Source organism: Leptosomus discolor, chromosome 2, assembly GCF_034619465.1.
Source record: "Leptosomus discolor isolate bLepDis1 chromosome 2, bLepDis1.hap2, whole genome shotgun sequence".
NCBI classification, from domain to species: domain Eukaryota; kingdom Metazoa; phylum Chordata; class Aves; order Leptosomiformes; family Leptosomidae; genus Leptosomus; species Leptosomus discolor.
The window spans coordinates 38,741,062-38,801,515 of record NC_141392.1 but is presented as its reverse complement, the minus strand read 5'-3'; the positions used below and the strand labels follow the sequence as shown (position 1 = coordinate 38,801,515).

The following is a 60,454-nucleotide window of genomic DNA, read 5'->3' as shown; positions in this document are numbered from 1 at the left end:
TGCCTGTTAGACTGCTCTAAGACCTTCCAATTATCCATACTGATGATGAAATGAAAGGCAAAATAAGTCCCAAGACGCAGGAGTATCTATATATATATATTGTAGGGAAGTTCATGGCCCACATTTGTTTACCCTTTGTTTTATATTTCTTTTTAGATTCTTGCAGGTAAAGGTAGGTTAGTTCAGTGTGTCTAAAATGACAAACATATCAAAATAAAATAAGGGTAAGCTGTGCTAATGTGGCTATACCTTACACCAGTTAATTCAGAGTAGGCAGTCTCTTTCTTTTCAGTTTTTTGTTAGCTGACCATACAAGAAATTCCCAAGTTCCCCAGCAGTGTTTCACTTGCCCAGCCTTTGTGATAACTGATGTTGCTCATTGTGCAAAACAAAGATCACACAATGAAAGTACCCAACAGTCAACAAAGTGGGACATTCACATTTTGGTAGTAGCACTTGGTCTGCGTTGCACATCTTGAGAAAGTTGCCCTTTATACTTGCTGGTGTAAACAACAGATACTCCTTTACATAGGAAAGGAACAGAAGTTCCTGCATAGCACGTGTGCAATGTGGCTGAATTAATCGTACTGTTCGAGAGCAATGGTTTTTATGCCTACAGTTTTGCTGATAAATCTCAATGGTCATTAGTCCAAAATCCAGCTTTTCCCACGAAATAAAACCAGTAATTTATTCAGATCTGAGGTTGTATTTCTGGTCTCTCTTATGTCTCTGACAAAACCCCATCACCTTTCATATTGAAACGAAGGAATAATGAGTTTACACGTTTAGAAAAAAAAGTAGTCCTAAAGAGTAAGGTCTTAAAATCTAACTTTGAAATACAGTTTCCTCATGATTTCTGGTACAAAGGGATTTTTGAACTCAGCTTATGCGGCACAAGAGCAACAGGCAGTGCACTGGAGCTGAGAAGTGGGTTGCTATGCTGAGGTGCTGCAAAGTAGCCTGCAGATGCTTTCTGAAGTCTAAAATAAAAACACTCCAATAATAAAGAGAAGGATTGTTTCATTGGCACAAAAATCACTCTGCTGACTACAGTTCATTATCACTGTGCAAATACTGTATGTGTAAGGTGGTTTATTCCATGTCCAAATTTGGAGTACACTGGTTTAGTGCAACTTGAGCTGGGAAGGGATCAATTTGAGATTGTTGGTATTAGGCATTTTCTTTGGTGGTTATAGTCTCTGTCTGTGACCTTAGGTCAAAATACCAAAAGGTGTAAACTAGAAAACTTGGAGGCAATCAAATCCAAACTTACATAGCGAAAACCAGAATGCTGGAAAATACAACCTGAAAAAGGAAAATAAATCAGACTGTCTTCTTTTCATAGGGAATGTGATTATATATGTTGAAACGACTGTCAAGGGCAGATTTTTAAAAAGCATGCAGTATCCAGCAGTTTCTTTCTAAGCAGATGAAGGAAAATATAGAAGTTCCTCATGGCCATGTGCAGGGGAGCGCAGGATATCTGTGTTTCCACAAACCATCTGCAACAGACTGGCTGTTGAAAATGTCTGAGAGAAAGAGTCATTTCCCTGTGCAGGTAAGGTTTGATGTCAACGTGCCCAGCTGTGCGAGAAGCATTGCTGACTGTGAGGCGACTAATACATTTGCCAGCACAGCAACTGTGGTGTCTGATTTATTGCTGTGTGGGCTGTCTGCGTAGTTTAGCCCTGCAGCCTTTTATTCTGCCAGATGCTGATCACCTCCTGAGAGATGCTAAGATACCTCATTTGTCAATGGGTGCTTGGTGCCCTGAAGAAAGTGATCAGCACCTTGTGGGGTTTGACCCACGAGTACAGAAAAATAAAGGTTGTCCATCCTCTTGTGTACAGAGACAGCTAACACAAAGCCGGTGCCCTTGAAAGAGCCACTGTGACCTCTGGTGTGAGCAATTTAGAGGAAGAGACATCACTCAGTCTGCTGAATCTGCTCATTAGCTGCTGGAACAAAGATTCACTATGAATGAACAGGCCTTTTAGCTTCTCCTACTCCACCATTTCAAAGCTAGAAAATATTTTTCTGGAAGTGGCATAATGGAAATGAACTGAGTGCCACCAGCTTGAGACTCTCCCCAGGCAGCCTCGGGCATGAGGCAGTGCCCAACTGGGCTCTGAGGGAGGCTGTGGAGGTTAGCCCCCATGCTTTGCCCTCCTGCCTGGCTGCCCCTTGCCTGCATGCGTGGTTGGTTTGTGCTGGGATCATGTCCCTGGCATGGCTGGGGCCGCACTGGCACTACCTGACCTGCATCAGACTTTGCTTCTTCGCCTGGGGCTTCCAGGGGCTTTCTGGGGAGGGTTCTTTTCCCTGTCTGAGAGCCCAGTTTATATGTAGCACCAACTCTGTTGAAACACATCACCTGAGGCAGGAATCAGATGGTTTGTCTCCCCATCTCCACTAAAAACTGCACCAGCAGCTTGTACCATGCTGATTAAACAAGTCAGTGCAGCTTTCAGGAGCAAAACGGATGCTGATGTCCTACAAGGAGCATTTAAAATTAGTTCGCTTGTCAACTTCTGTTGCTGTTCCTTTGCTGATTGTAAGAAAACACTTCTTTTAAGTGAGGAAACAAACAGGTATATTTATTATTTTCTCCCTTCTGCTAGCAAACATTTCTGCCACAGGTTGTGTGTCTTTCAGCATCAGCCAGTGGGAAAAACCATGGGATTCCCTGAAAAAATGTGGACAAAGAAGTAATTTCTTTCCTTGTTTCTTTGCACTCTCCTTGTACTCTAAGCCTCAAAGAGTGGATGAACCTAGAAATTATTTCAATAGTTCGATAGGGCAGGGCACTGCCTCCCTGGAGCCAGTGCCTGCAGCAGAGCCAGCTCCTCCTCCTGGATACTGCCACATGCAGCGTGTCTGCATGGGACTGGCCATGCTGCAGAACCGTGGCTGGCACCCTGGTGCCGGTGGTAACTACAAGGTATTTAGCTTCTTCCCGTGGAGTGTTATTTCCATGCAGAATTTCATAGGATTCAGAAAAGGACTGAACATTTAAAGGCCAGCAGGGATTTCCAGAGCAAAGAAGAAAAGCCAGTATGTATCCTATTAGACACACCACGGGAAAGTTGTATGGTTCCACTTACAATCATTTATATTACAGTAATATCTAAACGAGCACCAGTCAGTGAGGGGACTCTGGTCAGGGATCTCACTGACAGCAAGTTTTGCCTGCTTTCTCAGTGTGACTTGTCCTGCAGTCCTAGACGAGATCCCAGATTTCTTTGCAGTCACCGCGTCACTTCAGTGTGCCCCTGGCTCTGCTGCTGCTGGCAAACAGGCTGCTGAACACTTCTCTTTTTTTTTTTTTGGATGTACCTAGCTAAAAAAACCCCTAAGTTCAACAAGTTTTGTATGGATGCACTGGCTAAGATTGGAGTCCTGTTTCATTAGGCTTCATATCAGGACTGGATTATACTCAGCCTGTCTCACAAAGTGCTTGCAACTTGACAAACTGGAAGGGAAACAGCTATAATGAGAAAAGACTTGCCAAAATTCATGCAACCAATCAAATGCTGAGCCAGAAACATTACCCAGGTATCCCAGTTCCTGCCATCACTTGTTCAAGTAGACCTGCTTCAAACTGGGTAGCAGGTGGATCTGTGTATTTATTTATGCATGCCTCTTAAGAAATATGCTCCAAAAATTACACTGCTAAATTAAATACATTTTGGAGGAATTGCTGTCCTCTGGGTGGGCAGCACTTCAGCCAAGGAACAGCTCCAGCAGCAGCTGCTCGTGAGGGATGATTAACATCACCTTCCTTGAATTTTGCAAAGCTAACAGCATACAAGGACCTACCGAAGGGCCAGATGGCACCATTCACTTCTAGTCCACATTTGCCCTCGATTTCAACAGAGAATTCTACCTAAAAATAATCACTGTGACTTGGCCCTGACTTTGAATAAAGATGCATAGATTTTTTTTGAGCTATAAGAGGCTAATTCAGTATTCTAATCCCTCTTTCTGCAGGAGAACAAATCACTGGATTTTACCTAGTCATTTCCACATCAAGATTGTGACTTTTGGTCAAATGACAAATTATACTGCTATAGCATGCATGCTAGCTGAGCGTCTCTCACTTCAGCTGGAACTAAACCACTGTGGGAGTGGGAGTCCTTTTCCCCAGCCCCCTGCCCTTCTGAGTGAAGGTGGTTTGTCCCAAAATATCACAAATTATTTTAGCTCCTTGTGTATGTGATAGATTCTAGCTATCTTCTGCTTTATTAATCAAAATCAGCTCCCTGTGAAGGAGGATTAGGTCTAGAATTCGCTTTTGACTGTGTTGCCCATTAGGTCTGCAAGGAAAAAAGTACTGTAACTCAAGAAGCATAATCCTGGAGTCTGATACACTGGATCCCTGGGCCTACACTTAGAATTATGTACTTAAGAGTTCTATTGTGGTTAACCCACTGCATTTTTAATAAGGGAATTCAAAGTCCTTAACACTAGTCAATCTCTTTTAAGACTATTTCATGGTGAGCTGATCCAAATTGTTTCACCTCAGCCTGAAGCCTTTTTGGACAGTACCAGGATAAAGTGCAATGTACCTTTGAGACAGACAGAGGGACAAAGGTGAGGTCCTGCGAAGGAAAAGGAGAGAAACAAGGAACCATACTGTGGAGGTTACATATTGTGTTAAAACCCCACAGCCAATTGAGGGAAATCAGGAGTGGTGCTGAAGACAGTAACCGAGTAGCTTGGCTGCCAAAAAAAAAGAAGAAAAATCAGAACTCAGGTGTTGCCTGTACTGAGAAGGTGATCTTTTTTCTGTGATACGCAGTAATAGGGATTGGATTTGCTCAGCAAAGGTTTAGCTGCCCTGTAGGGCTAGTGCTATATGGGTTGCTGTACTACCCAGGCTGCTTTGAAATGGCTTCTTCTGAGAAAACTGTTCTTTTGGTCATGACACTGAACAATTATAAGAAAAAGCTGTGTGCACCACCAGAATGATGTGTTTCCATCTACTTTGTCAGAACAGGTAAGGAGATGTCATATTTCTGAACCAGACAGAGCTTGGAAGTATCTGCCAGCAGCAGAAAGCAGAGCAGGAGAGCAGCCACATGCAGGGGACCCTTGCCATGCCATTTAATTGTGACAAGGTGGGCATTTTCTCACAGCTCAGTGTGGAACAAATAAACAAAATTTCTGTCAAGAAAGTGACTTGCTGTCAAGAGGAAGAAGGAGCGCAGTTGTGGATAGAGCAAGAGAAAAGAACTTGTAGGAAATCTGAGGCAGCGCCCTGTCAAGTGACATGCAGTGATGATTTCTTCTGCTGCTGCCCTTCTTCCCAGGTTAGTGAAAGGGACAGGTCTGGTTTCAGGCCATTATATCTTCAAGATTATTCTTTTTTCTTATTTGGGTGCCAACCGTGGGAAATGAGTTACATTCATTGCACAGTATTTACCATTTGGGGGGGAGCGTTGGTCTGTTATTAATTTCTGTATGAGATGAGCATCAATAGGGCAAAAATTACACTTGCCAGAGGCAACAGCTGTTATACTTGTGCTTGAAAAGAAAGAAAGAAAAACTTCTTGTGATGACTGCCAACAACTTCTTCATGCTTTTTGGAGAAGGGTAAAACAACAGCTGGTACAGACACATGTTCCTCTCCCTCCTGATCTTGCATTATTAGCAACTGCTAGTGCAAGTCAAAATAATAGTAATTTACTGGTAATAAGTAATTTTATCTGAAAATAGTTAATCCCCTACATGTGTGAACACATTCTCAGATGGAAAGATACAAATTAGTCATGGTAATTTTATTGAAGTAAATGGGGGTTTAGGCTGTTTGGACCGAAACTTGTGCAGCGTCTGATGTTTATGGCTATAGCAATAGAACAATCATGATATTTTCATCAAATCGTTTGAAAGAAAGGTTAGAAACTTATAAAGCTCTGTCTGAGAAACTAGTAACATTACAACACTCTGCATTAAGCAATTGCAGCATTGCAGTTGGTAGGAAGTGAGACTGTCAACATCTCCTCTGACTGAGGGGCAAAAATATCACCAAAACACACTTTGCTGCAATTGAGAAATCCTTCCGGTGAAGAGAAATAAAAGATAATACCAAAGGGTTTCAAACACAGCATCAAGAGCAGATGACACGCAGAGCTTGGCCTGACTCAGGCAATGTGCTATTGATGAGCTGCTCCTCCAACCACCAGCCTTCTTCACTCCTTGCTCCTCAGAGAGGGACAGGCCCAAAACACCTTTGCTTTCACCATTCCTGCTCAGGATAATATATCGTTGCTTCTGTTACCTTCCTCAACTCAAGGAAGAGGTGGAGAAATAAATCTGTGTCCTATCTTGGATGCATTTTTTTTTCAGGGGAAGGAGTCTGTTTTGCTTTTTGAGCTCTTCTGAATATGTTTCTTAGCTCTTCCTGCCATTTTCCATGATAGCAGCTGGCCAACATGCTTTCATACAGAAGGACTGTCTCCAGCAGGACAGGGAGGGCGTTGCATCCACCTCAGGAGAGTGAACATGCACCCAGCTCTCACAACAGCTTCCCTACGACAGCTCTGGCTGGAGGGTGGTACCAAGAGCTCCTTTTTGCAAGGATCAGCTGCTAAAGCTGCGCAGTTCTCTAGGCTGGACGAAGCCTCCAGAGGACGTCCTTCCAAGTCCCACAGAGATCCCTTCAGCAGATGTCATGGGTGGTCACCATGGTACACTAATCAGCCACAGGACTACGATGTGTCCCCAGTGTGATACAGACATGAAACAAGGTAAATGTAGTTGTCGGATGTGTCAAGCTAGGCATTTGCAGTAGGCTTTGGTGCTGTCTCATAAAGGCGGATGTTGAACTGCTTGCAATCCCATGACTAAGCCTGGTCACTTGTGTTCAGGGACGATTAAGTAAGATGGAAGCAGGTGAACATTTGGGAAGTTTATTGGCAGAGAAAGTGTTAAAAGGTGCCAAGAAAAATCACTGCATCCTTTGTTGGGGTTGCTAGTGAGGAGAGCGTGCTGGGACCCTCTCCAGCCCCACCACTGCCTGAGTTGAACATGCCAGCCCTGTGATATAAGGTTGCAGCAGGCCTGTGAGACAGCTCCACCTCTGAGTAATCGCGCGGTCTCCAGCATGGCTGTGAGTCATCCCTCCTTAGCTGTTCCTTCTCTCAGAGTTTAAGCACGGCAGAAAACCCCAAACAAAAGTGTCTTGGGCAGAGGAAGCATGGTGCTCTCGTCAGACACCATCACACGCTTGCTACCCTCCTAGGGGATGCTCAGGCAGACTCGCTGCTGCTGTTAAGATCTTTCCCTCTCTGTAACACACTAATTGCCCAGGGCATCTAGCATAATCAAAAATATTCCTTTGATTTATTCAAATTCCAGTTTACTCAGTTCCCAGTTGCTGCTTCACCCAGGTGAGCAGGGATGGCTGCGGCTGTCAAAAAGCTCATCATGTCCTCTGAGCAGCAGCAGTGATGCAGCATCAGTAAACCTCAGACAAGGTGTGGTCACAGCTAGAAAACCTGAGGAAACATGGTGCTATGGAACCAGCTGCACTGTAATGCCAGGGCTTGGCCAGATTGGTTTCACTGAATATTCTTTGCAAATTAACGATAACTATTAGTAAGATATAACCAGATGATGTCTGTATTACAAGAACAGCAGAAGTTTAGGCAAATGGGTAAGTTTGGGGCAGCATCAGAACCTACTTTATCTTATAAAGGGAGCCTAATTAGTAAACTTTTTCTTGGCAGACTTTCTAGCCAGGAGTCATTCGTCCACTCTGGGATAAGTCAGAGATAGACTGGGTCTAAACTGAGGCCTGGTCAACACAGAGTCCCAGGGGACTCACAGCCCAGTATTGACAGCTAGCATCACCGTGCTTCAGGAAACATAACACTGTGCTCAGAGCAAGGACGATGCCCTGAAGACGCGGAGATGTCCAATGATACCCATCACAACTGATGTTAAAGGTACTCCTTCATCCTTAGCCTGAAGAGCTAAGTCTGGGGGTGACTTTTCTGGGCAGGGAGCATTGGCCCTTTTGTTGTCTTCACACCATCCTGAACTCCCTCCTCGAAGTCCCCAGTGACCTTCCCAGCCACGTGCATGAAGCTTTCCTGTTTCTTACTGTCAGTGAACCTTATATACAGCTCCTTGTCTGACCTGGGCTGACCTCCCAAGCAAGCTGATCCTGCCACGGACCCCCTGCCCTAGTCCAGGACCTGACCTTTCTGTCCCTCCTAGGGGGTACAAGGAAGTAACCCCTGTGTTCACCCCCTCCATGACCTGCTGAAAGGTGGAAATTCAGCTCTCCTCTGGTCTGTTCCAACTTCACTTGCTTTTAGATCAGGAAAATCTGTTAGTTTTCTCTCCTCCACCCGCTTACATTCACCACCTGAGACTGCAGGCTGCAGGCTGGGTAGATGTGTAAAGAAAGTATGCAGGGTACAGGCTTGCATCTCCCAGGGTGGCAAAATCCCAACTGCAGCATCCCAGAGAGCCTGAAGCTCAAATCCTCCAAATGGAGGGCAAATGCTGAGATCCATTTTAGGAAAAGCCCAAGAGAAATGGCAAGACATGACAAAGCATCCACACAACAGAGCCAAGCCACAGCTCAGGGACTGGCCAGCTCAGGTAGTCTGAAGGGTGATGCTGGACTTGCTGACACAGACCCAAATAACACATCATGCGTTTCAGAAGACTTCAGAAACCTTGGAGAGGGTTGAAGGAGAGGAAACTCTTCAAGGAGGTTGTTCTTGGCACATGAACAAGAGAAAACCAACACAAACTGTAAGCTAATAAAATGGGATCAGACGATGCAAGGTCTTGCCATCACAAGGTGCCGAGGAAAGAAGAGCTGTGTGGGCTGGCCTCCATCCTGCCAGAAGGAGAGATACTCTCAGCTGGGCTGCAGAGTGGCAGTCTCTACTTCAGCTGGTGGCTAAACCAGACTGGAAAGCATTACTCTGCTAATAAAAAGAAGGGAAGGGCATAGAGGTACAAACTGAGTCTATTCAACTCCCCCTTGCAGGTAATGTGTTGAGAGCCCAAGATATAGGCAGAGATGAAATTCTGAAAATATCTGTAAAACAGCATTTCAGTCAGAAACAGGGGAAAGTGGCAATATTGCTTTATGAAAAGAAGCTTGCCTGAGTTGCTATGGCTAACACATGGCTGGATGCTGGGTAGGAACAGTGCTAAAAATCACTGGCTACAGGCCACTAATATATTGGAACAGACAAAACGCGGGTGAAATCAGAGACTTGCTGGAGTCAGGGAGAATATCACCATTTGACATGCTGCAAAGAGCCGGTTGCCAAGCCTGAGTTCAACCCCATGTTGTTAGCACAGCTCCAGGGCATCCATCTCAGTTTTGGGACAGTTGCTGTGTTTTGCTGTTTGTGACTTTGTCTACAGATATGCTAACACTTGGGCTCGGGCTCTAGCTTGCTGGCTGTGAAGCTGAAGTTGTATCACATGTAAGAGGGCTGCCTGACATAGATCACTTCACACCCCCAGAAACATTTCTCGGTGTGCGAGGCTGCCAGGACACATGAGGGTAAGGTTTCACCCCGCTGCACAGAAGGCAGGATTAGTACGTTCATTGCTGAAATACACATTTTACTATTTACTACCAGAAAGCCAGTTCTAAATTCCCAGCAGAGGGAAAAGAGGATTTAGATCGGGCAGCTCCATTGATGCAAATATATTTTAATTCCTCCAGACCAGCTTTTTATCCCAAGAATGAAGTTTGCTGGTAATTTAAAATTGCCTGTAGCTCTGCTGGAGCTAGCTTCCCCCATCTCTAGAAATCCACCATGAACAACATTTCCTTGGTTTCCTCTACTTGAATGCCTCCCAAGTTTGCAATTGGTGAAAGGACAGGTATTCTGTTCCTGTGGAGATCTGAAACACAGATTTTCTTGTCAAATGGCAGAGATAGTATTTTGGCAGGGGCAGATTTCCAAATCATCTGCAAGCTGCTCTCTCGCTGGGGATACGGGAGTCATTTCAGGAGTTTCCACCATAGAAAACAGATTCATTCAAGACTGCGTGTGTGTACCTGGCCACACTGGGTAAGGCGGGCTTTGCTCTGGTGTAACATCCCAAGCTGTGGCAGTACCCTGTTAGAGAGGACAAGGATGAGGAAGATGAGGGTGTGGATAAAGAGGATGACTCTCCCGGGGTTGCTGGAGAGCTGAGTTCCCCTTCACAGGTGTGATACCCAGCCCCCTGTGGGCAGAGGGAGCCCATGGCCCGCTCCCAAGGGCTGGTGGGCACAGCATGGGGGTGCAGGGGGCTCTGGAGCTGCTCCCACCTCTCACCACTTGTCCGGGCAGTGGAAACCTCCTCCACACAGACTCAGTTCAGGCACAAGCAAGGTTGCTGTTAACCCATTAAAATGAACCTCTCAGCACCCTCCTCATCTTTTACCACACAATGTAAAAATACAATGCATGCCCATATAGTGAAGAGCCTTTCCTCACAGCAGCAACACTGTAGGGTGAAAAAAAAATCAGCCTGAACAGACATGGTGTGTTTGGTATAGCAGAGAAGTGTGGCTGTGGCAATATTATGTGTAATCTCGCATGGCAAACTTGGGAAAAGTAACGAAGTAGACTCGAAAGCAACCTGGCAGGCATCTATGATGCTGCAGTCTATTTGAGAAGTGTTTGAATAGGAAAACTCAGGTTCTGGGAATGACACTGCAGGTCAGAATGCCCAAACACAGCTGTCTCCTGCCTGGCCATAAGCAATGTGTATGCCATTAATGGATGGATGTGGGATCACTGGGGTGTACTCCTAACATCCCTGTCTCCTATGTGGGATTGTAGGTTTCCAGCTTGGGTGTTGTGAATCACTGCCTGAAGAAGCTAATGTCTCCACTAGCCCTACTGGGGGGGAGAGGCCTCGGTGTCTAGCTGAAAGGCACAGTGGTGGGAATATTCCAAATGTTGCATTGGTTAAGCTCAATCTATTCTCTTCTGAATATGTGAATGAACCAACTTAATGAATCTCTGAAAACTGTGTAATTTTCTTTTACCTTTTAGACTTACAGAGCTAAAGACAGGTTCATTGGAAAGGCACTTGTAACTTGTGGTAACACAAACCAGAACCAGACCTGAATTTCTTCCTTTACTTTCCCAGGTGTTACCGTTAGGTGCTTCTTGATGTCTGCCCACCGACTTTGCTCCCACAGAGATCAAACTTGCTACCTCTGTTAGCAGCAAATACCGGCATATTCTTGAGTGGCTCAGTGGCCATCAATGCCTTTACTCACAGAATATAGTACTAGTCATAAGGAACCGGCAGGCCCTGGCTCTGAATTAGTATCAGATATATGTGTTTCCTAGATCACATTATTCATGCAGGGACAGCAGTGTTCGGGCTTGAGAGGAGATATCTCTAGAAAAGCCTGCTCTGAGAAATTAGACAGGTTCAGGAGGACCCCAGAAGTGGCAGAAGAGAGGATATGAGGCTTCCAGGACTATGCTTGGATTTAAATGAGACCTTATGGTGATTTGCATTAAAAAGGATTTTGATAATTTGACAAGTGAATCAAACACAAGCAGGCAATCCCTCTGCTGTCAGCAAATGGTCCTAAGGTTCAATGGGTGACATGTATTAGCCTTTTTCTGCAATGAAATATCACAGAAATACCTCCTTAAGATGCATTTCAGTGCATTTGGATATCTTATATGTCTTTAGAATACTTTGCAATAGTATAACAACTCTATCTCCCAACAATATGCAACAGGTTGTATTTTATTTGTGTTATGTCAGTATGTAGAAGCTTCAACTGAGTTTGGGACTACTTTGCCAAGTACTATGAAAACAAATCCTGGCCTTCAAGACCATTTCCAGAGACAAGCAATAGAAAGGAAAACAACCCCAAAAGTGCTGAAGCTCATTAGTCAATCAGCGACACCATCAAAGGTATAAAACAGATATTCTTGAGCTGAAGCCATTAGGGCACTCCACCTACCTAGGGAGAGTTCCTCGGTATTTGTGATTCCAGGGCACACCATGGTTTGGTGTTTCTGCAGAAACAATCAGAGGTTCTGGACAAGCATAAGAGGCTTCATGTTCCAGGAGAGTAATGGGAGCAGGAGTGCAGCTCCCAGATGAGTGCTTTTCCTGAAGACAGTCACTCAAGGGCCAAAATTGGGGGTTTTTTTTGCCTTTTGTGTAAATACACTATGTAAAATATGTACTTTAAAAGAACGCCCTATGTTGCCTGGAGCCAGTTTTCTATTGTCTTGAGTGACCTCTCATCTAAAGCATGGACGGAAGCCAGGCAAAGGCTGAAGTGTGTGTGGCACATAGAGATGGGAATGAAGGCTGGCAAGTGCCATTGTTCTCCTTTTTGCCTCCCAGTGAACAGCATTTAATTTTATTTTCAGTTGTCAGAAGAGATTAGATATCTAAATTCCGATATCAATGAGTGATCTGTCTGATCACTTAAATGCAGAAAATGCGTTTCATAGAAGAAACTGTCAGATGCATGATTAAGCCATTTGTGTATTACCACAGCGGTATAGCGCGTGTTTACAGAAAGTCAGCTTTTGAAAAAAAGCACATCAAACAATACAAAAATAATTAAATTAACAAGAGTCCTGGGGATAAAGGATTAATTTCCCCAGGAACCTGCCAGTGGGGATGAAGGCTGGGTTATCAGCTCCACATAAGAGAAGTCTTTCTAGCAGAGCAGTAACATGCAGAGCTGTCCTCAGCAAGGCCCTCTCCAGGGGAGCAGCACCCAAACATAAATATTCCCCAAAGAGAAATTAAAATTAAAATGTGAACGATGGGAGGAAACCAAACAGAAAAACAGCACTGCAAAAGGGAGAGAAAAGGAATGAGCTATTATTTTAAATGCTTACCAGTGGAGGACACTTCTGTTAGCTTTTGGCAGAACAAAAGGACTTTTCAAAGAAAATCGGAAAAGTGCTGCTTTTCAAAACACTTCACAGTCAGCTCTGAAATCATATGTGTATGTAGACCCCAGAGGCTTGAGCAGAGGGACAGCAGCATCACAGAGACTTGTTTCTGCAAACAGTAAGTTATAGGCTAGCACAGGTCTGTGTTTTACATAATTTTTATTGTGTTTGGGAGAAAATTCTGTACAATCGGGTTACTCCAGCAGCAGGTAGTATGTTTAGTATATGCGGTCTGGTCTTTTTCTTTCCAGCTACTCAGCGTAATTCTTAGGAGGATTTTGTGCTCTGAAAGATAACTAAAACTGTCAGCATCTGTGGGAACATCTCTTCTTATCAGGGTTAACGACATTTCAGGGAAAATTCCTAACTATATTCTGAAATTAAGAAGAGACATCCTGTGGTTTTATGAAAATTCAATATCTCTGTATCATTTCCTAATATGAGTATCTGAAAATGTTCTCCGTAGACAAAATGTACTGCCAGTGTTGGAGAACATTTTCTTCAACAGAGAGTTTTTATTTGTCGTAATTTTTGTCGTACATCACTATCTCAAGTCTTTTTATGAATAGCAATTGAGTGGTTTCGAGTGGAAAAATTTTTGTTCTGAAAAGAGCTCTGGATTTGCAAGAGAAAAAAAAATCCTAATGGAGCTGCAATTGCTTTAACAAAATACATTTAAAAAAAAAAACCCTAATGGCTGAAGAATAGTTATCTGACAGTAAGAAGAGTTGCTTAAGGAAGGAACACAGACATTGTGCTTGTGAGTGCCAGCTTAAGATACTTCCATCTCTGAGTACTTCGCATCGCCTTTGTGCCATGGCACACTGCTCCCAGCCTTGTGCTGACACAAGTATCCTCTTGTTGCATGATGGTTCTGAGAGCTAAGCTGGCTTTTAGATGAAAAATAATGGGGTCAGTTATTTTCCTGGCAAAGGAGACCCTTACTCCAGTTTAAAGTGTGGCAACACCTAGGGCAGTGCCAGCAGAGCAAGGGCACATGGCGTGGAGGCAGGAAGAAGCAGCTGCAGAAGTGCTATAAATTGACGTGGCTGCTGAAGACTTTCTCTGAAGTCATGGGCTTACTTTCTACTTTTCTACATCAGTTTTTAGGCAATGCTTTCTCTCTGATCTTAGTGCAGTTATGTATCAATTTTCCATAGGTAGAACTCCACTGACAAGTAAACTTGCGAGTCCCTTTGCCCACAACTATCTGCAATTTCCCTTGTAATTAAAAACAAGAACTTCAGTTCCAGATTACCTTGTCTGTTACAACCCCAGGTTATCATTTGTACAATTAATTATAGTCAGACCTAACATTAAAACTAGGAATTGAAAAAAGCCCTATAAAAACAGAACAGAGTCCATATTTCAGTCATTAAAAAACGAAAGGAATCAAGGCTTTCCTTGATTTTGGATAGTCCGTAAATGTCTTGAGATAGTACCTGAAAGAAAATAATCAAGAAAGTGAAACTGCATATGTGCAAGAAAACTGCATAGTTTCAATACAGCTCAGCTGAGGAACCTTAAAGCTCCTCCAAACTGCCTTGCTTTGTAACCTGTGTGTTATTCTGCAAAAGAGCATTCTGAAAGTATTTACACCAGGTTATTTAATTAAGTGAAAGCTGATAATACTGTTAAGGTTCTAACAGACCTAAAGTAGAAACTTTAGGAATTCAGAGCAGGGCACCATATGTACTCCAAAGGACTGCAGAGGCTGCAAGGGAACCCTTAGGAAAGGTTCACAAGGCTCAGTGAAAAAAAGACTTTAACACAGCGGAAGCAGTGATCTAACTCATGTCGGATTGAATGACTATCTGGCCCATCGGACTCAACAGTGGCTCCAGCCAACTGCCCTACTTTCACTCAGTCACAAATAAGCTGATACATTTCTTTTACGTGGTATTAAATTTCAGTTTTATCTTGAATCCTGGCCCTGCTCATCTGCCCCCCCCCCCCAGCATTTTGCAAACTGCACTCCAAAAGCAAGCAGCAGCATATGGCAAGAAACAGCTTGATACCTGTGATGGTGATAAGCGCGTGGCCCAATGCAGCAAAGAGTAAAAAAGGCAAAGGCGAAGGCTGGTAGAGACCAGGTTGCAATGGCAAAACCAAACCATTCCACAATTTCTCCAAAGTAGTTGGCCCCAGAAACGTAGGTGAACAATCCCCCTGCATTGACAGACAAAATATGTAATTTCTACAGTCATTTTGTGCACATGGAAAGTTTTTTCTCATAAAGTCAGCAGTAGAATATATTACCTTTCTTATTCAGAGCACATAACAGCAACCTAAATCCACTGCCCTGAAGGCAGTGAAGCGATGCCAAAGGAGGATCTTGTACAAGAGTCCTGTACAAGTACAAGAATCAAAGGTGTTTCTAACCCAGAGGCTTCCAGCACTTTCACAGTCATTTGGAAATGGACTTATGAAACACCGTTATTAGGTTTAAAGTAAAATTATTAACATTAGCCGAATCTTTTCAGACCCTAAAAATATTTTGCAGCTCACTACCTTTGAGGAATGCAAAATCTGGATCTCAGTTTTGCATCTTAGCTAATTACATCTACAAGAGATTGGTAAGTAGTGGAGGTGAGTAACTCTGGGGGGGGGAAATATTACCATCTGTAATAAACGAGAAGAAGGAGTCAACACCAAAACCAGGAAACTCCTCGATCCCCATCCATATTGCCCTACAGAGCTAGAAATTTCCTGGTTCACCGCTCTGGTCACAGCCACTCTTCCTCACCAAGCCCCACCTCAAAGGAGACAGAAAGGAAATTCTGCACCTTGCATCCTTGGTGTTATTATTTTCCCCTAAAGTTTACACTTTGAATCTCCATTTTGCAGTGTAAGAAGTCCTCTACTACTTCTTCCTGAGCATGAAGAAGAATATTTCCTTCTTCGTAGCTGCCTTTTACAAGGCTAAAATCATCTTCCTATGTCCCACTTCAATCTTCTCTAAATTACCCAGCCCATTTCCTAAAACCTCTCCTCACAGCTCATGTTTTCAAGATACTCTTGTTGCTTCTTGTGGACTGTGTGCAGCCAGCTCATGCTAGTTCCTGCAGCTCAGAAGGGCACCTGAACCAAGTACCTGTGTGATACTGGCATCTCTGCTATTATTGTTGCTTTGCTGTGAATTCAGTCAGAAGACATTAGTTATTCTGCTGCCCTACTTTCTCCAAGCAGATGGGGGATAACAATATACCTTGAGGAATCTTGTAAGTGACTTCCCCAGGTTTCCTCAGCTGTCGCAGCAGGAGATCACTGTGAATGTTGATTCCCATTCCCAGCAGAAATAAGAGGAGGCCTAAGAAACAAACAAGAAATGGATTAGAAAGACAGCTCTGCCTAGTTACCCCTACTCAAGCACATAGGTGAGGTTTATCTTTAGAGCAGGCAGATGGGAGACCTAATGTGAGGTGGGTGGATTCTTTTCCAAGTCAAAAGATGCACTGGTACTGAGAAGGCTACTGAACAGGAGAAACATAGGTGACCAGTAACAATTAACCCTATTATCTCAGTTGTAGGCTCACAGTCCTCTGGGATTGCCTGCATTGGATAGCTTCAGTGTGGAGGGCAACTCTGGACAGAACAATGATAATCCTGAGCACACTGTTTTGTCAGTGAGACCAGAGCACTTTCAGCTGGTGTGAGAAAAAGCTGAACTTCCCAGCTGGCTATAGTCACCACTTATTGAACATCAAGGGTGGGGACAAAGTACCCAACTGACACTGCTGGCTGATGGCAGCCGGCCACGGCTGTGGACGTTACTGCAGAGTAACCATTGAGCTATAGGCAAGTGCCATCACTCTCATTTTACAGCTGGGGAAGGAGGAGCACAGAGAACACAAACTTATCCAGCACATGACCAGAGCTGGGAAGGGAACCTACATCTCAGCACAGCTCAGTCCACTGCCAGCGAGGACGCTTGGACAGAGCTATGGGCATGCACATGGAGCAGATATTCGCTGAAGAATGCTGACAGCTTCTGGCCAGAATAATTCATTGACCATATCCATTTAGCTGAAAAACTAGAGGCATTTGATTGAGAAACTCTGCAGGTGACATGCCTGGACACTGAGAAAACCATCTTTGACAATGATTGGGAAGCAAGGAAAGAAATAGAGGTGGTATTTGCTATGACGTATAGAAAAAACACTAAGTGCGGATAAAGCATCAACCCTTCCAGTAGCAACAGAAAGTTGGTGAAAGTCTGTAGAGCAAGAATATACTGGGTTTTTTTTATTTAATATTTCAAGTACTAATAATACCATTTTCCTTTTATTTTGTTAAATATATATGTTATTTATTATGCAAATGCAATGTTGTGTTTTCTTTGTTGGGTATAGGAGCTCTTACTAAAGAATGTCCAGGATTTTTAATATGTGATACTGTCTGAAAAGACTGAACTTGCATCCACAGCCTGAAACAGGGTATAGAAAGTACCTTGCTTATTTTGTACTTGTCATACCCAAAACATTTCCTCAGATCTCCATGTTAATCTTCATTTCTATGTGTGCATTTAAAAAACGTCCTCTGTGCGGTACCACATGTGCCACCTAGCTGCTCTAGCTCAATTATTCTCTCAGGGATTCTACAGGGTCAAATTCAGCTAGGCTATTAAGTTACGGAACATAAAGGAACCATATTAACATACAACCAGAGTGTGCTGATCTCTAACCTTCCCATGTGCCTACACAAGAAAAAAGAGCCCTTTGTCTCCAAAGCCTCATTTATGCTGGGGTTTTGCCCTTTTCTCTCTCAGTCAGAATAGCTGCATCAAGTGCAAAGCTCCCTGGCAGGGAAGAGAAAGCCACAGTATGCGCTTGCACACAGCCACTGCTGGGTGGACACTTCTGGCTGAACAAGGGCACATCCATGTTCGCCTGAGGCCTGAGATTGCATCTCCACAGCCCATAGCAGCAGGAAGCTCTGGAATGGTGTCAGTAAAACAAGGTTGGTAGTTTGAGACTAATACATTACATCATATGCCTTCAAAGGTGGCTGCCTAGTTAAAAAAAAAAAAAGTCACTGCACATCTGTTTCATCTGGGCCAGCAGGCAGGTTTTATGCTGATTTCCATCACAACTTATTTGATTCGCATGTTCATTGAAGATTAGGACATAATTCAAAATCTTACAAATTGCTTGGAGATTATATCTTGGGAATCCTGCAGCTGTAATTACCTGATGTAAATCTGATGTCAGTGCACCAATCGTTTGGATATTCAGCACAGTAAATCAAGTAGTACCCCTGGAGGAAGCCATTATAGATACAGAATAACGTGCCAAAGAAAAGCAATTGCAGTGGGAAAGGTCTGCCTCTAGTGAAGAAGGGGTAAATAAATGTCCTAAGGTAGATAAGAAAACAAAGTCAGCACACTACTCATAGTAACATTATATTTGCAATTTCTCTGCTGTAGGAAAAAAAAACTTTAACCAAAAAAACACATACAAAAAAGGTCAATTAGGATAACAAAAAGGGAAACAGCTGTAACAAAAGAAGATCAGCAGCTAATGGAAACAAGAAATACTGCAGATACCCACATTTTTCTGGTCCTTCAGGACTGAATACATGGTGGGAACCTAGAAATCTCATCCAGAGTCACTGCTGCCTTGGGAATGTCTGTCTTCTTTCCTCCTCCTTTCTGGTAAAATGAGGAACTCGTGCCCTCAAGCAGCATTTTCCTTTTAAGACCGTGGCTGCCCTTTGGGGTAATGCTGCAGGGGGTCAAGGAAAGGCTGCTGTGGAGACACATGGGCACACTGATGTTCAAACCAAAGCGTTGCGGGGCAGTACCTATTGCAATATTGATTCCTCAAATGAGCATTGCTATGCCGCAAGCACTGTGGAGGAGCTTTGTTATGGAGAAGATGTTTCTGATCCCACTACAAGGACCAATCCCTGAGGGCTTTAGCCCATGGCGGCAGATGGAGTTGAAAGCAGTGTCAAGATCCCTCTGGCTCCCTCACACTCTGCAATGTATAGCCTGAGGTGTAATGCCCTTTCCCAGCCTCTCCTGCTCCACTCAGAGACCTCCGCTCACCTCAAACACACAGCAGCTCTGTCCTGCTCTGCTGGGGCACTTCAACGCAGAGGCAGAGGCTGCCTGGGGGAGCTGCTTTGTCTCCAATCCCTGTCTCTCCTCTGTGCTTTCAAACTTCACTTTAAAATAAGAAGCGATAAAAACCTAAGTTTAATATGATAAATACCAAGATTTCCATGCAGCTCCAGCACCTAGGCCTTCCTTAGACAAAAGCTGTGCTAACACTAGCATTAACATGTGTAGGAGCAAGTAATTTGTGCTTGTATAATTTTAATTTTCCCGTATCTTTGGTTCAGGTGGATGTATCCCTCTTGACACTTTGGACAATCCATATCATCCTCGGGAGAGTGAAATGGAGACGTTACATTCACATTTGTTAGGTATTTTCTTGCTTGACCAAATAAATTCTGCATGTGGTAAAATCTACAGTCTTAATTTTTTTTTTTTTCCTTCTTAAGCTTTGGATGGCACCCATCATACCAGTATATAAGCACTGTTAATAAGCAATCCACATTCCAGGTTGCCAATATCAACTTAAGCAAGCTGAGGCATAGAATGTCATAACATTATAAATCTAGATTAAATTATAGTGTGTGTCTGAAAGTGAGTAAGCAGAGTACAAGCAACAACATGTTAATATATTCATTGCTTCCCAAAGCAAGGTAGGCCAGATTTCCAGCAATTAAGACAGTTGTGATGCGGAAGTTCTACATATTTCTAAGTATAATGAAATGTAAGAGGTATGGAAAATATTTTCCAGACAGTGGTATCAATTTGTCATATTTATTACAGTATGGAAAGGAATGCTCTTTGGAGTAATGTTACCAATAATTATTGGTTTTGCCCTTTGGGAATGGGATCATGGAGTTACAAGCAGGTGAAGCCAGCTTCAGCGATCCAACCTACCTGTTGAAGTAATACTGACAAATTGAACCTGAACAGCCACGAGAAAAAGTGGGAAACCTGCAAATGGAAACTCAGAAAAAGCAAATTGTATAGAAGAGAGAATGATATCAAACCCCACAAAGTTACTTTAGGAGGGGAATTTATACAGCAGATTGGAGTGTGACTTGCACGGCTTTGTCCTTTGTCAAAAGAAGTTATGTTTGATAGTCTCTTCATTTTTGTAGCTGATGCAAAGAGAAGTTTCTAGGATGAGCTGGCATTTCTCAGCTCCCAGAAAAGTTGATTGTCGCCGTGGTTCTTCCTGATGCTGCTGTTGCAGGATAAAGGTTATAGGCCCTTGAAAGGTGACTTGTCCTGCAGTAACAGGAGGACAAAAACCAGCCATAGACCTATCTACCATGGGTGCAGTGGATGCAGGACAGAACAAACCAGCAGGCAAAGTGTAAGTACAATCGCAGGGGAGACAGGAGGCATCACCTTTTTTTTTTTTTTTGCCGAGGGAGTGAAATTCTGGCATCGCTGAAATCCCACCTCGTAATGGTTTTGAAAATTCAAGTCAGGAATTCATCCAAGAATCTTTGTTGCAGAACAACTTCTCCAAGGAAATCTGCTCGGGTCTGTAAATCCAGAGGCCAGATTTGGTTCTCTGTATCTGAACAATGCCCCAAGTCTGTTTTAATACAGCACTTGTCAGCTTGTACTACATAGCTTCTTGAGGGTGTGCAAATTATTCCTGATAGGTTTTGAAAAGGCAACTGAGAAAAAGCAGGGACATTTAATAGGTTTAAATTTTCCATGGAGGAGTCTGCATCTCTGCTGGAACTATTTTGTAGTGTAGAAATCAAAGGGGGACCAAAGGCCACCATTTCAGAACTACAGAACAAAACCCAGCCTTTTGGATTTAGACCAATGACAAATTTGACCTTTTTCTTTCAGTGCAGTATTGATGACTAATCCTTTATTCCTTTACTATCTTTACTGGCCAAAGGCACTGCATCTGACTAAACCATTGCCAACAGCTTCTTAAATGAGTGAATAATAAATTATTCATCTTCTTTTCCATCATTTATTTTCCAGCAGAACAGGTTTTGAAGAGAAAATCATTTGACATTGCATCAAATTTCATCTTAAAGTTATTAGTCCAGCTCCCCCTCAACCAAACTGGGGGAAACTATACATTTGCTCTTCTTTCCACAGAAGGTGGAAATCTTTTCACAACTGTTACCATAATTCACTAAGAGTGGGCTCTCAGTCTTTCTCCAACATCTTGATAATTGGAGATGTTAGTGTTGCTGTCGTCTTCTCCTCTCCAGGGCCCAGATGCAGCAGTTCCGATAGTCACTGCTCATGTTTTCCAGCCTGGAAATTCGAGGTGTTTCCAGTGCTCGTGAGGTGTTTTACACCAGCAGCAAGTGGGTCCAGAGCTCACAGCTGGCAGCTAGGGATGGGGGCACCTGGCTCCCTCCCACCCATGCACTACATCACCCTGTGGGACACCAGCCTACTGCTGTACCTGCTTGTCTAGCCTCTGCCACCAGGCCCTCTCCTGGGCCTCACTGGGATGAACTAGAGGCCAGGAATCAGAGATACTGCAAAGGCAGGCAGGGCTGATGTGGTGCCTTTCCCTTTGAAAGAGGGTGCTGGCCATAACTCAGCTTGTCCTACCCATGCTGGGGCACGGTCTGAATGCTCTTGCCCGTCCCCTGTGACCTTGGCCAGCCTCCAGAAAAGAGTTATGGATTTCTGATGACCAGTGCTGCTCTGAGTCCCTCAGCTTCCCTTGGAGGATGGAGGCAGGGCCTGCCCTGCATCCCTGGTGAGGATGAACCAATGTGCTGAATGGTGCCTGAGAACCGTTTCCACACACCCTGGGCTCCACACACACCAGTTCCTTGCTTGTCCCACCCAGGCGTACAAAAGGGCCCTCATGTGTACACTGAGCTAACTCCATGGCCAGCTTGGGAATGTGCATTAGAAAACACTCTGCTGAGCAGTGGGTATGGCTGCAGCCATTCCAGGGGTCAGACAGGCAGGCAAGCCATGTGTCTCCTGCAGGGGAGAGACACCCTGCTACATCAAGAGCACGTGTCACAGCCCCTTCTCTTGCTTCCTGAAACCCCCTTGCTGGGGTGCTCTCTGCACTTCTCACCGCTTTATTGGTACACCTTCTCAACCAAAGGCCTCTCTAAGTCAGAGGACACCCTCCCCAGGTCCTTCCCCCTCTGTCCCCGGCCTCACCAGCTGTGCAGGGTACCCAGAGAGGGAAAGCTGATGACAGCCAGCCTGGTGGGTGCAGGCCTGATTTCCTCTCCCTGTCCTGCCTCTGCCTCTTTGCTCCTTGGATGCTTTCAGGAAGGGATGAGTACTGTGGTGGGCAGTCAGCTCCAATTTCACCTTTGGTGCTCTGATTTTAGTTTTGACCCTTTGACTCCCATCTAGTCCCATTTCTTGTCACTGTTTGGGACTATTATTCTTTCTCCATCATTATTTGGCCCCTGTCTAGACTCTGCCACAGCTCCCTTCTTGGGGGGATGCTTTTGGTTTTCTTAATTTGTACGAGTATCTGTACCACAGGTGATAAGCAAAATTATGTGGCTTGTGTTATACTAACTACAGACCAGTCAGACCTGAAAGGACTTCCCCGGTATGAAACAGTGGAGTTCCCTTTGATCTGTTTTGTGAACAGGTTGAAAAGATTGATGTCCAAGATTACACCAACCACAAAACAGTTTTATTTGCACCGACAATTAACAGCATAGGAGTTTTTGCCATAGGTTGTCACTGGAATCACATTGCTGGGGAGCTGCTAGCACCCTTGGCATACCTGATGACTCGGATGAAGGCTCTAGATGTTCATAAATGTGATGGACTTCTACCTGGGGTATCTGTGATGTCCTGCACAAAGCCTCTAATTATTCTGGAGACTTATGGATGTCATATGACATGTCTCAAAGACATTTCTCAAAGACATGTCATATGACATCTGCTGCTTAAGAGTCTATGATAAAATATGCACGTACTTTCTCTTTTTGAGACCAATCCTGTAGGTTATTTGTGGATTGCAGTCTGAGGTAATTTTTAACGTTTACTATTTTTGAGTTGTGTTACACTGATTCCCATTGAATACTTATAGAATAAGACTGTCAAGTCTATTCTCCAAGTATAGTCAGCACCAGGGCACAGTCTGGCACCTAATTTTCCTGTGCCCAAAATTTTTCAGTTATCTCAGACTGGGTTTAAGCAAATGTAACCATTAAAATGTCAGTTCCAAGCAACAGGTAATCTTGCTATCAGTTCAAATGGAAAGTAAAAAACAATACACCCAAATACTTTCAAAAGTGAAACAAAGCATTTTAACTCATTCATCATGATAGCTACAGATGCACTGTGTCACAAACTGGGGTAGAGCCTCCTTACCCCTCATACTCCTCTCCCTAAACATCCTACCCTGAGATGCTTTGCCCCACTTCTTATGGGTTCTGCAGTAGCCCAAAAAGGTCACCAAGCCAGGAATATTTAAACAAGGAGAGCAAGCAGGTTACTAGCAACCATTTGTACTGTGCAGGGTGGACCATGTCCCTTTTGCTAGGAAGGTGTGCACAGTGAGACATGTTCTGGCACAGCCTCAGGAACAAAATCTGAGCTATGACCCAGGTCACATACACACCAGCAGTGCCAGCAGGCAGGAATACTGTATTGGCTATTAAGCCTCTCACAGTACCCACTGCGAGGACAGGACAGATGGCAGATCTCTTGACCACAGTATTGCAATTGTGTCTCATCTCCTGATGCAAAGAAGGCTGTAAATTCAGGAGCTGGGCTTTTTTTCTGCAGCTGATGTCTAGCTGCAACTGCCTGTGGAGCCCCTCAGTGCGGAGGGAGCATAGCGGCTGCGCATGCCACTGAGTGACTGCCAGATGCAGGGCATATCTTCCTTGCTGGGGCAGGGGGCCATTCTGTGCCTGATTCCTGCATCACTGGGACTGTGTGAAACCATCTGTCCTAGGTTACAGTGTAAGATGTGCCCCCCCCCCCCCCCCCCCAAAAGCATTCTATTACCATCTTCAGGAGCTGTTGAGACCAGGCGGGGCCGTGCTCCCTGCCTCCCCCCTCTGGACTATCTCCTGTTAATGGGCACAACAATGCCTTATCGCCTGACCCATAGATAACTCGCTCCTGGACTATCTCCTGTTAATGGCCCATCAAGGAACTGCCTCACGACTCCCCATCCCATTGTGAGATGCTCCGCCCGGGGGGAAGGAGCATTTAGCATTGCATGCTAAACAAAACTGAGATCTCGAACACCCTAGCAGCCTTCTTCCACTGGATTCCCAAAGGAGTTTTTTCCCCAGGAGACAAGAGGACAAGAGCTATCTACCTACCACTGGACCTTCCGAGGAAGACCAGATCCTTTTACAAGATCGCTGCTTCAACAGAACTACACCCATCACTTCAGGAGGACTGCAGCCACCATCTGATCGGACTGCTACTGCCACCCTAACAGGGTGTCAGGTTGTATTTCTGACTCTGTCAGTGTAAACCAGTGGGCTGTTTGTTTGGGGTTTTTTTCCCGCCTTTTGTTATATATATATATATTAGTAAAGAACTGTTATTCCTATTCCCCATATCTTTGCCTGAAGGCCCCTTAATTTCAAAATTATAATAATCTGGAGGGAAAGGGGTTGCATTTTCCATTTCAAGGGAGGCTCCTGCCTTCCTCAGCAGACACCTGTCTTTCAAACCAAGACACCATCAGATAACTGTAATCACTTGCTGGTCCAAGGCCCAGTTTGTAAACTCAAATCATTGTCTAGTGACTGTGATGGGAGCAAGAGAACTCCCTTTCAATTTTAATCACACAGCTTTACAGATCTATCTATGACTTTCCAAATCACATGCAAAACATCCCACCTCCATGTTCCTCCAAAGATCTTTGGACAAACTTTTGATGACTATAAAAGGAACAAGAAAGATATTACTGAAAAGCTTACAATTAGGCTGTATAAAACAATTGTAAATAGAAAACCTGTCATGTCAGGTTCATTTCCAAGTATTCTGTCTAAAAAAATGTGCTCAGTCTACAAGCCTTGGGCTGTTTGTGGCTCACTTACGAAATTAATCCAACCTGAAGCCCGTTCGTAAGGACACTTTTTCTTTGTGGTCTCTTAGTAGCAGGTTCAGTGTTGGATGAAGACTTCTGGCAGGAGCAGACTCACCTTTCCTGGGCAAGAGATGCAAGCACACATCTGATCAAGGGATGGGAGAAGGACTGAGGAAACCCTGAGACAGACAGCACCATGCTTGGTTTTGCAGAGTTCTTGAGAAGAAGGGCAATGGAGAGCAGAAAGTCTGGGCAGCACTAATTTAAAGCAAAGACGGAAGAAATGCAGGATTCAGTGGCGAAATAAGAAGAGACGTGGAAGAGACTGCCGTACTCAACCATTGGGGCTGCTGAATTTGGACTAGAGATTAATAAGAACAGGCATATTAGAGATAAAAATAACATCCAATATTAGAAAATAATTTATCTGGAAGAGGTCAATAGCTGTGACCAAGAGTTTTCATGATACTGAAAGGAAGTAAGTTTGAATGCAATGAAATAAGTTTCTGTTAAATGTAATATAGAAACAACACTGAAGAGCTTGGTAGGACTGGGAGAAAAAGGGGGATAACCACAGGTTACAAACACACACAGGTCCTTTAATAAAGGGAAGAAAAAGTCTAAAGGTTTAGAATGCATATTCATTTTCACATTTCAGGGGATAAATCATATTCCATTTAATTATTTAAAACCAAATAAGTTTTAAATACCCTTAATTACAAAATATTGTTTTATTTATATTTGCTATTAGCTAACCATTTATTTCTTCCTTTTAGTTTGTAATATGGAAATGAAATCTGACTGAGAGCTGAACTAAAGATTGGGGAAAATTGGTTGAATGCCCATAACCAAAGGCAACTGAAGCAGGAGCCTAGAACCAGCAGTTAATATCCTTCTCTCCATCACCTGCCAACCTGGGAAAACTCATTGGGAAGATGGGGATTTGTTTTTAAAACATTTTGCTTTTTCACAGCCAAAGAAGATAACTAGAGAAAAAGGAAATATGTCCTCTGTACAGATCCCTGTTGCAATCAGTACCCATACAGACACAGTTTGTCCTCAGACACTACACATCCAAGTACTGGAGTCCAGGATGTACGGCGTAATGGACCTTTTGTCTAAAAAGGCAAACACTAATATTTGTAACAGCCTCCCTGACTGGGAGTGCTGTATATCTACAATAGCAGGAAGCAGGAAGCAGGACTCTTCTATATTTAACTTAGGTAATCCTATTTTCTTAAAATAGATTTGTTGAATGAAGGAATTGATATAAATTTGATATATTATAGGAGAGAGGCAGTAGCAGCAGAAGGTGTCCCATGCCTTGATCTTAGTAAGATTTTTCACACTGTCTCACATGTCAATCTTATAAGTAACTTGGGATTTCCTGGTTTAGAGGATGTTATGTTAAGTGGCTGCAAAATTGATATATATATAAATTGTATCAAGGGATAGTCAACAATTTTTCACTATCAAACTAGAAGGGTATTTTGAGAGAGGTCCTGCAAAAGACTTTTCTGGTACTACTCAGGGGTTTTTTTTTTCATTAATGATATGCCTCTGGGGGAAAAAAATAATATTCCTAATGTTTGTGGCTGGCACAAGTCTGCGAAATGCTGAGCACCCTAAGAGTGAGGGCTAGAGTTTACAATAATCTTGAAATACTGGTTTCATAGTTTTAAAACAGTAGATTTGATTCAATAAAGACAATGGCAAAATACTGCACTTGGGTAAGACTGACGAAATGTAAAAGTCAAGCTGGAGAACAGGCTTGATAGTAGAGGGAGTGCTGGTAGGTAGCAAACTGAGCACGAGGTGATGATGTCAGGCTGTTGTGAAAAAGGCAAATGTTAAAATGCAATGTGGGAATAGGAGTCCTGTTGAAGACACCTGAAGTAATCTTTCACCTTTGCATGGTGTTAATAGGAACTTAAGTTACACTGTGTACAGCTGACCTCTGCACTTTATAAAAGACAAGGTCAAAGTGGAAGCAGCCTAGTCTAGGACATGTGACATGTAGAAAGACTGAAGGCCTCAGGGTTATTTAAGCTAACTAAGAGAAAAACAGTGGATGACATTATAACAGTGTACAACTGTATGAAAAGTTGCTGCAAAGAAGAAAGGAGTAAAACATTCTCCTTGTCTACCTGGAACGCAATAAGAAGTAACAGGCCCAAACAGCTGTATAGAAAATGCACATTAGGGAAGGACAGAGAAGCACTGGAACATACCAGTTGAAGGGTTGAAGGAATCTCCATCAATGGCAATTGCTAAGGACAGGCCAGACAAATGTCCATCAGGAATGAGAAGAAAATTTGAGGGCTACATGTGGCCAGGAACTGTCTGAGAATGGGAACTTGGAGCTTTCTTGGTGAGAGAGAGGCTCTGACAAGAAGCTGGGGTGCAGGGGTGAGATCTGGAATTAGCTGAGCAAAAAAACTAGCACGAGCAAAACGTTTTGCTCAGGCTGCAGACTGAACTCAATGCCAGGTCAGCTATCTCAGTTGAAACCCTAACTAGACTTGGTCCACATTTATACATGTATGAGGATTAGAGGACAAGACAACGATCAATATGACTAGATGGATTCTGGTGATGACAATATGCAGATCTCATGGTGCTTCATGATAACCTCTACTAATAGATAGTATCTAAAGGGCAGCAGTACTTAAGGATTATGAGAATGTTTGTTGTTTTAGCTAAGCAATGGTGTGTCAAAGGCTTAGCCAGCCAAAGCATATATTTCAGCAAGGTACCTCACTCTTCTCTTTTCCAGAAATAACCACTTGATATTTATGAAGACAGATCACTTTGTTCCTATTGCTAAACTGTGGGTGTCTGCCAAAAGCATGAAACATGTGCCAGAGTAACTTAACTAGACACTACGCTATGCACTTCAAAAAGCTCAGCGCTCCACTCGAGCAGAGAGTTCAAAGAGTTCACAGAGGCCAAAAATGTGAGCAGAACAAAAGGACACATCTATGTGAAAAATGGTACAAAATCCAAGGATGCACAAATCTGTGCTCTTACAACTGCACTTACCAGAGAAAGTGTAATTATTTTCCTTAAGTGGTCCACATAGGGCTGAGAAATGACCAAAGGAAGCCAGACATTTAGTAAACTATCCCCCTCCAAAGCTAAATCTCAGTCAGACTGTATGCAACCAACATTACACTAGACTCTAGAGTTGCAAGACACACTGCTAATAGTCTTTAAAATATTCTTAAGTGGCTTTTCCCACTCTAGTAATTCCTTCTTTTCCTCTTTTATGCTTAAACTCCTGCTCTTCCAGCCATCCTGACTTTGTCCTTTGCTTGTCCTTCCTTCTTCAGATTCTCACCACCTTTATGGCTCTTCATGTGCTTTTTTACCAAGTAGGAGCTGTCCCTTACACTGCCCTACCACTGCACTCTGCCTCTCTTTCATCATAGTTCTTTCACCTTTGTCTCTTTCCTTTTGCAGTTATGACTGTGTATCTTTAGCAACAGGATTGCTCTTCTTGGGCTTCCTAACAGGTCTTTGTTCCCTCTGCAACAGCTTTTCTGGATCCTGTACCTAGAAAGGACTCAGCAATAATACAGGATTAGTATGGTTTATATTGACCTGTACAAGAAAATTCAGCACACTTCCTGTACTATTTAATTCTGCATCCCACTGGCTTTGCACTGCCTCTATAGTGTCACATTTCAATAAACTACAAAGTCTTTGCATAATTGGGACATATAACAGCATTGATCTACACAGTTGCTGCCATAGAACCTGGCTGTCTATTCCAGAGCAATGTTGGGCACTTGGGTCATCAGGGGAGGTGCAGATGTCCTGTGTTTTCTCTTTCCTGAGGGCCCGTGCAATTGGTTTGTGTGAGGGAGGAACAGGTCAGGTACCTGGTGTTGGAGAGCTTCCAGCGCCAGTCTCTAGCTGCGGAGCATATCCACCCTTGGGGACCTGTGAGCATGTGTTTGGAGTCAGAGGCACCATACTCGCTGCTCCCTGGCACAGCGAGCAGGCTCCGCTCCAGAGCTGTGCCTGGCAGAGGGGGTCACAGAGCAGGAGCGAAGCTTCGGTGCTACAGGATACTGAGATACACACCTAAGGACATAGGGGCATGAGGTGACAGCCAGCTGCAGCAGTGTCACCCTCAGCGCATGAGACTTCACACATCTGGGTTGTTTATTCTGCTACATGAAGCAATTTGAGATTGTAAACTATGTGTTGCTGGAAAAAAAAATCTGTGAGAAAATTGAGGTTTTAAACCAAAGCAGTTTCTCTCTAGCTCTGTTTTATACATGCTCCTGTCAAAAACAGTTCTAAGTCCTGCCTCTGCTGACAGTGCTTCTTTCACTATGCAACAGGTTAATGGTAGAAGGATTTTTGATGATTTCGCCACAGTTCACGGAGTTCAGAAGCACATCACTGGGTCATCTTCTTCCTTATTTGTTACCATGCAAAGAAACGCTCTAAGAAACGGAAAGATTTAGCAATAAACCTCTGCAGCAGTTTAGGCTGGTTGGGAAAGACTTCTTAATAACGGAAATGGCTAGAAACACTGCAGACATCTTTTTCCAGAATGGTAAAAAACATTAAAGCTGAAAATTATAATTTCTAAATCCTTAGGCTCACATTTTGAAGAATGTTGGTTGAAATGTCTTACATTTGGAAAGGTAGTGATGCAAATTTCTTCTGAATCTATATGACCTTATGGCATCCACGGCAGTACATACACACAACGAGGAACAAAATTTGAAATTGTCAGGCCAGGTCCTGAGTTTGTGCTCACATTAAAATGATCTGAGGACTTAATATCCTCTTTTTTCCCTAAGGAAAACTGCTACCATGGGCTGACTCTAAGTTACAATCATCTTTGCTCCCTCCCAAAATGTGTCAAAAGATTTCCCAACACTGAAAGTTGCTAAGTGAAATGCTTAACACACAGAAAGTATCAGTATTAAAGTGTCTCTTGATACCTGGACACTATTCTCTCACATCATCTCCTTTTCCATTCCATTTCTTCTCATTCCTGCCCCACCTTCTGCCCTAGCTGTTTTTAACAATTCTCCTACTTGTCCGTTCCTGTGCTGCTCTTTTTATCTCTCCCCACCTTCTAGCCCTGGCTGTAAGCCTCACAGTGTTTTTCTTTTCTCCACATTCAAGACAACTTGTATTTTCCTAATGTATGCTCCCAGGACTCCAGCTAGGAGACCACTTCTTCCCCATTGAGTACCCTAGAGGCCAGAAATGCATGGAAAATAGTGCTCTGCCCTACAGTGCCAGCCTGGGCAACACTTGGCTGGGCTGCAGGTTCACACACTATGGTCCTGCTTATAGTCTCAGATGAACCAGAGGAACTGCCCTGCACAGGCAGGCTCTAAAGATGTAGCTGACAAATTTTATGTTTGAACAGATACAAATGCATTTCTCAGAAACAACTCCGTCAAGTCTAAATTGTGTTTCCTGGGAAAAGCCAGAGACGCATCTCTACATTTTAGTAACCTTAACCCAGGCCAAGTTTGAAAACACGAACGCTTTAATGATTCTTTTTTTAAAAAAGAAGGTTCTAAAGAGAAGCAAACACACACAAAGAACTCAATAGCATAATGTAAATACAACTTTTTTTTCCTCTCCTTCATTGTTCTCAGAAATGGCAAAAGTTTTACAGGCACATATGCATTGTCCTTCCCCAGACCTGTGACAGGAGTCACTGGAAGGTTTGCTTAAGACCACACTGTCCAGATATATTTTCACGTACATCTGTAGCAGGAGACCACGCTGATGTGACTAGACTGCTTTGAGTAGTCCAGGTAGCTTCTTCAGAGCTCTCTTTAGCCTTCCTGTGCCACACCAAGTGATGACATGATGGCCTAGCTACAGGGGATTTAGCTTTCTAGGAAAGACAAGTTAACCATGAGCCAGCAACCTGCCCTTGTGGCCAAGAAGGCTAACAGTATTCTGGGTGCATTAAGAACAGTGTAGCCAGCAGGTCGAGTGAGGTTCTTCTCCCGCTTTACTCTGCCCTGGTGAGGCCACATCTGGAGTCCTGTGCCCAGTTCTTGGCCCCCCAGTTCAAGAAGGACAGGGAACTACTGGAAAGAGTCCAGCGGAGGGCTACAAAGGTGATGAGGCGACTGTAGCATCTCTCCTGTGAGGAAAGGCTGAGAGACCTAGGGCTCTTTAGCCTGAAGAAGAGAAGACTGAGAGGGGACCTTATCGACATTTATAAATACCTAAAGGGTGGGTGTCAGGGGAATGGGGCCAGGCTCTTTTCAGTGGTGCCCAGTGACAGGACAAGGGGCAACGGGCACAAACTGGAGCACAGGAAGTTCCTCACCTGAATGTGAGGAAATTTTTTTTTTACTTTGAGGGTGACAGAGCACCAGAACAGGCTCCCCAGGGAGGCTGTGGAGTCTCCTTCCCTGGAAATATTCAAAACCCACCTGGACGTGATCCTGTGTGACCTGCTGTAGGTGAACCTGCTTTAGAAGGGGGGGTTGGACTAGATGATCTCCAGAGGTCCCTTCTAACCCCTACCATTCTGTGATTCTGTGAAAGCCGCCCAGCCCATCTTTACCAGTACATTCAAGTGCTGCAGGTCCTCACTCCTCACCCAGGATCTGCTTCAGAGTAGTCCTGCCTGGGAATTGATCTGTTCCTTAACATCTCTGGTAGGCAAACTCTCTTACTCTATTAGATAACACATCTCTTTGCAGACAACCTTGACACAGTGACATTTTCCAAAGACGATTCTGGGAGGCAGTCTCCCAGCATGGAAAGAGTTGGATTAAGTTGGTGAACTCTAGCACAGTTATAAGCAAAATGGTATCTTATATATGGCAAAAGCTGACTGTGGGTGTTGCTACTCTTCCATGTCTATAAAGAGTAATTAGGGAGGAGGAGGTCAAAACCAACTTCCTTCAAATGTGACCTTTCTTCATTGTTATTGCAGGTCACATTTTGATGCGCATTTCTAGGAATGGTGAAACTTTCTGCCCATCCTTACGCCTTAATATGGTAGCAATTGAAGTTTCAAGAGTTCACAGCTAGACAAAATTTAGCTGAGTCTCAAAATTAATTTCTATCTGTAGAAAAATACATACATTTTTCTTATAAGTTGACTTTTCCCATCCTCCTGCACTAAATATTATAAGACAATTTTAGTATTAATTTTTAATTAATTAATTTAATTGCTATTATTGATTCTATGAGATATTAAAAAAATAATTGCAATGTCAGCTGAGTGGTCAGCAAAGATTAACACAGCTCTTATAGGTGTAGATGTACATGAATTTAATTATTTGACCAAATTCAGTGAGGATCACCCTACAGATCAATTCACCTGCCACATTTAATTCAACATCTCGAGGGAGAGAAGGACACTTCAAGGTGTATAACTTAAGAATAGTCTCTTGATCTACAGTTTGAAAGTATTTCTTTATCATAATTCTTCTTGACCAAAATTACTTTAATTTTGAAGGCAATACCAAGAATATAACCTACACTCAGAGCACAGGTTATTTTTTCTTTTCTCCTTCCAGTTGCGGGCAGCGACATTAGAAGAAACAGATGGACCCATATATTAATACATGGCTCCAGAGCCAGTGCCGCTGCCACAGCTTTGGGATTTTTGATAATGCGATGGCCTACATGGCACCAGGCTTGCTGGCGTCAGAGAAGATTCACCTTTCTCAAAGGGGGAAGCAGGTCTTTGCTCGGGATCTTGCGGCACTTGTAGGCAGAGCTTTAAACTAGGCTGGAATGGGGACAGGGATAATACCTGGCTTGCCTGTGACAAGCTGTGGGATGACATGCCGTGGTTAGAGGGACAGGGTGCTAGCGAGGGCCCTCAGCCTGTTGCTCTGAGGCGTGCTGGGTACACTGCAGCACACTCGAACTCTTATGGATGTGAGCCAGGGGCTCCTGAGGTAACAGGAGCCAACAGGGAAACACCGGTGGAACCCCTCAAAGGAACTAAGGAGTCTTCCTCCAAGAAGGTGACATGGCTGACAGGCCAGCTGAAGTGCCTCTACGCCAATGCATGCATCACGGGCAACAAATGGGAGGAGTTGGAAGCCACCGTGCTACTAGAAAGCTACGACCTGGTTGTCATTACTGAAATGTGGTGGGATGCATCCCATGACTGGAGTGCAGCTATCAATGGCTACAGGCTGTTCAGAAGGGTCAGGCGAGGAAGGAGGAGTGGAGGAATTTAATCTTTTTTCTCTCTGTCTTAGTATAGCCATTTACAACCCTGCTTTTTCAATATCAACCGCAGGAATCTGGTAATACACATCCAGACCTTTACATCGTCATCAGTCTTATCAAAGCTCAGTAGAGTTCAGTGCTCAGAATGTATGTTCCAATAAGACTTTAAACTCCCAGGCTATCAAGTGCTGTTACTTCCTCACCCAAACCTCACACCAGAGTGGCCTACTTGCGCCTTGGTGACAGCCTCGTGGCTGGGACTTCAGGTCTCTGCCCTGGGACTGCAATTAGAACAGCTCTCTGAAACCACCAAGCCTTTCTATATTTATCAGTGACGGGCAAATAGGAGTGACAGAAAAGTTCCAGAGCAAACATGAATACTCCTTTAGTTATGGCCCTGCTCCAGGTAGCAGAGACGGAACAAAAAGAAAAAAATTCTGTGACCTGCCCTGCATGTACTGTGCTTCCTTTCACTTCTGGTGGAAAGAATAGACATTCGGTGTCTGGGGCTCAGGCCAGTGGACTGACTGCAAGACAACAAATGTCTGGAATCATAAACTGTAACACTGTGCAGCACACAACCATACAAAACCTTCTTGAACAATCAGATTAGGGAATCATGGCCTTAGGTGGCACAGTAGGAGCGGTGGATATGATGGGGAATGGAGAACAAAAGCATGGCACACAATAATGCCTATCTGGGAAGAAAACCTGGAGTACAAATACAAAACCATAAAGGATTGTAAAGCTGCCTGGTAATGACAAAATAGTACAAATGAACAGGCATCAGATAGAAAAATACTGTTAACAGGCATCTTGTCTTGAAAAGCAGTGAAGAAAGATAAAAGTCTTAAGTTATCTCTGCAAAAATTCTTCCAGTCCAAGAGATAAAAGGAAAAATTATGTGGCTACATTTTGGCCTGGCCAAAAACTACGGGTTTCTGTAATGTTAGCCCACTTTTCAATGGGAAAGAAATGTATAGATAGGACTATTTGTGCTAATAGTTAGGAAGGCAATCAGCTAGTGTTCTATTTTGAGAGCATAATTAGGAAAGTATTTAATAATGCTAGAAGAGACTGCAAAGAAGCAAATCCCATACTAGCACTGGGTACATGAACATTTCACACTTCTGTGACAAAGCATACAAAGAGATTTTTTTGTTGACTATTCATATACTAATTTCAGGAATCTGGGTAAAAATAGTAATGAATATAGTATTTTCACTGAAGAGATTAGATATTAACATTACTGAAACTCACTGGGATGAATCACAAAAAGTTAAACTCATTCATTGGTGAGGGCAGAGTCAATGACCAGCCTCTGTTAGGGATATCGCTACTGGATCTCGAGTTACTGGTAAGTCCGAACAGCAGGAGACAGGACTGTGTAGCTGGTGAAGGCCAAAAGGAATCTGGTTAGGGTCTATTGCAAAGCATCGAGATGAAGCAAAACAGAAAATAGGATTTGTTACTTGTCAAATACCTGCATGTTGTGTATTGGGAAATTAATGATAGAAGTTTCATGAGGCCAATGATGAAAATGTCTAGTTATTGACACTTAATGATAGTGACTTTCTAGGACAAAAGGATAAAATATTTCTATGGGGAAAAATATTCATCTCTGGATTGAATTGGGTGGTTATTATATGGTTCGATTATATACACTATTAGCAAGGACAGTACCACTTAGAAGTATGTCGATATACTTCAAAATTTACCTAATCTCTCTGTTTATCCACTTTATGTTTAAAAAAACATAACTAAAATCCTTATGAACTAATACAAAGTACCTCTAAAAATTAGGAGCAAATTAATTTATAAATAACTTACCTATTTGGGGCCTGCATCCATCTGCATTTCTCTGGACGCTTGAGCTGCTTTGCTTACTTATCACAAGTAGGCACACCTACATGAAAAAATGACCAGCATGTCCAGGTAAATGCTGCACTTGCCTGACCAACCAGGCAGTACAGGTAGGCTTAAAAAGACTACATGAGCCACAGTCTACAGAGCCTGAGGAGAGGGAGAGTCTTTTTCTTTCTCCCCCCAACTTAGTTTTGGAGAGAGGGGAACTGGCCAAAAGAAGTGTAAAATACTTATGCAGGGGTATTGTTTTCAAATGCTCTTTGTTTCCCGTTCTTTTGCCACGAAAGCCTTTTAAAATCTTTTCAGAAATACACTAATTTTTAGGAAACCAAGTACAGGCCTACTGAATGGGTCACCTGCAACCAAAGGGGTTTGGGGATCCAGCTGTATCTGAAAGAGGAGCCTATTTAATGTCTGTTGGATTCACCTGAGTGCACTTCAGAAATGAAAACAAGCAATTTTTTTTAATATATTGACAGAGTAAAAGATTGTATTTTTTTATTGGAAACAAAGTTGCAAGAGAAGAAAATAAATAACTAAACGTAATTCTAGGTGGTATTTGAAACTGAAATACCTCTTTAAATTGCTGGTGCTTCAGCTGTTATGGGCAGCAGAGTAGGGGGCAAATGCAGCACCCTCTCTTTTACACCAGTATCTTCGGGATTAGCTTTGTAGGTCAGTGAGACAAGGCCTTTCCCCCACCACTGTGCATGGTGGCATCTCCTCTGCTCCCTCCCCACTCTGTCTTTCTCACTTCTAAGAGAAATGCAGCATTAAGGTTTGTATGGAATTCGATTGCAATGGCTTCCTCTCATCACCTTGTATTTTATTTCCCACCTTTGGTTTTTGAAGCTGGACTGCAAAATGGAAATGCAGCAACTAGGCTTCTCCTCGCCACCTGAGGGCTTCAGCTGGCATTCTTACTGTGTTCCTTAACCAGCACAGTCCTTCTAGCAGGAAAGGCTGTATTACAAACTACATTTCAAAGCAAAATACTTTGAAAGTCATTTATCACAAGAAGTATTACTGTACATACATCCTACACCACTCATCATTTTCAGCTCATGGCCAGCTTTTCACAGAGATTTCAAATACAGATAGCAGGCTCGGCACTTAGTGTTTTTCTCACTTTCTTCCTCCTTTTCTCTGCCTTCCCACCCCACCAGTTTTGGAGGCCCTGCCATCATGGGCCCTACCTTACGAAAGTCAAGAAGCTATAAGCTTACCTAAACCAGATGTGATAAATTCAGATTTTTATAGGGTGTTTGCCTTTGCACCACAGAACATTTGGATTCGATTAAATTCACACCGTGCTGCGGTGATAAAGTGCACATTGAGACATGAAGAGCTGGCTAAGGAGAGCAGGCAAAGAGGCAGGGGGTGGGGTTGGGTATTCCTCCCTTCCCTTTCCTCCCCTCAGCAGCAGAAACAGCCTGCCTTCAGCCCTTCAGGTAATGCACCATCTTGTGCTTGGCACAGAGAGAGTCTGCTGCCTAGTGGTGGCACAGAAAGGCAGAGAGCATACTGCTGCCACGATTCACCACAGACCACTGGACTGCTGCGCCTGGGCCAAGGCAGAGAGGCCAGAATGTCTCCTGGCTCCATCCAGCTCCTTGCATCCTCTCAGGCAGCAAATCTTTGTATTGGGCTGCGCCAGGGGAGGGTTGGGTCTTTGGGCAGCAGTTGGTACCCAGATGACCATCTCCTGTCTCTTTCAGCAGTGGGCTGGATGGGAGCACACCACCTGCCAGACCTGGTTCTTGGAGCTCCACTGGGCAAGCAGAGAAGTAGTACAAAGTCCTTGTCAATGAGGAGCCATCAGCACTAACCCAGGGAGTTTCCAGAAGAGGATTAGAGTGGTCCTTATGACACTCCAGCATATTCCTCAATGACCTGACAATAAATACAAAATTACTACTGATAAAGCTGGCACATGGCACAAATTCTACAACAACTGTTGAATATCACTGTGGGTAGGACAGCATTACTGAGCGCTGAGCCCATACAGAAAAGTTACTTTAAAATCAAAGAAACACAGCCATACAAACACAAACCATTCATAGATGGTAATCTTCATTACAACTGTGGTTACACCGGCTCCAGGGCGCTCAAAGTAGCCTGGAAGCACAGGGCTTCCTAGTGTGACTCCAAAACAAAAAGCACTCTTCCGATCTGTAAACATAGGAGTAGCATATGGGAACAGGAAAGCGATGTTGTCTCTAGATATGCTACTATGACTCTGGTATTGTATTGTCCATCCAACACTGAAGTCTTCATTTTAAAATGGATATAGGAAAAGAGAAGAGGAAAAAAGCCACAGAATAAAATGTCTTGCATTGAGGGCCTTCAGCTGTGGTTCAGTGACATCATAAATCTCATTTAGGATACCCCAGATCAAACAAAAAAAATGTTGCAGCTACTTGACACCATGTCCAAAAGCAGGACAAACTAATTTTGCTGTTTTAAACTTGTTCCTAAATTTATGAAAAGGTAATTTTATCCTAACCAACTTCATGCTGGAGGAAGTATCACATGTTTGCATCAATCTAACTCCATGTCAGATCAGGTAATGTCTGTTCCCCTGAAGCTGGCATAAATCCACCATAAAAACATAAATTCAGCATAAACACTGTATCGTGTGCAGTAGCTAATTAATCAGAAATATGATCATGTGCTCCTACATTATCTGGATCACACTGGTGCAGATGGAGGGCCTGACAGCTTTGTAACAAGCAAATTGAAAGATGATCTGATTACTGTATAAGTGATATCATGGTAAGAAAATACTAAAGGATACTAAGGAGTGCTTTAAATTAGCACAGAGCAAGAAACAGCAAGCATCCCTGGGAGAAAATCAAGGCTAGCGGAATTCAAGCAAGACATTTTAGACATGTTGTTTAAGTGATAGTAAAAGAGTTCAGAAGACTACACTAGCAAAGTCTACAGTGGATTCTCCATAGGAAATGATGGATTCTTCATCTCCGGTGGTCTTCTGATCAAGACTTGACATCACTCTGAAATACATGCTTCAGTCAAACGTGACCTACTGGGGCAGCACAGCTGGTCATAACATATAAGAAGGCAGGATAGCTAGTGTAGCTGTCCTTTAAAAATCCGTGTTTCTCCATTGTGGACTGTATTGTCCTGAGCATACCCCTCTCTAAACTTCCCTTCCGTATGCATGTTTGGTATAATAGATGAGAGAAAGTTAGGAATGATAGAAGCTTTCCTGTGGAGAGAAAGAAGTCACTAAACTATGCAACAGTGTACGAAGAAACTTTTCTCTGTTTCATACAAACAAAAAAGAATGCTTAAATACAAACATCAGATGTTCAGTGGTAAAGGTAGAAGTAGATTAACCAAATACATTTTTAATCAAAGTGGAACAGCTTTATTCACTTCAAAATTTTAAAGTCAGAAAAACTGCAGTAGGCTACATCCATTAAGTAAATGTAATTTTATTACTGATCAATTGTATGTTTTACTCATTATACTTGCAGTCAAGTTTAATCATTAAGATATTTAAAACTGTTAGATTATTTCTAGCACAGATAACAAATTGAAAAAATATCAAGATGAAGTCTGGCTGTTATATTGAAGTACTGAAATACTTTTCAAATGCTGTATGCTGATGAAATGCCCTAACCCAATATGACCAGTACCACCAATTCCTAACCCCTGGTGCTATCGCTAGCATAACCAATGCCATTTTACAGGGCAAACAGCCATAATATGCAAGCGTACTGATCACATACCACGCCCCCCGCTTCTTTCTACCCCTTTTTCAACATTGCGATAAGATGTTTTGCTCACTAGCATTGCTGCCAGGATGTGGTGGCACCCATTATGGAACAGAGAAGCGTAACAGCACATGAGATATTGCCTATAAAATCCAGGAGCTGCGAGGGGACTTAGACAGGAAAGGCTGCTGGACGGCAAACCCCGTGATCCCCCTGTGGTCAGGGAAGCCTCCTCCATCGTCTTCTTCCTCCAAGGACTGAGTAACTCATGTTCTTTTAGGTAAAGCCTGAGACAAGTTTACAATTATTGTACCACGTGCTGATTATTAAGAATTTGATCAAATCTGCAGAGGGCCCAAGTGACTAAAAAGTCTAGGCAAATAAAAATTCTAGATAATAAGAAAGCTATGCAAATTATCAGACATTCTGTGTAACTGTAAGCTATGCTAACTGCTAGAAATTGTAGATAACAATAAGCTATGCTGATTGATAAAATTTTTTTGTAATAATAAAGCTCTAATTAAAACCACAACCCTATAGCCATTGAGCATTCTACCAAGGATCCCTCAAAGAACCTGCTTTCCCCATAGCATCAGGTGACACCGAGAAAAACTCCTAATTTGTGATATTTTTCTTGCCTTTTTACATAACAACAGAGGATTAATATTTAATACAACATTTAAAATACTGATTTGGTAGAATCTCAGAATGGCTTGCATGAGAAGAGGCTGCACACTGTAAGAAAAATAGAGGAGTAACGTGCAGTATTAGGAACAGAATGGTTTGTTATCCAGACCTCGTTAAAAGAAAGGCTTTTATTTTTACAGGGGAAAAGGTATATTCCAGCCACAGATGAGAAGACCCCCAAATTATCTGAGAAAGAAAATACAGAAAAACACAGTGCTTCTGCCAAAGTCTAGCAGTAATGTTGAAAAAAAAGAAGCCACTGACTGAAAAGACGTATGTACACCAGTACGGTAACTTTTCTTTCAGTTTTCTAGCAGTGCTCATTGATTTCTGTGTTTCTGAAATTATCAGAAATTTTTGAGAATAGCAGAATCTATTAAATTAAATTTAGCATCACTACATATAATTAACACATGTAGCTTTCTGGGAGCCAAATATGTTATAGGTAGTGTCCTCCAGCTGACTTAGTTCAGCAAAGAAAAGGCGACGTTGGTGACGAATGTATCTCTAGCATAGTATTTTAGCACTTTAACACATTCTCTGTTTCAAATTTGTCTACAACAGCCTAGAGTTTCTATCCCTGAACTGTCTGTAGAGATACTGCAGATGGATTTTCAACATACTGATTTTCATTGAGTTGCAAATAATAATTTCTGATCAATTATTACATGAATATTTCCTATTTTGAGGAAGCAAAACAAAAACCAGAAATTGGAATTGGGGTAAAAAATGCCAAACCAAGTCAGGAAGTTTTGCCTCAGAAGTTACATAGCTCTTGGCATAATGTTGTCACACGCGCTTGCCACTTGTGAAAAGCCAGTTTTTTCCATGAACAGAGAACCAAAAGTCAAATTCCCCATGAAAGAACTCCATAGAAAATGGAAGTGGAGTGGAAGATAAAACACACTCAGCTCAATATGTCAGAAGATACATTCTGGTGATGTACTCCAGAACCAAGTCCCACTCACAGCAGAACCAGGTGACAACTGTAGAATGATGTCACTTCAGAGTTATCACTAACAGTGGGTCAAAACTCTTCTTTTTCTTTGCGCTCCTGATTAGTAAATACAGAACTAATTAGAGCTACAGCATTCATTGATATCTGATATGACAAAGTTTCTAAAAAAAAAAAAAAAAGAGAGAGAGAGGAATCGGTACTTTGGTAGTGAAGAGAGGATGACGAACTGAGCGTAAAGAACCAACTTTCGTGCGGTGGCACAGAAAGCCTGCGGTGACCGCGTCTCTCCCTGCTCTAACGACACGGCCACCGGCTCGCTCCGTCCCGGCTCCCTCGCGGCCGCGGCGGCTCCGCGGTCGGGCCCTCTTCCCGCCCGTCCCCGCGGCGCGCTCGGGCGGCCGGCGCTGTCCACAGCGCCGTCCCCGGCGCCGCGTGTGCTGCGCTCCGCGTGCCCGCAACGAGCGCTTCGCACGTTCCTTTACGTAATATTTGCATTCGTTTCATTCAAAACTTCTCTCCAGCTTAGCGAAACCTCCTTCTGTTGTTGTTTGGGGTCTTTTTTTTTTTTTTAAACTCAAAGCCCACATCCTCTCCGTGCTTCGAGCACCGAGTACCACCTGCTCCTTCCGCCGGCGGCCAGGGCGGGGGAGAGGTGCCGACCCGACCAGCCCCGACGTTTCGAGCCAAGCCCGGGGGCGCGGATTTGGCTGCTCCCGCGCCCTCCCGCTGGCCATCGTTCGAAGGGCCGCGTCTGACCCGGACGGCACCGATGCTGCCACCGAGACCTGTCGCAGCCCCACCGCCCACCCGGCCTCGCGGGGCGCCCACTCCCGCAGCTTCCCGCGGTTTACTACTTCCCCCGTTTCCCGAGGGGGTGGCCGCAGCTCGCCGCAGCAGCCGCTCGCCCCCCCGAAGGGCCGTGGGCCGGCGGCGGTGGGGGAGCGGCGGGGGATCCCTGCCCGGCGGCGGTACCCTGCCCGGCGGCGGTACCTGTAGAAGTAGTGCCAGCAGAAGAGGCAGCAGAGGAGGCGGCAGCCGAGCGGCTCGAGGCGGGGCGGGCTGCGCAGCGCCAGCAGCAGCGCGGGCACCAGGAAGGAGGGCAGCTCCTGCAGGAACCAGGCGCAGCGCGCCGGCAGCCGGCCCCGCGGCCGGCACAGCCGCTCCTCGTGCTTCCCGTAGCGGGACGGCACCCGCAGGTACAGCGACAGCTGCAGCAGCGCCAGGGCGCCCAGCAGCGAGCTGAGGGCCAGCACCAGGCTGGGGAAGCACTGCATGCTCGGCGGCGGGCGGGGGCGCCGGGCAGCGCGGGGTAACGCGGCGAAAAGCCCTCGGCCAGCGCCAGCCCCGGCCTTATTAGAGCCGCGGCGGTCACCCCGCCCCGCCGCGCTGCCTCCCATCGCCCAGGCTCGTCAGAGGGCGCAGCCCCTCTCGCCGGTGAGGGCGAGGCGTCCCAGCCCTCCCCGAGGGGAGCTGCCCCCCGCGGGGCCCGCTCCGGCCCCTCCCTCGGCCGGCCGGGCTCGGCCCCGCAGCCCACTGGCGGCCACTCCGCCGGGCTTAGCCCGGGGTTGGCGGGCGGGGGCTGAGGGGCGGGGGGCGGCGGGGCGGCGAAGGCGCAGCCTGCAGGTGTGTGGTTCCCAGCAGGACCAGTTGCTGGCGGGGAGACGGGAGCGGCGGCGTTTCCTTCCCTCTGCCCCAGCGAGGTGTTGCAAGGCTTGGCTCATCGCGGCCTGGCAAGTCCCACCGTGGGTGGGTCGCTGCGTGACTTCTGGGTCGAGGCTGTCCGCAGGCCGTGAAACGGTCACTCGGCCCGCAGTGCCTGTGTCACCGTCCACGCCACGCCGTGGCTCGCCCGGTGATCCGCGATGGGCTGGCTGAACAGCCTCCGGTAGCAGGGAGCACCGCTCCGTTTGCGTGCAGGTGGAGAGTAACGGCAGGGACGTGCTAAAGGCCGGATGAAAATGAACAAATGTAGACACCCGCGGCAGGACTAGGGAAGCCCGATCCAAAACCTATGAGTCTGACAACATACTTGGCATAACCAGACCATGCTGAAACTTCGGAAGTGCCCCAAGTTTTTTTAGTGAAGATGGTCCTAATGTAAGTGCTAGCTTTGGAGTGTGCTCAGAAACCCTTCAGTCTCAGCTGAATTACTGCAGGAGGGCTAACAGAACATTAGCCGGTATTGTTACTGGCCATTACAGCGTATCACCTCAAGGCCATGAGTTACAGTTGATTCTGTGTCGTTTTGCAGCTTGACTGAGAAAGCAGTTGGATCCAGCTCCGCAAAGGATTGGATGCCACACAAAATGGTGTTCTGGAGCAGAGGTGGTAATTGTTTTTTATTCAAGGTCTGAGTGGTGAATGTGCTAATTCAGGAGATGTTTGTAGACTATCCTGTCTACAAACCACCAGTCTACAGACTATCCAGCAGGTGCTTGTTCTGTTATGTTGGCTATTCTATGGGGCGGTTACTTTAAACAGAGGAATGGAGCTCTTTCAGCCATGGGCAATTTCTCCCTTATCCTTATATAATGCTGTAGTCGTTAAGGTCATGTTTGTTGCAATAAGTAAAATGGGTCAAGGCTTTTCTGGCCTCGGAGATGTGTGGCGTATTATGGCTGTCAGCCATATGCCCAAGCACTCTTCCTCCACAGAAGATGACTGTCTACCTCCAAGCTGCCTGCTGGAGATAGTCTCTGACACATGCCGTCTCCCAGCTCTGTATAAAAGAGGGCTAGCTGGGCTGGACCAGAACGGTGCCGGGTGTGCTAGCCATGAAACAATATAGATGATAGCAGGCTAGCGGCATTGGCATCTGTATTCAAGCAAGAGTTCCTGTCTGTGAACCATCAGTGGAGGAAGGTGCCTGTAGGAAACATTTCAGAAATCTAAGGCTGTATCTAAATTAGGAAGAAGTGCAGTCCGAAAGAAATGGCTCTGTAGCGGAACAGCCAGGTATGAAGACCCAGCAGCCATAATATGCAAGTTTCATGGGGAGTTACTTCAAAATGCCTCTAGTCTGATCCCCTGAATTGAATACAATGAGCAATAGAAGCAGATTAGGGGCACTCATGGAGTGCATCTTCTGGCTTAATGTCATCCGAAGGATAACCAGACGGGGCTGTTTCATGAAGCAAATCAAAGCTGAGTAGTTAGTTGGGGATGACTGTGGGAATCGCTTCAAAGGTATGCATTGGATTCCAACTAAAAGTCTAAAGGAGGCACAGCATAAAAAGTAGAGGGGCTGTGATCTCAAACACATACTGGTAGGTTCGGATATTCTCCTGCTCATCCTCCTGATTGGTTGGATTCCAGCTGAGGGGGCCTAGTTCTACTCATTTACAGGGTAAGAAAAACAGGTGTGAATTATTCTAATGTTTAAACAGTGGGCGAGTCACATAAAAAGCATTTCCACAGGGAGGAGGTGGCACTTTTAAGGTGAGATTCATCTCATCCAAAGAGGTAGTAAAACAGATAAATGAATCATAACACAGAAAAGCCTGTTTCTCTCTGTTGGCTCTAAAAGATGTCTAGACAAATGTGTCAGAAGAACTGAGTCCCACTCTTGCTCTGTAAGTTAGAGCTCTGCAGTAATTTCTGTGGACAGACGCTCCTCTAAGTTAAGTTCCATGGCATTTATGTTCATTGTTAGAAAAACACTGCAGAATTATTCATCACATTCAACACTGAGCAAATCTTCCTCTGAGAATTCCTTCTTCTTGCCTAAGTACATCAGGGATTGCAATGAGAAAGGTGAAAGCAGTGTTGCAGAAGCATTCTTTGTACGTATCAGTGGGCTTTGAGAAGGCGGCAAGGTGCAGTACTGAAAGAGTGTGGTTTGTATAGGATCACCAAAACTTTATTTTAAACCAAACTTCATTTTTCCCATGGGTGTGTATGTGGATGTTCATTTCAGCAGCCCAAAGGAGCAATGCAGGCAGCAATGAATCTTGCCCTGAAATTATCTTGAGCCAGCACGCTCAAGCTACAAAACACAGACCATTTAATTCAGACTTTTTCTCCTCCAGTAAATTACAGACATTCTGAATGCTTTTTTATATCTCAACAGTAAATAATCAGTGGGAGTATTTGTTGGAAAAAAATACTTCAACAGTAAAGCGTTTGCAGGCCTGCTGAATTTGAAGGGAGAGAGGAAAAACATACAGTCTAAGCCCTGTTTGTATATCTGATAAGACCTCAGAACTCTTGGCTTATTTCATCTTTGAAGAGAAAAATCCAACTCTTCTGAAGAACTGAATTGTACAAAATATACAGGAGGTACAAAATTAGATATGTCAGAGATAAATTTATAAATAGGAATTATCTGGAGAAAAACTGTGGGTAATTTATGAATGTAGAAGTCTGTGGATTTAAGAGGCTTTTCAGAAGAAAATTATAGATGGAAATCAGGGTGGTTTTGTACTACTGCAGGTCAGCTCCCTGAGTTCAGGAGGTAGCTGAGAGTTGGTATGGCCCACTGCAGAATCCCAAAATGGCTGGAGTAGCATTCCCAAAGCACAGCCTGCTGCCTTCTGACAGGCCTGTGCCTCCTCTCATCCCATGGTGTATCTCCCTGCTCTGGTAGCTCTGGGTGAGAACAGAATGGTTCTGTTTGATTGCCTTTCTGCAGTCCAGAGAAAATTCTTACCTGAGAGAGCTCCTGTAAACCAGAATCAGAACATAGTCACAGTAAGAAGTGGTCTGTCACTTTTAGTAAAAGGACCTGGAGCTTGGGTGTAGGGAGTACCATTAGCTGCGCAGTCCTTGCAGTTGCACGTACACAGTCTCTAAGAAGGGCTGCAGGATTGAATTCTGAGTGAGAACACTCAATAAGGTGAACAGTTGCATAAGTTGGTTCCTTAGATCTCCCAGAAGTTGTATGTGCACTGGTGCAATTTTGAACAAACCTCTTTCCAGTGCTGACATGCACGTAGCTAGACTGAAGTTAAGAAACATTGGGAGCCGTCAGCTGCTGTTGACACTTTTTTTTACAGCATATGTATCCTGTGCTGATTAAGAAATGATTTATTTCCTCATGTTTCATTTCCTATTGTGCTATGCTCATATAATTTTTAATGCCACAAGAGCACAGAGTTAATAATCTGATATAGACATTTCCTTCTCAGTTACAAGTCTTTTACTACTTAGCAGGAGCTGTCATCTACTGACATAAGAAGCTGCATGACTGTTACTTTGCATCACATGTTAGATCCAGCAGGTGAAATCTAAAAATTTTTTAAAAGAGAAAATTCTTTTCATTTTCCTTCTGTCAAGGGCGGTGTGTAGAAAAAGTAGGAACCAAACAACATGAGGTCAGTAAAACTATATTTTTAAAGGCCTGTTCTGTGACTTGTGCAAGCAACCATAGAAACGCAACTAGAGCTGCAGAAGTGTGCATTAATTTGGTTTTTGAAATTTAATAAATAAGCTGCTGCTGTTGGTTGTACACCTAACAAGGAATGAAGTGTGAGGTTTTGAGGAAGACAGGGGAGACTATTCCAGTGTGTGTGAAGAAGGAGAAACAAATCTCTTGCAGGATTAACTTTAACCTAGTGCACACAGAGTTTTGCAGCAAGTTATTTTTAGTAGTGTGTTTGCATCATTACTGGGATGAATATAAAAGCTGTGACAAAGTGTCCCACCCCCAAACGGTAGGGGGACGCTTAATATTTTAAGGCTGGCTTTCCTTTTACTTCCGATTTTCTTGAACAGCAGCTATATAAACGAGCCATGAGATTGGAATCTGACCTCCAGTTCTCTCCTTTAATTCATCCTATTTTATCTAGTGACATTCTTGCTGTGTTGTCTGGGTTTCATATTCTGATCCCTGAGAATACAGTTCTTTCAGCAGAGGAGGAAGATACCTTTACATCCACACTGCCCCACCTATTCTGGTTTGTAGGCACTAAAACATCCTGGCCACTGAAGAAGATGAGGAAACACACTCAAGTTAACTGTCTGGCTTATTGAAGCTGAGCCAGAGAATCACAGAATGAAAAGCAGGGGGAGCTTGAGGAGCACAAGAGAATCTTCCTCATCTGGTGTCTGGTGTAATGCACTGAGTCCACACAGCACAGAACTGCAGTTTCTGTGCTTGCCAGAAGCTGGGATATTGTTGTTGCAGAGAGTTTCTCCAGGGCAATTAGCTATAAACTCTAACATGTTTCTTCTGATTGTTGTAAACCACATAATTTCAAAGACTTCTTGCTTGGCATGTCCCAGACGGGAAGGCCTCCTCCTGACAAATTTCATGTGAATGCTCCGAAGCTTGGGGGTGCTAGAGCAGCTCAAAGAAAATGTCATTATTTTTTTACATGGTTAGTGACTTTCTTTTCAGGAACAGATGAATTGTTGACTGACCTTTTCCAAAAACTTTGAGCAGGCACCAGAGTTGGAAAACTGCAGGCTGTATGGTTAGAGCTGGCAACGTTACAAATAACATAAGATAGGGCCTAACAATGGGAAATGCCAGGCATTGTTAATGATTTTCAGTATTTTTTCCCCCTACCTGCCGTGTATGTAAGTAACAAATGAGTTAAGAGCAGCCCCTACGCTGCTACGCTTCCCTGCCTGAATCCCAGCAGCAGGGGTTGCCACTGTACCACTGTTGTTGCCTGCCCAGCCTATGACTCAGTGGCCTGGGTGGTCTGAGCCAGCAGTACATGCACCCTGTGGAAACACTGGCTGTGCTGGATTGCAGGGCAGATACCTTCCCTGGAGGTCCTAGGCCCTTTCCTGTTGAAATCAGGGATCTGCCTGGAGTGTGCCACAGCTTCCGGCTGATTTAACTGGATTTCTCCTCCGTGGAAATGGAGAGTCCAGGAAGGGACAGGACCTGGACAGACATACAGCTAGTATCCTTATATAGCATTGTCTGGGTAGTAAATTCTGAGTACCCAGCTCCTGCAGATACATATTTATAAGTCATTTGCTTGTGCAGGATCTGTTTCCCACCATGTAAATTAGAGAGGTTTTGGATTCTGAACTCATGATGGTTAGCAGGTTCAGTAACAGGAAATTTGATGAATACTTCAGGTCTGTGACTTGCTAAATGCTTAGCAATTTTTTTATGTTGACTGGGAGGTATGGAAAATTTTCTCACCAACAAGCACTTCCTATGGCTGTGCTGCTTCATTCTGCCTGTTTGCTGAGGGAGCAGTCCCACTTTGACTTCTCTGAGCCACTCCAGCATTCAAATTACCTCCTGAAGGCGCTCCATGTCTAAGGAGACTCCACAGACGGAGTCTCAACTGCAGCAATCCTCAGACGCTAGAAAACCGTAGGCAGCCTGCAACAAACCAGGGTAGCCCAAGCCCTTACTCACAGAAAGATAGAATGAGCTGCTTGGGGTGATTCAGTGTAATGCACAAGACCATTGTCATGAGCATCTCTACATGATCGTCTGTTTGTATTATATAGTATCTTGAACTCTCAGAACCATGATAGCACAGCAGTATTAGCGTTCTGCCTGTCAGTACTTTATGGCAAGTCAGCTCTAAATGAGGCCCTTACAGCAAAGAAGGCTGATGGTGTGTATCCTGGGCTGCATTAGGAGGGGTGTTGTTAGCAGGTGGAGGAAGGTAGTCCTTCCCCTCTGCTCAGCACTGGTGAGGCCACATTTGGAGTGCTGTGTCCAGTTCTGGGCTCCCCAGTGTCATAGAGAGATAGAGTTACTGGAGAGAGTCCAGCAAAGGGCCACTGAGATAGTTAAGGGAGCACCTCTCCTGTGAGGAAAGGCCAAGAGAGCTGGGGCTGTTCAGCCTGGAGAAGAGGAGACTTGGGGGGATCTCATCAAATGCATATAACATCTGAAGGGAGGATGTAAAGAAGATGGAGCCAGGTACTTCCTAGTGGTGCCCAGTGACAATACTAGAGGCAACGGGCGCAAACTGAGACACAGCAGGCTCCATCTGAACATCAGGAAACACATTTTCACTGTGGGGTTGACTGAGCACTGGCACAGGTTGCCTAGAAAAGTTGTGGAGATATCTATCCTTGGAGATAGATATTCAAAAGCCGTCTGGACATGGTCCTGGGCAGCCTGATATAAGTGACCCTACTTGAGCAAGAGGGTTGGACCAGATGACTTCCAGAGGTCCCTTCCAACCTCAACTGTTCTGTGATTCTGTTAAATTCAGTGGCAATTTCTTTTAAACTGAGGTAGGTAAGTTACCAAGTGAACCGTTTACTATTTGCATGTTGCTAATATATTTATTTCAGTAACTGGATGAATTTGTTTGTGCTTTCAGTGCATTTTCATTTTACCACAGATTTTGTGATTATAATCATGGTATCTGTAATCACATTTATGAATAGAGATTGCTGGTCTTTCACAGTATTTTATTTTCCATTTCCAATTGTTTACTCTGCCAGAATTGCAAGACTTGATTGAAGAGAATGTCTTCATGTAATCTCTTGATCCTAATATTTAGGACATTATGACAAACCTCAATTGAAGTAAAAGTTGCAATAGAATTAAGATGATAATGCTGTATCACAGATGTAGTTGTTTAGTTTGGGCAAGTGCATAAGCCTCATTTATACCAGGACCAACACAACCATTAGTGAAGCAGCTGAGAATACTGGCATAAGAATTGCAGTCTCAAAGTATAGTTTGGAGAATGGCCTTGCCCACTGAGAGGAATGGAACAGGTCGTATCTTTCAGTGATGATACTCCAGGCAGTCTGCAGATTCCTGGACCTATTTTGGATGCATTCTGCCTATAGGAAACAGACCCTTGCCAACACTAACTGCCCAAGCACGCATTATAATCCCAGCTGAGAGTTACTTGGTTTAGGCCAAAACTGTGCCAAGGAGCATTCTAGTGATTTAACAGTTAACAGTTAACATTCTGGCAAGTTAACAGTGCCATTCATGGCACCGTCCAATTCAGCAGAGTAGATGCAGCCAAAGGTTGCCAGAATGTATTTCTTTTTAATAAAAGACTAGATTCCTCTACATCAGTCTGAAGCCATTAACAGCTTCTAAAACAGATTTGATAATCACAAAAATCAACAAGTTATTGTTTGTTGTGGTTTTAAAGAGGAGGGACAATTGACAATTTAATAAGTCAAATCAGCAGAGTGCAAATAGTGAAATAGAAAATTTCTGCTTGAACCATATATCTGAGCAAGAAGAGTAATTATGGGTGTCTATCATTCCAGCCTCAACTTCTGCAGAGCCACTGAGGTCCCATCTGTCAAATTGACTCTTGGAACCTGGATGTCCTCCCTCCTACCTGGCAGGATAGCTCCTCACTGATTTTTGGCTTCTTATCATCTTCTGCAAGTTTGGTCTTCACAAATTATGTAAGATCAGCACCTCACTTGTTTCTCTGAAGCAAATGTAAACAACTGTTTCAAGTAAGTTTGCTTTCGCTTGGTGAGACCTAGTGGGATACCTTGTAAGACGAGAAACTTAATTTCCTGACCTTGCATGAAACAGAGCAGACTTCTGTTTTCACCTTCTCAACTCTTTCCACCCTCCTCTGGGTTACTTTGGGTACTTTTGAATCCATGTGGTATTTACAAGTGATGGTGCTAGTTACAAGGGGACTTCTGCTTCCAAGTCTGCCATTAACGTTATTAAAAAGAGTATTTCCAAAAGTACTGAAAAAAGCTATAAAATTACTATAGGACTGAAAAAAATCGTACAGAAATATTTCAAGATTACTTGGTTTTTAAGATTGAGAGCTGATTTTATATATATAACAGTACCTTCATAGAGCTAAAATATTTGGTGCTAAATGACTCTTTAGTTTATCAGAAAAATGTGTAACAAAAAACCAGTATTGGAATTAAAAACCAGCCTACTTTAATAAAAAAGTCATATACTTTTAAAGCTGATGATGACTATCATAGAATAAACTTTCAAGGTGAAGCAGTTGATTCTCCATTGCTTAATGCTTTCCAAGTAAGACTGGCTGAATTTCCAGGAAGTATACTTCAGGTGAGTATAATTACTGAATTCAGTACATGAGTAGCTGGTTAAAATAAAGTGGCCTCTGTCAGGTACTCCAATAAGGTGAATTAGGTTATTTCTAGCCTTGAAATGAGTGAATCTATGAGAAGCAAGAAGAAGCCATTGCTGAACCTATTAAACCCTCTTCTGTTCTGGTTATAAGCATGAGCTTATGAAGCCGTACTGCTCATACCAGAAACACCGTTCACTTCCTTGGCCATTCAAGAGGTCAGGAGACAGCCTAGAAATAAAGTGCTCTCCAGGACAGTGCGATATGCTAACAATACCTAGCCACTTCCACCTATCATATGGAGCATGGATGAGTTTCTCCAGCAGAAGCCAGAGGAATCAGGGTCACAAAGCCACCAACACAGCTACCAACCCACACACTACTAGCCCAGCCTCTAGAGTTCAGCTTTTCACATGCTGAACTGAATGGTTCGATTAGATTTGCAGCAACAATAAAAATAATATTATAGTATGTTATTCAAGAAAGTTTATGTGACCAAGTAATCAGGTGGATTGTTGCACCCTTATGGTTATATATCTACTTGTAAATAATTGAATGTATTTAATTTAAACAGGACAGTGGTGACAGGAGAGATTGTGCTATGTAGAAGCTGGAAAACCAGTCTGATTTGACTGCAAGAAGCTGATGTCCTTGATTATACCTCTGTTTCTTGGTGTTTTTTGTTGTTCTCACAGTTTGTTTTAATTTTGGTTCCTTTACTATTTGGCAGTGATCTAGTAACAAGACACCACATGTTCCTATGTTGTGACTTCTGAAAGCCTGGCTGGAGAATCGCTAGTTGTCAATTTCTACTAACTTTCACTTCTGTCAACCTATTAAGCAGTGGATAGACCCTTATGAAAGTATCATGCAGAATGAGAATCTGTAGTCTGGCAGTTACAGTAAGATTCTGAGTAATGTGACATCTGGATAATAAAAGGCACCCAGATCCTTGTGTTACCTTTATACAAAAATCTGGAAAACGCAACTAGATTTCTGTCATTACAGCTGAAGATCTGCAGCCCAGCATCTGAAGTGCCAGCAGAAACTGGAGGGAAGACACAAGGAGGTTTGGTCATGGATTGAGCAGAGAGCAGTGGCTAGATGTGCAGGGGGTAAATGTGAGGAAGGAAAGGTGTGTGATGAGGGGGCAGAGCATCTGCATACTGAACATATCATTAAATATGTTTGTGGATTCAAGCAGAACGTTCGAAGTACCTGGTATGAAGTGCTCAGTACAGGGTTACCATGATGTAGTTGAAGGGACTGTTTTCTGAACTTTAAGCCAATGCCAAACACTATGGCTTTTCTTTTAAATGTACATCTGTGGTTTTCATATTTTAATCACCATAGCATCTGTTTAACATGCACTCTGTTTGCTACATGCCTCTTCCCTTTGCCTGTAAATTCATCATAATTCCTTGAGGTTACTTGGAAAGACTCTTCTTGACTTCAGAAAGGTTGGATATGGCCTTTTCTTGGATTTCAAGGGAATATTATGCTAGTCATTTGCTACCATTTTGTGTTAGATTTAATCAGTACCATTTGAGAGGAGACCCTATGGACAAGTATTTTCTCATATTGTTTCTTCAGACTTTGCTGTTGTCCTAAGTATACGCTTGAGTGGACAATAGAAGTTTAGCAAGAGAAAGAACGTTTCAATATTTTACCCAGCACTTGGGAGATCTACATTCACTTCTCAGATCTGCCAGAAGTTCTGAAGGTAGTTCCCCAGGTAGTTCTGAGCAAGTTATTCAGTCACTTTTCCCCTCAGTGCCTGGTTTGTGAAATGGCAGCTAGAGCACCCTATTAAGTCATGATTCCCTGGTTTGTAAGAAGGCTAGTGTGTCCAGGACTATGAGTTTCTTGAACACCACAATACTATGAGCTACTTGCTGAAAATAGATTACAAGGAACTAAACCAAAGGAAGTGTGCACCATTAACTCTGCAAGACCTTGTCATTAGCAGCAGTGTTTCGTGACACAGCTCATACATGTGCCTTGGTGCACAAAGCAAGCTGTGCCCGTGGTGAAGCATTTCTGACTTCACATTCTGTGAGGCTGACATATTTCTGGCATAACCTTAAACAACATGGGCCACAATTTTATGATTCTGCTATTGAAACATAATTCTTGTATTTTACCCCTGGCAGTATACTTCTAGGAATAGTTTGTAATTTTTCTTATTTGTGTTATAAGCAGCTTTAGTTGTTCTTCTGTTTCAGCATTTCCCTTTTGTGTGCTTGCAAGCCTGGTACGCAAGTAGTGGTAATGGAGGGGCCATAACACCGTTTACTTCTGTTTTGCCAGGCTGCTCTGACTATCGTACAGGAAGTGGAAATCTATATGTTTGGTACTTCGAGTGTTTGAATTCTTTCTGCTCACTTCCTTTCTAAAGCTGCTGAGCACGCCTGCCTAAAGGATTTGCTGTAGCTAAGGGATGTGTCAAGCTTACACTGACTGTTTAGATTGCTATTTTGTTTAATGTGCTCCTGATGTGTCTCATGAGGGTCTCCAGTGGCACCATCCATCCTGCTGTCCATTTGGGAGCCACAAACTGCCCCAACTCTTGCAGAGGCCCTTCTACCCAACACTGGCATCCTATACTCCCTACAACCATGCTGCAGAGCCATGGGTAAGGTTTGCTGCCCAATTCCTTCGGCTAACCATCAAGGACTTGTAGCAAAGTTGGGGTGAGTGGAAAGGAACAAGAGTGAGGAAGCATGTGAACCCAAAATTGCATCTCTGTAGTAGTAGCTTTAAAGTCACATTGTCCTCTGTAAGCAGATTTCCTCCCATGTAGAATGGGGTTGCCAGCTGCCAAGACCAGGGGCTTGGCTTAGCTTGAATGCCTGAGCAGAGCAGGGAGGCCTTTCCTGTCAGGCCTCCTCTTGGGTCACAGTGGCAGGATCTGTGGCTTTCCTCCATCATCTCCTTATCAGCTGCACTCTTCCTCAGAGAGTTTACAAGCCTGGTCCAAAACCAGCATAGCTCAACAGCATACTGAGACTTGGTATGGGCTGAGGGAAGAGAAGGGGACATGGCCTCTTCTTGGGGGTATTCTGGAAACATTTTCTTTAAGTTGTATCTCCTCCATGGTTGAAGACAGGGATTTGCTGTTTGGGAGTACTTCAATCTGGGCTCTGTTTCAGAAATGTGGCATTTGCTGTTCTCTTTAACATCCACATACATTTGTTCAAGTTAGAAGTATTGTTGTCATTAATTATATCTAAAATCAAAATTTATGGCTTTTATTAAAATAATTAGAATATGATCAACATGATTCTGGCAGAGAGTACAACTATAGCTGAAGTGCTGATCTACACAAAGAAAAAGAACGAACTGAGAATATTTTCTCTTGGTGTCAGTGACAGGAGAGAAGCAACCTTGCCCGCGTTAAGCCATATGCCAAGTCCCGTTACTTAGAAGTTCTACATATTGGCAAGCATATAGAACTTAGCAAATGTCTACTTGCAGCTTTATAGAAACTCTTAAAAATGTCTAATTGTAATAACAAGTGGAATATGAATTCAAATAGATTACAATTAAATTTCTAAAACTAGAATGAGCACTTATATTAGTGCACACCCAGGAACAGTTTGGGACAAATTTTAGTTTCTCTTAGGAAAACATTCTGAATTCCTGTATTATATATCAAAATAGCATGTATTTTTTATAAATATGCAGGCAATTCAACATATATGAAATTGTAAATATGTGTTTCTACATGATGATTTTAATACAAATCCCATCAGTCCCATTGAATTATCTAATTGCTCACTGATATCAAGTGAGTGGCTGACTGACATGTGGACTTACTGTATTGACTCGGTGTGAAACCATGCCTTTTTCTTGCTATAAGACAGAACTGAATACAAAAACATCTACTTTTCTTGCCCAGGCACAGACTGGCTCTTCAGTCACCAGCCAGCTGTCTGACTACATATGTCAGCTGTAGTTTCATTGACGCACATAGCTAATAGATAGCTTCTGGTTGCATTAAGTACTGAATGAGAACTGGTCTCTGCATAGGATAAAAAATGAACTGGAACCAGTTCATTATCCTGGAATTAAATGACTGTGATTGGAAAGACTTTGGGGAAAAAAGGTCTTATTTAAAGATCACATTCTAACTTCAATACTGAAAAAGACAGACATTTTCATGTGGAACTGAGCTGCCACAAAGGCAATCAGCACAATTAGAATCTACAGAGCCACAGTAACTGAACACGCCTTTTTGCCAGCTTGAGTTGATGGAACTAGTTTTACAAGTAGCAGGTTCCTTTTGGTGTTGACCTACTGCCTACTGAGGAGGGATGGAGGCATCCACCCTGCTGTCACACATCACAGCTGTTTGGGAAACTCCATGAGAAGGGTGAGAAAGAGTTTACTTAATTTTCAAGCATGGGATGGAGGCTGCTCAGCCATTTGGTGGAGATCAAGTATATTCAGCCTGCTGGGAGAGACTAGGCCATACTCATTACAGACAGGTGTTTGGAGAATTAGCTGGCAAATTTTAAAAAGTTTCTAAAGAGCATACAAGTCATCTAAACAGTGAAACTGGGACACAGATCACTATATTTCAGTAGGGATTGGCACCAGCATAAATCACTGCCAAATTAATATTGCCAGCTCTAAAATATGGAGGTTTTTCCTCTGTTTAACAAACCAGTTTTAAGAATTTTCTGTGAGGGAAAACACACTAATTTTCCCTTCACCTAATCCTCAGAAAGGCAGGTATCTTTCTCAGAATGAATTTTTGAATTATTTTACTTTAAATTACCATATTTTAACTAAAATATTTTATTTTTCCTAAAACTGGAGGGAAATGTATTGGTTTTCCCATATGAGTGATGTCCCCAAAAGGGCTGAACGTTTCACCTATTCTTTTAATCAGTCTTAAGCAGATTTCAAGCAGGGAAAACACAGGAAGGAAGAAAAGAGGGAAGTGTCAGCAACGTTAAGCAGGGGCTTTATTATTGGCACTGCTTACAGTGACTTCTGAAACAGTGAAAACAAGCTGGATCTATTTAGGTGCTTTTCCACTACGCTTATTTTATTTTACTTAGGCAAGTTAATTTTTTTCATCTATGTTATAATATGAACACCTGAATGGAGAAGAGATACAGCTGAAATATTTTAGGCAACTATAAAGGAACACAGCAGTAACTGTAGAGAGTTTTTTTTCCTGTAGAGGAAAAAAAAAAAAAAAATTCTTCCTTCTTTTCCTATTCTTTTTTCCTCAAAATAATTGGAAATAACTTTGCTGCTTTGTTAGGAGTTGAAAGCAAAATATGTAAAACTTTCATGCTGATGAATATCCAAGCTTAAGCAACCACTGCTGCAATTATTCCTGCCTCTGCCATCCCACAAGGCCTTAGGTTGTACCAGGCTTGGCCTGCCTAATTACATTGTTCTGGCACAGCCTGGGCTGAATGTCCCATTTTTCTCTGAACATTATTGGTATATGCCAAAGAGCTCATGGAGGAACTTAGGGAGGATCAGACTCTGTTGTAACAACCTGTTGAGGGGTCTTTCCGTGCAGACATGCCCCCCCACCCCCACCCCCCCCCACCCCCCCCCCCCCCCCCCCCCCCCGGCTTCTTTCCAGCAATCACAGAATGCTAAAATGTATCAAGAGCGGTAAACCACTTATGCAAAAAACCACTCCTGAAATGCACCAGGTGTTGCAACAAAACCAGTGAACTGCGTACGATCCCTACCAAAAAATAAGGATAATGTCATCTAATCATCATCATCAGACCATCTCCAGTAGAACTCATCTGAGAAAGGAGTGTTAAATTAGGGCACATAACAATGGTATAAGAAGCTTGCCAGGAGATTTAACTGGAAAAATGCCTTTCCATTTTCAGGCACTCCCCACAATGGCAAGAGCAAAAAGAAATTAAATTCCAAAACTGAAAAAAATGAAGGGAAAATAACATTTTATCTATGCTGGCAGTTGACTAACATTGTTATGCCATGTAACTATGTGGTTTCTTTGTTCTGGCAACCCCTGCCTGGGCATGGCCTGTATAGAAATGTTTGTTGATCTCATGAGCCATTCCCAGGAGGAAGCAAACATGACTAAAAGACTGGAAGACAAGACACATGCTACAGGATGAGAATGAAAAGAACTGGAGGATGATTGAAAAGCTGTCAAGAGAACACCTATGCAGTGACTATGCAAGGAAAAAAAATCATGAAGAAAAGGTGGAGAACACAGTCACAGCACCCTTTCGCTCTTGTTCCTCCATAGCTGCTGTTCCTGAGCAGGCAATCCTTTGCAATCCCACCTAGAGCTGAGGGGAGAGACAGTGGTCTCACTGGTCCCAGCCCCAAGACAAGGAGGTCAGTAATGGTCCCTCTGGATTGTAACTACCGTTCTCCATTTCACACGTACCATAGCACTTCAGTAAGCTGTGCAATAGTTTGCTTGGCTCAGGATTGACATTGTCTTGCTATTTGTGAAATCAATAAAAGCTTTTTGTTTCTTGAGCATATGTTCTTGCTTAAAAGGTTTATTGAAGCACACTCGTCCTTCATAAAACATGTGAATGTCTTTTGGGACAGACAGTCAAATTTTTAATGTCACAGGAGGTCATATTCAATTACAAATACCATAGCATATTAACAACACATGTACAGCAGCTTCAAAATTCATAAAGTGCCATAACAACCTATTAAAGCTCATTAAAAGGGTTGGAGGCTTTTTGTGAATTGATACACAAAGAAGTACCCTGTCACATTTAATGCCCCTGCACCCTGCTTTTGAAGATAGAAGTGTCTCCACGCACCTGCCCAGCTGACAGAGACACTGAGCGGTCACTTCTGCTTCTTCCCTTCTGTACTCTGCTAGAAAGAGCTTTCTGCCATTCTGCCACCCACTGAGCAGGCACTTGCCTTTAGAAACTTCTAAAACACAATATGCATTGGTAACACAAGGCAGATTCTCAAACGCTTCAAGCCTTGCCCTGGCATGCTTCCCTCTTCTGGAATTCATGGTCATTCTTCAAACATTGGTATTGTAGATCAGAAGATATTTTTCTCAGATTTCCACTTACTGAAAAACCTATCACCCTGGGAGCAGACAAAATCAGAGTTCTCAAAATAACCACTATTAACGTATCATTTGATAACTACAATATAGGGCTGTGTGAAGTGGAGGATTGCAACATTTATGCAACCAAACAAGTTTTGAAACATCTTGGCAGCAGAGACTATTCCAGTACTTTGTAGATAATGTAGCTTAAAGCAGTTCAGGGAGAGAAATATAGAAACATGTTTTCAGGTTCGGTTCAACATTTCAACTAATGAGAGGCAAATGAAGAGAAAAAAATTAGTCAATATGTCAATTATGTATTTCAAAATAATGTTTTCATTTAAAGTCTGAAAAAATAGTATTAATACTAAAGGCACTTAAATCTACAAAGCATAAACTAATATATCATTCAAATTTTTTTTAATCCTGTTTTGCCTAATTTTTGTTTTGTTGAAAAAGAAAAGCCACTAATCAATTTTTTGTATAGCTCTGTCTGAGGCTGGCTGCTGTATGACATTTTCTGCTCTCTTTGTTTCCGTTTTGACATGGGTTTTGTACTTTCATACACTCGATCTTATTATCTCCATCTCATTCTGCACCTTTCCTTTTAGATAAAAATTTGATTTTTTGTACTTACCTTGAATCTAGCAGCGAAAGATGATAAGAAGAAGATATTTTATATAGTCGTGTTTGTTTGTTTGTTTGCTTGGACAGCAGAGATAACCTTCTCAGCTATATTCTTTAACAATAGTTTGTGACCCAGATATATGTGTAAAAAAGCAACACAAATGTTGGCATTGAAAATTAATTCTACATTACCAAAACCAAATTTTAAAAACACAGTAGCCTATTCTATAACTTGTAATTGTATTGAATAACTTCAGCCAGTGTGGGCTGCTGCTTTTATGTTATAAGCTTTCGAGAGGCGACAAAAGTACAGTAAACATATTAGAGATAAACATATTACCATTGATTTATTAATTTTAAAATGTGGATCGGTTGGCAAGTAATAAGTTTCTCTTTCTTGGTGCAAAACTTAGTAAGAACAAATTGTAGTAGATCTAAGCACCTGCTGTGTTTTCTTTGTTAGCACAACTACATTCAAAGCTTTGTCTTCAATTTGTAAAAGCCAGGTTATACATACATCAGCCACAGTGTCACAGAATTTCCATTTCTGTCAGTAGTACAATCAATTGAAACATCACCATGTTCTTGCATTTTTCTTTGTGGAAGAAAGAAAAGCAGATTCGGCAGCAAATGCATGTTGCAGCAGAAAGGTTCACAAGACAATAAGAGCTGGATGAAAACCAGGACTGTCATTGTGCCAGAAGAGTTATCTAAATTGTTTTTAATTCAAATTTCAAATGTGTTTTAAATTTAATTGCAATTTTAGGGCAGAATTTTTTTTGCTTTATGTAACAGTGGTTAGTAATAGTGAGTTTTGCTTTGGAAAAATAAACTTGGGTTTACGAAGACATTTTTCCTTCCCATAGCACTGTCAGTATGGACTGAGGGTTTCCTTTTGTATTTTTGCATGCTTTTTTCCCATTTGAAAAGCGTCGAAAAAATTGTCATTTCGTTAGAGACTGGCATCTAATGGTCACTGTTACAAGTCAGATGTTAAACAAACTCCTCCTCCAAACAGAAGTTTAATTTTTCTAATTTCAGTGATTTCTGTGATGTGTAGGGTAGGATGGTGAAGTAAGGTTTGGGAAGACTTCCTAGCTCTGGCAGATGTTAAACATAGGATGACTTCACATCTTTCCTTTGTTTCTGAAATTACAGTGCTTTTAAAAGTATTTTCTTCTGGATTCTTAGAAAACTGAGAAAGTCTGACCTGGGTCCAGCAGGGATACTTGTGTAGGAGGAGGCGTCGGTGTACTTCAGCTTTGTACTCCTATTGCCTGGAGCAGTGAGTGACTCACCAACCACATGTACCTACAACATGCTAGCTCCTGTGGAAACCCTGCTGACTCCCTCCCTGTAAGCCTCTCAGTGGGTGGCCTTTCCAGGGGCCTGTGGGGTCCCGGGGCTGCCCAGACCTGAGGTGTGGGGACAGATGTGGGATAATGCAGTGACCACAGCCCTCGATGCTGATCAGTGGGCACTGGGGACTCCTGGATCTTGGGCACCCTGGCAGCCAAGCTGTCCTAGACCCGTGTAGCTTTACCCCCACTTTGATAAGAATATTTTGAAGTCAATACTCCTTCCCATGTCAGAAGGAATCAAGTGTGTCCCCCCAAATCCATGGTCTCTTTCCAGTCATCACTATTAAAGACGTTGAAAGGATAGTAGGAAAGCAATCCGCCATAGTCCTACTGGATGCCAGTGAGAAGCAGGTACCTAACCACTTGAGGTGCCTTGGAAAATCCCAGACAATTAAGAAATCAAGTGACACTCAGCAGTCATCTCACATTCCAGCAAAGACTGTATGTCTCCCATTTGTAGGCTCCAGACTGTCTCTAAAAACCTGTATCTCTCTTTTTAGCATGGGAACAGTGCTGCTTCAAGGAACAGCAAGACGTTCCTGGTGCATTACAAAGCAAAACCCTTGCTGCTCTTAAAGCACCCGTGGCCTGCAATGTGGGGACAACAGATCCCACTGAAAATAGGTTCATGCTCTGAGTATCAAAATGTTTCTCAAGGACTGATCTTCCTGTTCGAGCTTTTGCTGTATTCCCTGGTTTGCATTTTGCCACTCATTTTTTCATTCTTCTGCTTCTAGCTATTTTTCATTAATATCTAGTCAGCAGGAACCTACCCGGCTTCAACTTCACAAGAATTTTGACAATTGAAAATCACCACATCATGTGTTTCAAAGCAAACCTCAACAATTCTTCATCTATTCCTAGCTGTGAATTGCTCAGACATCTGACCCAAATTATGGCTTCAGCTGGCAAGAACAGGAATTTGCTGAATGCAAATAAATTGGTTCCAAAGTGTTTGTTTCATCCATGCAATATTTTAAAATGCAAGTTTGAAGACCAGATTGGTGAGAATAATTTGTTATTGCTTATT

The 60,454-nt window shown here is 43.3% G+C and overlaps 1 protein-coding gene across 1 annotated transcript; it reads right to left on the bottom strand.

Moving 5' to 3' along the window:
- Positions 1–14,295: 14,295 nt before the first annotated feature.
- SRD5A2 (steroid 5 alpha-reductase 2) lies at positions 14,296–41,697 on the bottom strand. Its single transcript, XM_086460931.1, has 5 exons — positions 41,414–41,697; positions 18,110–18,273; positions 16,129–16,230; positions 14,939–15,089; positions 14,296–14,362 (listed from the first exon to the last, which is right to left on the bottom strand). The coding sequence occupies exons 1-5, from the start codon at positions 41,695–41,697 to the stop codon at positions 14,296–14,298; spliced, it is 768 nt and encodes a 255-aa protein (XP_086317057.1).
- Positions 41,698–60,454: the final 18,757 nt, after the last annotated feature.

Excerpts from the sequence above, each read along its gene's own strand:
- SRD5A2 (XM_086460931.1), bottom strand. The coding sequence starts at position 41,697 with ATGCAGTGCTTCCCCAGCCTGGTGCTGGCCCTCAGCTCGCTGCTGGGC. Across the intron at positions 16,231-18,109 it reads TGACATCAGATTTACATCAG|GCCTCCTCTTATTTCTGCTG; the intron begins GTAATTACAGCT and ends TTTGTTTCTTAG. Across the intron at positions 14,363-14,938 it reads CGCGCTTATCACCATCACAG|GTACTATCTCAAGACATTTA; the intron begins GTATCAAGCTGT and ends ATTTTCTTTCAG.